General features: G+C 31.4%; 3 protein-coding genes and 1 non-coding gene across 4 annotated transcripts; 3 read left to right on the top strand and 1 right to left on the bottom strand.

Annotated features, from left to right (window-relative positions):
- The first annotated feature begins 5,254 nt into the window (after positions 1 to 5,254).
- On the top strand, positions 5,255 to 11,589 carry LOC125817231 (uncharacterized). Its single transcript, XM_049496780.1, has 8 exons — positions 5,255 to 6,039; positions 6,642 to 7,798; positions 8,521 to 8,806; positions 8,918 to 9,142; positions 9,497 to 9,670; positions 10,337 to 10,513; positions 10,593 to 10,706; positions 11,087 to 11,589. The coding sequence occupies exons 1-8, from the start codon at positions 5,386 to 5,388 to the stop codon at positions 11,420 to 11,422; spliced, it is 3,123 nt and encodes a 1,040-aa protein (XP_049352737.1). The 5' UTR covers positions 5,255 to 5,385; the 3' UTR covers positions 11,423 to 11,589.
- A 3,931-nt stretch (positions 11,590 to 15,520) lies between these two features.
- Positions 15,521 to 17,465, top strand: LOC125817281 (AAA-ATPase At3g50940-like). Its single transcript, XM_049496827.1, has 2 exons — positions 15,521 to 16,514; positions 16,594 to 17,465. The coding sequence occupies exons 1-2, from the start codon at positions 15,525 to 15,527 to the stop codon at positions 17,083 to 17,085; spliced, it is 1,482 nt and encodes a 493-aa protein (XP_049352784.1). The 5' UTR covers positions 15,521 to 15,524; the 3' UTR covers positions 17,086 to 17,465.
- LOC125817272 (U-box domain-containing protein 45-like) lies at positions 17,329 to 22,524 on the bottom strand. The gene is made up of 6 exons (XM_049496817.1): positions 22,314 to 22,524; positions 21,285 to 21,373; positions 20,769 to 20,954; positions 20,185 to 20,292; positions 18,761 to 19,938; positions 17,329 to 18,325 (listed from the first exon to the last, which is right to left on the bottom strand). Exons 2-6 carry the CDS (start codon positions 21,342 to 21,344, stop codon positions 17,539 to 17,541), a joined length of 2,319 nt encoding a protein of 772 aa, XP_049352774.1. The 5' UTR covers positions 21,345 to 21,373; positions 22,314 to 22,524; the 3' UTR covers positions 17,329 to 17,538.
- A 29,978-nt stretch (positions 22,525 to 52,502) lies between these two features.
- Positions 52,503 to 52,585, top strand: TRNAL-UAA (transfer RNA leucine (anticodon UAA)). Its single transcript has one exon. It is a non-coding gene; the product is annotated as a tRNA-Leu (tRNA).
- The last annotated feature ends 19,504 nt before the right edge of the window (positions 52,586 to 72,089 follow it).

The following is a 72,089-nucleotide window of genomic DNA, read 5'->3' as shown; positions in this document are numbered from 1 at the left end:
AAGTGATGAATTCTTCCTTGCAATGAATATGAAGATAGTGGATAGTAAATTTGGGTAAATGAATAGCCCAAAAGTTACATAAGTTACAATCATAATAAGTTAAAATAACGGGTGAATAATGAGTTGGAGGTTACAAAGTTAGGGAGAAATTATGGCCACATTATGCCATTAACTCATGTGAGTAATGGGGCATATAATGTCATCAAGGACAACTCAAATGTTGCACATCATATGCTACATACGTGTAGGAGACATTTGACATTTCTCATTGTTGAATTATACACTTTAATAAAGGGAAATAAAGTATGGTCTCAGACTTGAACTATTATTGCTTAAGGGAAATAAAGTATTTCAATTTACACACAATAATCAAGATGTTGACATAAGTTTTTATATCCAGCACATTACGGCCTTGTGATATCCCGATTTTCATGAGTGATTTTTTTAGAACAAGCTCATTCTCATAGAAAGCGGCCTACTTTCACACTCACATAAGTGAAATCTGTCAAGAGTGCTCCTATAATTTGACACCCCACTCATACGAGATACAAACTTTCATTAAGAGTTCAAAGACTCAACCTCCACAAATCATTATAGGACAAATGCACTCACATTATAGGGATTGAATAAAATTAAATACATAGTGCATTTCACAACAAGTCATCATATGATTTGTTCTTCCCATTGAACCTAGTTATAGGATATCTAGTCCCCAGGTTGGGTTTCCTCATATATAACTTAGAATATATTTTTTAGCTTCAATTTCATCCCCCTCGATGTGATTCAGACTTTTTTCTTGCAAAGGCCTTAGTTCATGAATCTGCAAGATTATCACAAATAATTTTAACACAATTAATATTGATGGTATACGAGTGATCAATATGATCTCACAATATTGTGTTTTCTTCTCATGAGTCTGAATTTACGTTTATAATAACAATTTTTACTCTACCATTATATTGGTGCTATCACAATTAATCAAAATAAGAAAAATAATTTCTAAAAATAAAGTGTTTGATATAGTAAAATCAATTTCACTTTTTCACTAGTTGAAGCTTAATTTTTTACTTCAACCTCCATAGTAGAGTTTGCAAGCAATACAACTTGCTTTTCTCATCTCCAACAAATAGCACCAAGTTTTTTCATCTGCACCAACAAAATTTTTAAGTATAGCATAATATTTATTTTTTCATAAAACAAGTCACCAAATTTGTACCAAGTAAATTTACTTGATTTGCTTGTACATGCTATACTTTATACACAATATCATATAAAATGCAATTAGTCACATGTCTAGCTCATATCTTTTATTAGGATAGCAAACTCCTTCTTTCTTTGTTTCACCATTTTCACAATTGAATCAAAAGGAGTTGCAAGACTCACACAACTTATTGGTTGTGAAATACAGTATAGCATGAACAAGCAAATCAAGTAAATTTACTTGGTACAAAATTTTGTGGCTTGTTTCATGAATAAAAGTATTATGCTATAATTAAAAGTCTTGTTGAAACAATCTGAAAAAATTGATGCTATTTGTTGGAAGTGAGAAAAGCAAATTATATTGCTTGCTTATCTACTATGGAGGTTGAAATTAAAAAAAATAAGCTTCAACAAGTGAAAAAGTGAATTGATTTTACTATGTCAAACACTTTATTTTGAGAAATTAATTGTGATAGCACCAGTATAATGGTTGAATACAAAATCGTTATTATAACGGTAAATTCAGACTCATGAGAAGAAAACACAATATTGTGAGATCATATTGATCGTTGGTATACCATCAATATTAATTGTGTTAAAATTTGTCATAATCTTGCAGATTTATAAACTAAGGCCTTAGCAAGATAAAGATTCTGAAGCACATCGAGGGGGATGAAAATGAAGCTAAAAAAATCTAAGTTATATATGAGAAAACTCAACACGGGACTAGAGATCATATAACCAGGTTCAATGGGAAGAACGAATCATATGATGATTTGTTGTGAAATGCACTATTCTTAATTTTATTCAATCCCTATGATGTGAGTGCATTTATCCTATAATGATTTGTGGAGGTTGAGTCTTCGAACTCTTAATGAAGTTATGTATCTCGTATAAGTGGGATGCCAAATTATAGGAGCACCCTTGACAGATTTCACCTATATGAGTGTGAAAGTAGGCCGCTTTCTATGAGAATGGGCTTGTTCTCAAAAAATACTCATGAAACCGGGATATCACAAGATCATAATGTGCTGGCTAGAAAAGCTTATGTCAACATCTTGATTATTGTGTGTAAGCAATAATACTTTATTTCCCTTAAGCAGTCATAGTTCAAGTGTGAGACCACTACTGACTCTGGAGTAAAGATTATTGTTTTACTTAGTAAAGGTTCAATGCAGAGCACACATTTATTATGCATAATAGTCTACCTTCAACTAAGTTGTGAAACTCTCTTATCATAATATTAAAATGAGTGGGGGATTGTTAGATTTTGAGCATTTTAATCTTATTTTAAAGTGTATAATTCAACAAATGTCAAATTTCTGCTACACGTATGTAGCATATGATGTGCAACATTTGAGTTGTCCTTGATGGCATTATATGCCTCATTACTCACATGAGTTAGTGGTATAATGTGGCCATAATTTCCTCCGATTATTCTACCTTAATATGGTTGTAACTTATGTAATTTTTGGGTTATTTATTTACTCAAATTTACTATCCGCTATCTTCATATTCATTGCAAGGAAGAATTCATCACCTATAAATAGTCTGGTTTTCCTTTGTGTTGGGTACAAGAAGAAGTAACAAGAGATGTACAAGAAAAGATAGAATGAAAAAGATGAGTAGTATTATATTGAGGGTAGTGTAGTGAAAGAGAGAGTTGAGACATAGAAAATATTCTCTAAGTCTTCAACTATATTCACTATACAAAAGAGAGTATTTATATGTTGAAGAAGATGTTCTTTTTGTGGAGCTTTGGACTCTTCAACTAATCCGGAGTTGCTTGAGTTGTACACGTTGTTGGTCTGTTGTATCCTGGAGGGGACAAGTCAAGAGATATATTGTTGGATCGGTGTAGATTATGTCATAGTGGGCTTGAATCACCTTAAAGAGAGCGAGATATTTGTGTTTCAGCCTAAAGATTTGTTTATGCATTTTTGTCATTTTATTTCAACTGTAATTTTTAATATTTGTGGTATATTATACCAATAATTGGACTCATGTTTCAAGTAGATATAATAGCTAAATGCATTTAATAACCCTTCAGAAAAGTCACAATCTTTTGAAAAAATCACTACCCTTCAATGTGTATGTTTTTAATATACATAAAATAAATATAAATATAAAATATAGAAGATATATTAAATTGAATGTTTTAGTTGGAGTTACTATAATAATCTAACATTCAAGTTAGGGAGTATTTTTAGTTGGGGATACTATAGTAATTTAATTAAGTTTAGAAATCATGTTTTTATTCTTATAAAGTAGTATAAAAGATATAAATTAATCAAGTTAAAAAGTTCATGCTTTTAAGGTAATATAAAAAATATAGATGGATAGATAGATAGGTCATACAAACATAACTATTCAAGAATATATTAGATTCAAAATATTTTATTTGTTATCATCGAATAACTAAATTGAGAAAATCTTATTAAATAAAAGAGAAATCAAACCAAAGTAAATTTATTTCAATTGGAATTGAGTTTTTTTTTCCTCTAGTTTTGTGAGGGAAGGATTTAAAGTCATTACACACCAAAAAAAAAAAAAAAAAGGACACGTGTAACTTCATCTCCATAGTAGACAATTTTTTGAATAAATGTGGCGGTGAATGAAAACAAATACACCCCTAAATTCTCGTTTAAGTTTGGTATATTTTTAACATTTTTCTCAACTTTTTATTAAGAGTCTCATATTTTTATAAAATTTTGAGATCACTTGTTATTTCATGTGGCATATCGAAAGTGTATCTAAGTTAGTTAGTTAAATAGAGAAGTGTGTTTAAGACTGTAATAGTTTAGAGACGAAATTAACAGTTTACATAAAATTTAAGAGTATTTTCAATAATTGTCACTTTAAATTATTATAGAAAAATATATTTTACCTTTTCTTTTGTTGAAAAACAACTTTGCACCTAATTTAATTCTATCTTCTTCTTTTACTCAAAATGAAAATTTTGTTCTTTAAATTGCCACAAACATGGTTAGGTCTGCCTTTATATCATCAATGACATTGCACCTTATTATTTTTGTGCATTTAAAAGAGGATTACAAGTCAAAACTTTGTAATAATAATAATAATAAATAATAAGAGTAGCTTTTAAAATAGTACTTACTACTATTATTATTAAATATATAACCGTCTAAATAGACAGTAAAAGTCTTTGTCCTGATACTTCATTGTTTTTTCCGCATTTGAAATTCAATTAACTATATTCATATCAACATCTTAAATACATTTTATGAGCGGAGCTAGAAGATGAATACAAAAAATATTTGTTAATGAAAAAATGTGTACAATGCAATGTGGTAAATAAAAAAAAGTGACAAGAAGTCAAGAACATTTTTTAATTTAACTCAAATTATTAGTTTCGTTTTCAAATTATTGACAGTCTTAATAAAACATAACAAGATATGACAAGTGATCAAAAACTCTAAAAAGGGCATGAAAATCTTAATAAAAAGGCGAGAGAAGGGTTGAAACTTGAAAACACCTTTAAATTCGATGAGAATTTAAAAATGTATTTCAATCATATTATAAAATTGTGAGTATATTTAAATTCTTAATCAAGTAAAATATTTTGTAAGATTCTGAATAATTTGAGAATAAAACTAATAATAAGTTCCAGTGGATGGTGTGGTATAAAAAAAGGTTGCATGTGAGAAGAATATAAAAATGTTTTGATTGAAAGTGAGTGAAGTAAACTTGTAAACTTTCATCCCAAGCCTGGCATCCTCTTCATCTTCAAGTTTTTCACAGATCTTTAGGCTTTGGGGCTTCCTTTTTCCATTAAAGTTTTCATCTTTACTCTCAGTACAAACATACCCACAAAGCTTAAAGTAGCTAACAAGATCTAAAGATTTCATTTGAGCTGTCTACTGGTAACACACTTTATCCTTTTCCCCTCTGATTTTGTTCTTTAGATTGTTACTATCCAATTGAATTTGCTTGTGCTTTTTGGGGTTTTTTTGTTGATTGAAAGGTTTGCTGAATGAGTGAATAGGAAGTACTCAAATTGCATTTTTTATTTGTTGTGTGGTTTTGGGGGAAGTAGCTGATTTGGGAGTTCTGAAACAGATTGTGTTATATTTCTTGACTTTAAAGTAAGTTTTTTTGGTGCTACTTCACTTTTGAATTGATTAAATCTATCCACCAACACCCTTTTGGATTTAAATTAAAGCAATGGTTCTTGGTCTGAGGTCAAAGCACAAAAAGGGTGCTTCTGTTCAGGTGGAGTATGTTATTCAGGTAGATGAGATTAAGCCTTGGCCTCCATCACAGTCCCTTAAGTCTGTTCATTCTGTATTGCTTCAATGGGAAAATGATGGTCAGAACTCTGGTTCTGTTGTGTCTACTGTTGGCGATGGTACCATTGAATTCAAGGACTCTTTTACCCTTTTGTTAACGTTGTGTCGCGAAAAGAAGGCACATGACAAGTTTCAGAAGAATTTCTTAGACTTCTATTTGTATGAGCTACGTAAGGATAAGACGACGAGGGGACAACTTTTGGGGACATCAGTAATAAATCTTGCAGATTTTGGACTGATTGAGGAGGTTGTGTCTATTTACACTCCAGTCAGCTGCAAGAAGAGTTCTAAGAACTCTGAGCAACCAGCCCTGTTTGTTAGCATACATCCTACTGAGAGGGGTAGCTCAAGTTCATCCCAAGTTGGTGTAACCAGAGAAGGGGATGGACAAGAATCCGTTGCGGATTCAGTGAATGGAAGAAATGAGGATGATGATGATATTGCTTCTTTCACTGATGATGATGAATCGTCACATTCATCGCAAAATGTTGCTGAGGCTGCAAGGTTTTCACCATCTCAACAAGGAAAGGTATTTGTAACATTTATATTCTGTTTGATATTCCAAATTCGAGAGTTTGCTTAATTAGTCATTGTCAAGAAATGCTTTGGGTTATCTCTTCTAATTTAATTGTCTTCTTTTATTTAATCAGTTCCAATAATTACTATTCGTGCTCAGTCATTGGAAATGAGAATCAAATCTTAGGCCATTACGTCAAACTGTTAAAGTAGTCCAAACCAGACAGGCCTTATACTTATCCATTTTGGCTAAATTCTTGTTGTTGAAAATACTCCTTTCAATTCGAGTTTGAAACATGTGGCTAATTCACTTATGGTGGCGGTTAGGAGATAATAGTTCGTTCTTGTATTTCCTTGACTGCCCGATGACTGATTTAGCAGGATCTTGAATTTCACCTTTCATACTGACAAAGAAGTGTTTTGCTATATGCAGAAGTCTGTAGGGAAGTTGCTTGTCTACTAGTTACTCCCCTTTGATGATAGACTGTATGGTAACCTATGCTGGCGTTCTATGTTACAATCAAATGTTTTGTAGGTTGTATGGTGTGTTTCCCTACATCTGCCTATCTGTCATGGAAAGATGTTAACTAATTTTATACCATGATTATATTTTAGGTTGCACATGAATTCATACCTGATTACGTGCTGAGGGACAATCCAGAACGTGATATACATTTGGGAATGGACTCTGCAGCAATGCTCATGGATTTTACTAGTAGAAGTTCTAGAAATGTGGCTCCAGGGTTGTCAAGTAGCATATCTTTAAACAGAGAAAATTATGTGAGCAACACCACTTCTTTGTCTAAATATTCTGAAAGAAGTATGACATCAATACAGAAGAAGTCTGCTTCCCAAGTAACAGGATCCTCTTCCTCATTACAAAGTTATGGAAATAAAAATGGGAAGGCAAGCACCTCTGTGACAGCCCTCGAGCAGCAAATTCTGATGTATGATGTTCAAGAAGATAATGCTGACAAGAAAGGTCTCCCCAAAGACGGTATCAAACTCTCTGCAGAAAGTGGACGTGTTCATAGATTTGCATCCAACATAAGCTATCTCGATGAATCTAATGAGGATAACTCTGACCCTACCGATTCCTATAGTGATCGCTGTCAAGACTCCCGAGATAAACCAAAGGGCCACACTGGAAGTACAGTACTCAAAGATTTACATGTTGGTGTAGTGAACGGAAAAGGGATGGAGCTTCTAGAGATTGACCAGGATGAAGTGAGCTTGAAAGAGATTCCTCATTTTTCAGAAGTCAAATCAGGCAGGAAACACAGCTTTTTGAAGGGTGATACTCTTAATTCGAATAAGGTACTTGGATTGCAGGGATCTAGCATCACCAATGGTAAATCAAAGCATGCAAAGTCTCACCAATTGAATGACTTAGCTAACAGAAGTGGACTTCCTGGTAACAGCCAGAATCCAGAGAAGTCTGCAAAACAGCATGTTTCGGAAGATGCTCGGTCTAATGGTAAAGGTAATAAACCAATGAATGGATCTCCTGACAGGAAAAATGAAGGGAAGTCTAGAATAGAGACACTTGAGGAAGAACTAAGGGAAGCGGCAGTTGTCGAGGTTAGCCTTTATTCTGTAGTGGCTGAGCATGGCAGTTCTGCACACAAAGTCCATGCTCCTGCTCGACGCCTTTCTCGATTTTACGTTCATGCTTGCAGAGCAAAATCCCGAGCTAAACAGGCAGGTGCTGCAAGAGCTTCTGTCTCAGGTTTAGTTTTGGTTTCAAAAGCTTGTGGAAATGATGTTCCAAGGTAAGTCATCTTTAAATATGTTAAGGAACTTGGTAGCCTACATTTTTGGCTTTGTGAATCATATTCTTAATTCTTTTGTTAGCGTGAAGACTACTTGTATCATCAATAGTAGTTTCCCATCCATAGGATAAAGGGGTGGGGTCATTTTTAATCGAGTTTCGAACTGTGTACCAATAGCCCTTGGGAAAAGATTCTAGTTTTCCATTGAAGTAGTGGCTTAGAAGAAGCTAGCAGTAACATAAGTCAATGAAATGGAGAATCTTTTGATTGCTCAACAAAAAATCCATGGTATGGGTGCTCATATGTTTTTCTTTCTTATATGAGAAGCTTCTGATGAGGTTAATTCCATATTTGGCTCATAGGACCTGACCACTGTTTCTTTTGGAATTTTGGAGAAAGAATAATTCTAGAAGCCAAGACCTGATAGTCAAAAGCTGTCTCATCATCCACAGATACAATGTATCAGTATTAGATATCAATTTCCTGCCTCTTAGAAGTTAAGATAGTAACATTAGTGATGGATTGGTCTTTCCTGCAATCATGTGGGTCGAAATTCAGGTGTCTCATCATCCTATTACACTGTTTATAATTAAAAATATTAGTTATTTTGTTATGGAAATAAAGATAGTATCATTAATGAGTTCCAATGGGCATAGATGAATTAAACTGATTACCCTTTCTGTACCACAGAAGATTTCAGCTGTCTGTTTCTTGATTTACAGGTTGACTTTTTGGTTGTCGAATTCAGTCATGTTGAGAGCAATTGTTAGCCAGGCTGCTGGAGGAAGGAGAGAAGATGATAGACCATATGCGGAGAGTAATATGGGCAAAACTAGTTTAAATGGAAGATCCTTGAAAAAAAGGAATGAGGTTTCTTTCAATAAAGCTGTCAACGATAGTCTAACAGAAGAACTTGGTGACTGGGAGGATATTGAAACCTTTATGCTTGCACTGGAACAAGTTGAAGCTTGGATTTTCTCCCGCATTGTGGAATCTGTGTGGTGGCAGGTTGATCTTAAAAATCTGATTGTGCTGCTCTCTCTCTTGTTCCTTGACTCAATGAAACATATTTCATTTTTACGTCAATGCTGTGACTTATTTTGTTTTCATGGCATGCAGACTTTGACTCCACACATGCAAAATACAGCTGCAAACTCTGGTGGCAGATCAATGAGCTCAAGTGTTAAGAAAACTTATGGACGCAGGTGTAGTTTAGGGGATCAAGAGCAAGGTAATTTCTCCATTGATCTCTGGAAGAAGGCTTTCAAGGATGCCTGTGAAAGGCTTTGCCCAGTTAGGGCAGGAGGACATGAGTGTGGCTGCTTGCCATTGCCAGCTAGATTGGTAAGTTGACTGCACATTCATATCCCTGTTCAACAGAATCAATTGTGTACCTCCTGGAAGAGCTTATTTGAGCATATACTAGAAACTGGCATGAGTTAGCATTCCACTGCATTGTTTCTTGTAGAAATATCATTTTTCCTCTGTTTGAAAACATGCACTCTGGTGTTATTAATGTCAATACAGAATTTCTGTTTCTGCAGCTAAATGAGAAGTTATACTTTCGGTTACCAGGACTACTTAGTCTCTACATGTGCATCATGACACCTGTACAACCTTGCATAACTGCTTTCTCAATTTTACTGATTGAATTTAGTGGATTTAGGTATCAAGTTCTTTGTTTATGGCTTATGACAGGTAATGGAACAGTTGGTGAGTAGATTGGATGTGGCTATGTTCAATGCAATCCTTCGTGAATCAGCTGAAGAAATGCCAACAGATCCAGTATCAGATCCCATTTGTGATGCTAAGGTCCTCCCAATCCCTGCAGGGAAATCAAGCTTTGGCGCCGGTGCACAACTAAAAAATGCTGTGAGTAGTCAAGCTCCAGTGGTTTATAGCTTAGTCGGTGATGCATTACTGATATAATCGCCATATCATTCTTTTTACCCAATATGGGAGTTCTTCATAGTTCGAAAGAAGAATCTGCCTGTACTTCAAAATTAGTGGAATGTCTACCGTAGATTAATACTCCTTCTAGATGCCCATCTTCCAAGATGATATAACTCTTAAAGTCATTCTTCTTACCCAATATAGGAGTTCTTCAGAGTTGGAAAAATCTGCCTGCACGTAAAATGAACCGATTTCTATAAATCTATGTTAGACTCTTAGTTCAGCTAGACATGTTAAACAAGATTCTTAGAGATCTTAATGATAGGGAAAGAAGGTTCTCTGAAGATCTTATTACATTTCTTGGCTACACTGAAAGGCGAAGTAAATCAGTTGCGCATCCCTAATATGCATCAACTTCAGATAAAGGATGGGTTAAAATAAGTATGTCTTTCCATTCCATAAATTAAATGTTGTGGACTTGCAAAAAATAAATAAATTAAATAGCGGTGGAAGCATGTATACACCTACTCTTGTGTACTGCCAGGATTGTTATTGTTAATAAAAGCTGGTAGATATAAATTATCAGCCTAATGTACTAATGATTTCGTGTAGTATATTAGAATGTGACTTATTTGTTGTTGGCAGATTGGGGACTGGTCTAGATGGCTATCTACTCTCTTTGGAATTGAGGAAAATGATTCCTCAGGTGATAATGAAGACAAGGCACCAGGTCCCGCCAAGCCTTTCCGTCTGCTCAATGCTCTGAGTGATCTAATGATGCTCCCCTTTGAAATGCTCGCCGATCCTCAAACCAGGAAAGAGGTGAGTCTGTTGACATTACGTCGTTTGATGCATTTCATCATGCTGTATGCTAAATTTCTTCTTATTATGCTATTTCAAGGTTTGTCCTATACTTGGTCCAACTTTGATCAGTAGGGTGCTCAATGGTTTTGTTCCAGATGAATTCTGTCCAATCCCAGTTCCCCCAGAGGTCCTCAGGGCACTGGATTCTGAGGTTGGTAGTCTGTTCAAATTTGTTTAGTTGCTGTTTGTTTGAAATTTTGGAGTTTATGAGCTTGCAAACTTAGTTTCTGAGTTTGCAAATAGTGTTTTTTTGAACTTAATCTTGAAAAACATTAGATTTCCAAATCTTGAAAGTGTTGCTGTTCTGTAACATTTGAAAGACTTGAGTTGGAAATTTTCAAAAAATCTACTTTTTCTTTCAAGTTTTAGCTCAAACAAATACTTCAAGCTATGCAAACTCAAAAACATCAAACAAACGGCACCTTGACCGTATGCTTCATGCAATTTCATTGATGCTTGTGGTTGAACTTTTCAAACTTCCATTTCATTAAAAGATCAGTTTTGTCATGAACGCGTCATTTCTTAATCTAGGATGCTGAGGATACTCCTGAAGAATCTATCTCCACTGTCCCGTTCACTGCATCGCCTACTACATATTTACCTCCTTCAGTAAGGTCCATTAAAACCTTTCTGGGAGAGACTGGAAACCAATCTTTACAAAGAAGCAGTTCATCAGTACTGAAGAAATCATACACCAGTGACGATGAGCTTGATGAATTGGACTCGCCCTTGAGTTCAATTGTAACTGATAGGCTCCGTGGTTCTCCTAATCTAGCAAAGATCAACTTGATCGCCAAGGGGAAGGGTGATCGGAAAGTTGTTAGATATCAGCTGCTCCGACAAGTCTGGAGAGCTGAAGAACAGTAAAGAACGAACCACGGTGCTGTAAATATGTAAAGAACAATAAAGTTTTTTGTTTATTTTCTTTCTTCAGTTGCTAAATGCCCATATACATATATAGATGAACTCCAAGACTATTTTGACATGAAATTCGATGGTCGGGGTCATATTTCCAATAAAATATACTTGTTGAAGCTCTCCGAGTCTAGTAAAAACCTTGATTTGAGTTGTTGGTTTCACAAGACTAGGGGGCAAGCCCTGAGCCTATTGATTCAATTCCTAGCAAGTTCTGTTTCACCAAACTATGATCAAGAGTTTTGCCTTTTGAATAGTCAATTGTGTAGGGTGACAGGGCTAGTGATTTAAGAGATTGTTATTCCCTCTGTCCCAATTTATGTGATTTACTTTATTTTTTAGTCAGTTCCAAAAAGAATGACACATTTTTATATTAAGTAACAATTTAACTATAAAATGTATTTTACCTTTAATGAAATGATTTACAGCCACATAAATTTCTATCATTCATTTTGAACCACAAATTTTAAAAGTCTTTCTTTCTTTTTTAAACTTTGTGTTGAGTCAAACTACCTCACATAAAATGGGACGGAGGGAGTATCATTTATCAAGCCAAGCAGATGAAGTTTTTAAATTATTTTCGGGTATTGGATTAGTAAGAAGAAAATGTATTGCCCAACAAATTTAGATATTATTGGGAAAATACTAGAACACCAGATTTGAAAAATACTATAATAGGGAGTAGGGTCTCGAGTTGAGGTCTTGGGTTGAGATTTTGGTCGTATTGGAAGTGGGGTCTCGAGTCAGGGTCGGAACTTGGATTGGGAGTCAAGTATTGAGTCTCGGGTTGGGGGTTAGGAGTTGGGGTTGAAAGTCGGGTCTTGGGTTTGGATCGGGTTCAAGAGTCAGGTCTTAACTTCAACCCTGACCTCTAACCCAAATTGAGACCCCAACCCATGACCCTGACCCTTAATTTGGTTCGAGATCTGACCTCGCCCCAACAGTATCGGGAGTTGGGGTTGGGTGGTGAGGTTGAAAGATAGTTTTGGAAAAATTTCTTTTTATCTTATGTAGGGAAGTCATTTTATTAAGAGTGTTTAGAAATCCACTAAATAATTAGAATTGGTGTATTTATTAGTAATTACGACGTCATGTTTGTATGTTATAATGTAATTATTGTGCACTCACAAACGTACTGTTTGGTTGCACATATGTAATTACACAGTAAGATTAACAACAACATATCAAGTGTAATCCTACAAGTGGGGTTTGAGAAGGGTAGAGTATACACAGACCTTACCATTGCTCCATGGAGGTAAAAAGATTGTTTTTGAAACTCCTAACTCAAATGTAGCAAATTCAAGTACAAAGAAGAAAAAAATAGTGAAGCAATTAAATGGGAGCAGTGGAACACCTACAAGAAAGGAAACAAGAACAACAACAAAATAATGTGATAATCAAAATAAAAAAAATAACATATGATAATAGATAAGGGGTGTAAAATCGAACCAAAAATTGAACCCAATCGCAAATCGAGTTAAATCAGGAAAAAAAATTGACTAATAGTTTGGTTTGACTTGGTTTGGTATTGGAAAAAAAATCTGACAATACTTGGGTTAGTTTGGTTTTAACTAAAATGAGTCAACCCGATATCAAATCAACCCGACAATATATATATATATAATTTTTAAAATTTATTTTATACATAAAGTATTTACTTTGATATAATTTCTAAATATTTCTTATACTTTTTCATATTTTTTTTATCTTTTAACATATTATTTCAAGTTTATGAGACTTAGGGCACGTTGGACCATGCGATATGAAATCATGAGATGAAGTTGAAGTTTTGTTTGGACATGCGATATCAACTTTTTATGTTGTATGTTTTCTCATAAACATAAAAAAAAGGGAAAATGCATAAGTACCCCCCTAGCCTATACCCGAAATCCCAGAGACACACCTAACATTTACTAAGGTCCTATTACCCCCTCAAACTTATTTTATATGTAATATGCTACCCATTTTTGGCCTACGTGGCACAATCTTGTGGGCCCAACGCATGTTGACATTTTTTTCAAGGATAGTGCCACGTAAGCCGAAAAGGGGTAGACTATTATAGATAAATTAAGTTCAGGGGGGTAATAGGACCTTAGTAAAGGTTAGGTGTGTCTCTGGGATTTCGGGCATAGGCTGGGGGGGTACTTATGCATTTTCCCTAAAAAAAAACATAAGTTGTAAAATTATTAAAGTTGCGTCTCAATTCTTTATACAATCTTACCAAATAAGCACAAGTTTATAAAGTCACATAATACACTATCACAAATATATTCTTAAAGGATACAATATTTATTGATCGAACTTTAATTCAATAAAAATAAAATTAAATATTATTTGTGGTGTACTAGTCTTAATATAATCCTTCCACATAGTACAGACATTTTTTTCATGTTGAACTTGTATTTCTCGTTGATATGCCTAAGAAGACAAATCAATATTGATACTATGAGTTATTTATCGGTCAATTTGGTTGATAAATATATTTGATAAAAAATAATGAATTTGGTGAATAGAAATTGATTTGAAGTAATAATAAATTCTAAGTTAGTGAGAATAATCATTATATGAGATATAAATGTTTTAAAAAGTAATGATATGAATTATAAATTTTATTTACATATGAAATAAATTGTTAGTAGATATAAATGTGGGGATATTTTTATAAAATATAAACTTGTGGATCAATTTTTGTATGTGAAAAGTCTCAAATCATGATTTGAAATCCCCAAATCATAATTTTTAGAGAATTTGTGTCGAACTTTGGGTTTTTTAAATACTAAGTCAAACCATGTGTGTCAGATTTTTAAATAATAAACCAAACAAACTAATAAAACTCAGGTTTTTCAACCTCGATTTTTTTTTTTTGGATTTTTCAGGGGTTTTCCGATAAAGTAAGCACACAAAAATATAATTAATTTGTACTCCAAGTATTTCTTTAGTCCGACCAAATACAACTATCTAAGGTGTTTCTTTCCAAAATAACACAAAATATGAGATGAGTGATAAGACAAAAATATTTAACAAAAAATAATAATAAAATCACAAAAAATAAATATTACAAATTTATAAGTTACAATGAAAATGATCATAATTTAAAAGTACTAAATCATGCTAAAATAAATCTAATAAGTATTAATTACATGATTAAACAATAAAGAAAAATTAAAATTAGGTTATGTATTTTAAATATCTAAACCAATGTAAAACTAAAGAGCAAATATTCAATATTATTGTCATTCTTAGTACTGAATTAATTATTTTTTTGTTAGCATTAGTATTGATTTTGATTTTGATTTGAGTTTTACTAGAGTTACTAATATCCATGGACTACAACATTTATTGGATCATTCAAAATTCTTGAAATAATATGTTAAAAGATAAAAAGTATGAAAAACTATAAGAAATATTTTAAAATTATATCAAAGTAAATATTTTTATGTATAAAATTAATTTTAAACATTATATATATATATAATATTAGGTTGTTTTGGTCTCGGTTGACTTTTTTTAGTTAAAACCAAATCAAGTTATATTAGACTTAACTTATTTTAGACCACAAGTTTCAAATGACTTTTTTTTCTTAAATTTTATATCAAATCAAACTAAATCACATAAATTGAAATTGAGTGACTAACTAAGGGGTAAAATATTTTTTGCTTTTCATATGGGTCACTTGGACCAGTGGACTTGTATCTAATTTTGTTTTTATTAAATTAGGCATTAAAATACAATATCATGACAGAATAAGTCAGCAAATATAGGTCCATGAAATTTTATTTATAAAAATTCCCACTTTTTCCCCTCTACATATTTAACAAGACCCTTTCCAAGAATTGCTTCACAGCCTTTGTCCATTTACAACTCTAACCTTATCATTCTCTAATTGTAAAACAAGCTTTTAGACCAAGTCACTCACTTGCCTCAATCAACAATATTTCCAAAAGCTTCACATGAAAGTTTTCATTCTTTTAACTACTATAAAATCCACTTCTTGGCAAATTACTTGAACCAATTCAAACACAAAATACCTTACCTTAAACTCAAAAAAGAAAATATGTTTTCCCTTTCAAAAATCCCTTCAACAACATCAGTCCTTTCAGCATATACAACTTTAACTGCTTCAGCAGTTCTAGTTAGAACTTTAGTCTCTGAAGTTCAAAACATGACAAACCAACTTATACCCAAAAATCTCCAAGACAAAATATTGTCTAAAGTTGGAATCTTTATAGGAAATATTTCTTCCCAAATTACCCTCATCATTGAAGAAAACAATGGGATCACTCCAAATGAAATATTTGAAGCTTCTAAACTATACTTAGGGACTATAGTGTCCTCTTCAGCACAAAGAGTCAAAATCTCCAAAGCAGAGAAAGAAAAGAAATTTGCGACCAACATTAGCAAAGATGAGAAAATCATTGATATATTTGAAGGAGTTGAACTCATTTGGGAGTTGAAAGTTGTGGAGAGTCAGAAGACAAATTGTGATGATGGCTATTTTTCTTTAGATAAAGTCGAAAAGATATGGTATGAACTCAGTTTCATTAAGAGTTACAAGGAAATGGTGATGAAAACTTATTTGCCATTTGTTCTTGAAAGATCAAAAGCTATAAAAGAGGAAAACAAGGTGATAAAACTTTCTCCACTTGGGAGTTATGGTGGAGAATGTGTGAATCTTGATCATCCATCAACTTTTGATACAATTGCAATGGATCCTGAGGAGAAGAAGAAAGTTATAGATGATTTACAAAGATTTGTTAGGAGAAGAGATTACTATAGAAGAGTTGGCAAGGCATGGAAAAGGGGATATTTGTTGTATGGACCACCAGGAACAGGCAAGTCTAGCTTGATTGCAGCTATGGCTAATTATTTGAAGTTTGATATATATGATTTGGAACTTTCTAGCATGCGTGGTAACACTGATTTCAGAAGAATGTTAGTCTCTAGCAACAACAAATCAATTATCGTTATTGAAGACATTGATTGCACCATTCAACTACACAACCGTGATGATGGTGCACACAATTACAATGATAGTGAAAGTCAGGTAACCTAAGAACATTATACATTCTTTGCTTTGTTTCTTAGTTGTGTATAAAAAAGAATGACATAGTTTTCATGGACAGGTTACACTTTCTGGATTGCTAAACTTCATTGATGGACTATGGTCAAGTTGTGGAGATGAAAGAATAATTGTATTCACTACCAACTTTAAAGAAAGACTAGACCCTGCATTGATAAGGCCAGGAAGAATGGACATGCACATTCACATGTCCTACTGCACTCCAAGTGGATTCAAGATCCTTGCCTCAAACTACCTTGGCCTTGAAAAACACTACAAATTCCGCGAAATAGAAGAGCTTATAACTGAAGTGAATGTGACACCAGCAGAGATTGCAGAAGAGCTAATGAAAAGTGATGAAGCAGACATTGCACTTGATGGACTAATTAAGTTACTCAACAAGAAGAAAGAAGATTGCAAAGAGAAAATCATTGTAGAAAATGAAGTAGATGAGAAAATAGATGAAACGAACAAGGAAGAAATAGAAACCAAAGAGACGAGAAAACGCAAGGGGAATTCAAGGAGGGGAGGAAGAAGCAAGCGTAAAATTTACTAAGTTACTACAAATTTACTTGTGCTATGTACTTTTTGCATTCATTCCATGTCTTCGTTAATGTTTTATAACAATGGTTGCCAAACCAACATACAATGTGTTCCACTGAGTGTCTGTTACTTCCCACCAGCAAAGGTACATGATAACAATGTGACATAAGAGCGTTATATGGTATCCCAGTCTCCTCCATTTTGGATTCGATAAATAACCATCCAGGAAATAATAGCTAGTATTGCTACCTACATCTCAGGAAATAACAGCTTATATTCACATTCAATGGCTGTTCTTTTTTTTCCCTGTGAAGGATGGAGCTATAGCATTAACTCATGGATAAGCCCTAAAGTGTCCAGACCTGTACATCTCTTCCACAAAAAAAAACTAAACTCACCCATTGGGATAGGACAGAAGATGAGATAAATTAGAGATTTACATACTAGTGGTAGGAATGACAAATATTTAACACTGGTATACAGAAAAACTCTTGGTCTTCCACAAGAAATTCCATGCCTTGCCCAATTTTTTCCGCGAGGTTGACTTGCACAATGGCTTTGAATCTTCAGAAGGCACGTCCAATGTCTCGGTGTTTTCAGTCCGTGGTTGAGTTTGAACTGGTGAGGGTTCTCTCTGTCTCTGCTCACGAAACAACATCAAAAGCTTCTGAGCTTTCTGCTTTCCTCTCATAGTCCCATTTACTGATACCGACACCAATGAAGGTATCACTCCTTCTTGAAGAACCATTTGGCTGCATTTCTCATTTCCATTGCATAATATCAACATACAAGCTGCAGCTTGTTCCTGTTCTAAAGGCTCCCCAACGTCCAAAACCGTTGCAAGACTACTGATAAGACCAGGAGATGACACAATTTCATCTCTTGCAGATTTACTTAAAGATAGGTTTATAAGAACAGCTATGCATTTTTCTGTCGTATGGTCATCCGTATATGACATAAGAGTTTTCAGTCCATCCAGAATGCCAGCTGACAGGAGGTGTGGAGTATTTGTTGGATTACTGGAGATATTAAATAGTGCATGAAGGGCATCCAGCTTACATTGAGTATCGGTCTCACGCTGTAGGACTCCGATCAAGAATGGAATGGCTTCACCAGAACCAATGATGGGCTTGGCTTCCTCGAGACATGAAAGATTCAGGTAAAGGGCTGTTGCTGCACTGATGGCACTAGAAGTAGCAACCATTCTTCCTAGCAAAGGAAGAACACCCGCTGCCAGCATCAACTCCTTGTTCCTGAAGTGCAAGTTGGAAAGATGTCAAGTGTCTATATTTCTCATCGAAGCAAAAAAAGAATTGAAAGCACATGGAAAAATTTTGAACACCAAGCTAAAAATCATATACCAAGATTATTTTAGGCATTAAAAAGTCAGGAAGTACTTCACCTAGGCCAATAAATACTATGATAATTATTATAATGGACATACATCACCTATTTTAACGCTTAAAGAGGGAAATTGCTAAAAGGATATGAAATAAATCATGCTAAGCAGAGCCCATCAAAGTTGTTTGAACTTTGAATTGTGCGATGCCAAGGCAAGAAGTTCATCACAGAAGGTATAGATTATTTTGACAGCTGGACAAAATAAGTACTTTATTTCCTGAGCCAAAGGTCCTTAGGAAAGACTGATCTGCAAATCTACAACCATAACAAAACACAAGAGAACACACCTGTTATTATTCACACCAAGGTTGAAGAGGGCCATGGTTCCGATTTCTTGAGCAATCTCATTCCTGGTTTGTACAGCACACTCTAAAAACCCTAGTAGTGCTTCAATAAAGCCATTTGCTCCCATATAAATCCTGATTTCTTCATCATCCTTTAGCAGATGCCTGATCTGTTCTACTACTTTGCACTTTTTCCTGAAATCTTCCCCTTCATTTAAGATGGCTAAGAAGTCATCGTATCTTTCAAGAGAATTGACTTGAAGCTCATCTTCCTGCACAGATTCCTCTGCTTCAGTCCCTTCGGCCTCCTCAATAATACCACTATCTTCCAAAGGAACCACCTTGACACCTTTAAACTTGCAAGAAACAATACTTCCTGTAGATTTGGAATTCGCGGACTCACTTTCAGACAAAGCCAGTCTCCAGTAGTTGAGATCAAGGGACTCAGGTGGACCATCTGGAATCGGAACCCCATACTGTTCGCACCAACTAGCAACCAGACCCTTCACACAATAATTAGGAGTTAAACCAAGATGAGGGAGCTCCTGCTGAGTCTTTGGGCATGTGTTATGCCCATCGCTGAACCACTTCTCAATGCAAATCTTTTCATATGATTGCCCAGAAGCAATTATCACAGGGTTATACATTAACTGTAACGAGATTGGACACCTCAGCTCTTCAGGAGGAACAGGTGTCTGGTCTGTCGCTGTCCTCCTAAAGTTGGGTTTAAAATTAAAAGAACTAAGCTTCGAGAGTTGCCGGTCAAAAGCATGAATATTTCCTCCAGCTCCAATACCATACTCAAAGGATCCCTGAACTGTGGGTGAACAAGGTGTCGAACCCTGTGAATCGTTGTCATCTGACAATTCAGATCTAAACAACTTTGAGTATTTTCTAATGAGATGCAAAAGAAAAGCAACAATTGACTCTTTCCGTTTATCCTCTTCTGCTCTGGCTCGTTCAACGAGCTTTTTCAGAGCCCTTCTTTCTCTAAGAGCAGCTCTTGAAGAAGTTATACCGAGTCTTGAGGCAGCTTGGTGAAAAGACTCAAGTTCATTGTTGTCACTACCATTGAATTTTCTTCCCTGCTGAAGCAATGTAACTATCTCATCACCAATTTGCTTCTCCGCCAGATCCAGTGAGAACTCAATCCCTTGAAGTTCATTTAGAACATCAGAGATCTGAAAAAATATAGAGATTACCATCAGAACCAAAATGTGATCAGCCAAAGAGGTAATGGCCCTTAAGAAATGATTTATGTGCAAAACTCCATTTAGTCAAATTGACCGACGTCACTAACACAGCCGCCTCCCCAAAACAAAATGGGAAAAAAAAAGAATCCACTATCACATTTGCACAAGAGCATAAATTTTACTACAAAAAGAAACAAATTGACTTGGCATACTAAAGAAATAAGAGAATATTACCTGACAGCCAATACTTTGTGGTACTATATCTTCAACACGCTTTAGACTATCTTCAAGAGCACATCTTGCTCTCTCAAACTTTAGAACTATAGAGTCCCCTGTTATAGCCTGAAAACAAAAACATTGCAATAAATATAAATTGTCAGAAATGGAAACTTTAGTGGACGGGGAATGGAACCGTCAAGAACATTGTAACCATTAAGCGAAATTCGGGAGTGGCTCTTCTTACTACTTCTGTTTGGTAATAAACATACTGCATGAGCAGATAAATTATAGTTATATCTTACGAAATAGCACTTTACATTTAAAAATTTTCAGGTTAATCAAGTATTCCATTTGGAAACTATTGTAAGATATTAACAACAACTACGACACCTCAACCCCAAGCAAGTTGGAAGGTGGTTAGAAAACATAATAAATAGGAAACCTTGTTATGTAGGATCCCGACCCAAGGTAAATCACCAGAGGAATAAGAAGACACGATCATATCCCTCTTAAGAAATTAATACAGCAGTACGGTCAAAGATTGCCAAAAAACATTCTCTCAATATTGACAATCAGAACTAAAAAAGTACCATCATTACCAGGTAAAGTTTACTGCATTCGGCGCAATGTTGAAGAACATTCTTTGTTTTCTCAAGGGCTATGTGCAAAGCACATAATGCTTGAATACCAGATGTGCTTCTTGGTCTTGCAGCTTCCAGTTCAGGAAATATTCCCAGCACTTTTGCGTATACAGCCGATAAGCTCTTGCACATTCCTCCATGTAACTAAATTAACACAAAACTTTATTACTTACAGAACAATGATAAATGAACATTGAGAAACCCATATAAACATCAAACTAATATAAACTTAGATGATATAGAAGAACAACCGAAACCATCATATGCCCCCGAGTCCCGACAGGTTGTAAAAAGTCAACTGGATGAGAAAAGGTTATTGAAAAGCTAATCAGCATTGAGTCTACAAGGTGTTTTTATTTCAAAAACCAACTTTAAGGATTTGCCTAGTTGTAGGTCTACATTGAGCCAATAAAATTGAAAATGAAAGCAACAATTAACCAGCCATTTGTACGTTGAAGTGTTTCATAAGCATACCTTAGGCTCACCGATAGATAACAAGTTCTCCTCAACCTCAGTATTCTCCATCATCAACATCGAATAGAATATTCAACTTCCTCAATCACCTGTATTTGAAATCAACCCCAAAAAAATTAAACATATGTAATTGCGAAACAACATGGAAAAGTCACCAATGCTTTTAATAACATCAAGAAGCACCAAATGGATTATTACACAGAACAATTAATAATTATAAGCAACAAATAAACAAAACGAATAGCAGACATTTTTATTTCATCAAAAAGGGGAAGTGCAAGACCAGATTTAACCAAGGGTATAGCATATTGATCAATAAAGCTATTTAAAACCAACTATGAGGTCTCGGGTTCAAATCCAACCCGAGACAAAGACACCAGGTGATTCCTATCTATCTGTCCTAACCTTGATGGACAGAGTTACTGGTACCAATTGTTGGTAAGAGATGGCACATATCCCAATGAACAGAGCTACCTGTACCAATTGTTGGTGAGAAATGACACATATCCCATAAAATTAGTCGAGGTCATGCTTATCCAGAAAAAAAAAAAAGTACAAGTCCAGATTTGCAAGGAGGGCATCAAATGACTAATAATTCAAACACATACAAACCATAATATCAAAGAAAACGTAAATCATTAAGGGGTTCAAACATTTCATTAATCCTACTAATCAAATTAAAGAGAATTAAATAAATTTGCAAATGAAGAAACAAAGCATTTAAAAGCAAAGCTAGGATCCATAAGCATTCCCATCCACAATCTCTAACAACACAATAAAGCTAGATTCAATCAAAATTCCTTTACAACTTCATCAATATACAACCCAAGAATCAAAAAAATATATATATTTCTCATATGCAACAACAACAATAACATAAAACATAAAACATAAAACATACAAGTTTATTCATCAAAAATGGAAAACGACCCAAAAAAGAAAACTCCCAAAAGGGTTTGTTTGTTGTACATACAACTTCATATTTGCAACAAATCAAGAAAGAAACATATGAAAGTATTTTATACGTACAAAAAAAAGAACCAAGGAGGCTTCATGAAAAACTGCTGAAATTAATCCTAACAATACATTTGATAATTTTGTTAATCATCAAATCAACAAGGCTTTATTGTTGCAGATCCAAAAACTTGAGTTTTTTTTTTTTTTTGAGAATGAAGAAAATCTTTGATATTTTTTATTACTTAGATGGAGAAAGAGAGAAAGAGGGAAGAGGTAATAACAAAAAAATTATAGGCAAGAATGAGTAGATAGAAATGAATGAATCCATGTGACCAAGGACTACTTTATTTATTTTAAGTAATCATAATAATATCATTTCTATTTTTTATTTTTTTAAATGAAGAATTAGCGAAAATTGTTTGACCATCAATTTTTTTCAATTTTATCGGAGTCGAACTCCTATATATTTGGCCATAATAAAAATTTAAATATTTAACTTCAAGTTGAAATTTAAAAATTTTAAGAATTTGAAAAAAATAATAAAGTTCACTTTTTACATTTCAAATTACTCATAAAAATTAAAATTAATTTTCATGGACAAACACAATCACTATGTAAATAAAATTCTTTTTTTCAATTTTGTTAATAGGCTGGATTTTTCTGGTATTGAAAAGAAGTTAAAAATTTCTACCTCTTACCAAAAAAAATCAACAGCAAAATATCCTTCCTTTTTCAAGACACATATTATCATTCTTTTCTTACTTATTACTGCTATTATTACTATTAAAAAAAACATGACGTGTAATTAATAGTGAAAAAGATGGTCAAGGAATATTTGAAATAATATTAAATTCTAAGGTGGTGCCATAATTTATTTACACCCACTTGCAAAGTGGAACTTATTAATCACTTAATTGTTTGATCTTTAATGAGTTTAGTGGAGTACTATTTATTTAACCAAAAATAAGAAAAAAAAATTGTTTTTTTTTGTTTTTTTATAAATTAAATGACGATGTTGTCTCCCCGGTTCACCGGGCCGACAATTGCCGACCTCCGAGTTTGTCGGTAATTACACCTGTCAATATAATTGTTTATTGATTTTCCAATATTACCCCTGCTTCATAATTTAAAAAAGAAATATCTTCATAATTTTAATTGGCTTAAAAGCTATTAATGGAAACTAAAATCTTTTTTTCCCATTTATAGAAAAAAAAATCAGTTGGTAATATTAGCCACGCATTTTGAAATTATTAGCATGAATGAATGAATGAATGAATGATTAGACGTTTTAGTTCTAGAATACTTGTCCACATTTTCTTTTTTAGTTGTTCCTAATTACTTGTCTAATTTGACAAATTAAGAAAGGACAATTTTTTTTTACCTGTTATACCCTCAATTAATTACTTTGAAAAAGGTAAAACTTCTTGAAAATATGACATTTTTAATTCATCAACTTCATAATTAATAGGGGTAAATTGGTAAACTCACTATGTCAATTATTGATTTCTTAATAGGTGTGTCAATTCAAAAATGGACAAGTAATTAGAGACAGAGAGAGGAAAAAATGATTTTTTTATTTTACTTTTTATTGTTTTTAAATTTACTTTCTATTTGTATTTAAACGGGAGTATTTCTAAAACCTTATTTCAACAAGATAATAATAATATTTATGTATAATTTATCCTCTTTAAACTCTATTTAGTGAAATTTCACGAAATATATTGTTGTTGTTGTTGCTTTCTATCATAAATTTTGATAACAGTAGAAATATGAGTTTCTTCATGATGTGCAAATTAACTACTTAATAACGACTGTTTATCAATAATGATATAAACTACAGTTAATTGTATTATTTTTCACTTACTAATCTTTATCGGCAAAATCTATTGTATAACACACAAAAAATTGCAAGTGCAATTAAACAAGATTAGATAAATATTTTTCATATATCGCATAGTTTGAAATAATGTTTAATTAATAATTATTTTGTCATTTATATTATTATTATTATTATTATTATTATTATTATTATTATTATTATTATTATTATTATTATTATTATTATTATTATTTATAACATTGGCATATCCCATACCTCAAACTCGATCCTCCCTTGACTTTATCATTCCTTAAGAAGACAAATAATTATATAGTAATATGATATATATTTTTATAGGACAAGTTATCAAACTGTTTTGCCTATTTTCATACTTAAATAAATTTAAACAAAGACTAGTGCTATTTCCCTTTCATATTATATATTTTATTTATAATATAGACATAAACAATAAAAGTATGTGGACGATGAGTCAAATTTCAAACAAGGCAAAAGAGACAAGCAAGTGTGATGCAAGGTACTTCCTCTAAACAAACAAAAATTTAAGAAATGTTTCAAATTTATTTTCAAAAATAAAATAGAAAAACATATTTTATACACTTTTTATTAAATAAGTCGGACTTAATATGAGTAAATTTTTATAATATTATTAATTATTTGTTAAATAAGAAATATGTCTCTTTTTTTTTTTTTTTTGCAACTAATTAAAAAGGAAGTTGTGTATATAAAATTGGACAAAGGGATATTTTGCAAAGGTGAGGGTATTATCGTCATTAGAGTACCTAACTTGAAGCTGCATCACTTGTTCCAAATGAGGTGTACGGAATGAATCTACTAAATTTAAATTGCCAGGTTACAGCTGGTCATGTTTTTAAATTTTTATTTTTAACCATAGGTTAAATTTCACTAAATAACTTTGATCCGTAATTTACGGACTCTTCAATTAGATTGATCATAATTACGGTTTTCTCATATTTCTAAGGGTATATTTGGTACTACATTTTTTTATCACATCAATAATAATTTCATCAATATAAACATATCAACGGTTGTTAACTCTACACATCGATCTTGAATCTTGTTATTATTTGCTATATTTAAATGATTTTAAGGTTGAATGATTTTTTAAATTTATTTTTTGAACGCAAAAGGTGAAGAAAAAATGGAATCCAAAAAAAATATGTGGCATTGTTTTATAGTACCGAATCTCCAAGCCTTAAACAATGCACTGCTTCTCAAACAATAAATATCCAGTCGCATGCCCTATCAGCTTCAAGCAAGGTGTCAAAACATCGACACAATCTAGCTATGAGATAGTCGTTTAGTTCTAAAGCATGTCGTTGTTTTTGTTACTTATAAAAGGAAGTTTTGCAAAGAATATAAGACATAATATCTTAGGTAACTTTACATTATTATCTTGTTCTTCCCCATTTAGTGTCTTCTATGAAAGAGGCATTAAAACCTCCCCCTCTCTTGTACTATCCATTTTGGGAAGATTATTTACTTGTAATAAATCACGATCTTGGCGATTTAGCACAAAGGGATCAAACTTGATCGGCCTTGACACACTTGCTTTTAACTCTTTTTTTTTACACATTCTAACCAAAATGATGATTTTTTCGGTAAACACCTTTTTGGGGCCTTAATTGGCTGGTGATCAGATTGTTTCCCTCTCAATAATGAAGCTAATCCCCCATCGTCTTACTACCCAATCTTAAATCTTATTATTTTGAGGTCATATATGATATTTAGAGTTTGTCTCGATTTAATACCACTTTCGCAGCCCAAATCAAAATAATATGTTGGTGTTTATGCATTTAATATTAAAATTAAAATATTAAGTAGGCGTTTGGCCATGCGATACCATATCACGATATGAAATCAGTGTTTGGACATGCGATTTCACGCTAATTCCATCTCATGATTTCATATCATGAGATGGTATACCATATTCTCCAAAAATCATGATTTGGGAATTTCATATCATGATTTGAGATTTTTTAAATACAAAAGTTGACCCACAAGTTTATATTTTGTTAAAACAACCCTACATTTATATCTATTAACCATTTATTTCATATGTAAATAAAATTAATAATCACATCATTACATTTTAAAATTTATTATTCTCACCAACATAAAATTTATTATTGCTTTAAATTTGGTGAATATAAATGATAAAGTATGAATTGATTTGGTGAATATAAATAAGAACGGAGGGAGTAATACTTTTTTAGTTTTTCATAATAAAAAAACTTCTCTTTAGGCTACATATGAAAATGTTTAAAGCAATTTAATATGAAAAAAAAAACAAAATTAGTGATGTTTGTTTGATAATCACTACTTTCAATATGTTTGATTTTAGCACGAAATTAACGCACTGAAAATGTGTAATTGTACACAAATGAAACCAGACATGACCCATATGATATTGACAGACAAGTGAAAACTGTCATAACTTGTACAGTGTTACATAATTATTTTCGAGAATACCAAAGGAGTGATGAAATATATATGGTATATGAGCATGAAAATATAGTTGTGAATGATATTGACCAACAAATGGCTCAAAGTAACAATGTTGTCTCGTCTTATCGGTCATATGATCGAGAAATGCAAGTTCAACGTGAGAAGATTGTATGTACTATGTGGGAGGATTATATTAAAGACTATTACACTACAATTTATGTTTAATTTTTTTATTGAATTAAAGATTGATCAATTAAAGTTAGATGAAACAGTTAATTAAGTGGAGAACATTTATTATGCGATTTTATAATTTCTTATGCGATTTTATAATTTCTTATTTATTTGATAAGATTGAATAAACATTGAGGCTATTTTAATAGTTTTACAACTTATGAGATTTTTATGTTTATGAGAAAATATACAACACAAAAATTTCATATTGCATGTCCAAACAAAACTTCAACTTCATCTCATAATTTCATATTATGATATCATATCATGATTCCATATCGCATGGTCAAACGGGCCCTAAGTGTATATGTTAATTAGTGGGTATAAATTGACAAGAATGTGGTCATTATTTTGGTGTAACTTTTGTAACCACTATTGACATGATCTACCACTAATTTCATCAATTATTCTACCTCATTATGCCTTGTGACTCTTGTAACCTCCAAGGCATGATTTCTCCATTCATTCGCCTACATTATTATCCACATTATTCCTATTCAATACAAGGAAGAATCCATCATCTATAAATAGTGATGTTTCTTCCTTCGTGAAGGGAGGTAAAAAGAAAGATGTCAAGTGTGAAAAAATATTGTAGTGTGTAGTAGTGAAAGAAAGAGTTGAGACAAAGAAAATATTCTAAGTCTTCAATTATATTCACTATATAAAAGATAGTATTTATATATTGAAGGAAGGTGTTCTTATGTTGAATTTTGGACTGTTCAACTAATCCAGAGTTGCTTGAGTTGTATGATGTTGGTGTGTTACGTTGTTGTATCTTGGAGGGGACACGCCAAAAGTGATACTGCTAAATCAGTGTAGATTATGCCGCAGTGGACTTGAATCTCCTTAAAGAAAGTGAGATATCCACGCCTCATATTTTTTATTTATTTTATTTTCAATTGTAATTTATTATATTTGTGATATATTACACAACATAATGATTTACCCAAACCTCTTTACAATGACATTATTAATTCAAATATTTTTTTATTGCTATAGCAAAATCCTATTAGAAACAAATAATATAACATAATATAAAAATCAATTCTAAAATAAAATTATTGTTTTGTATTAAAATACACTATTAGATAGATTCCACCATGTTCAAATTTAAAAAAGGCAAAAAATAAATTACGATATTCGAGTTTGAATTTTAATACAATCACTGAATGCATAATAATTTAAATGAAATGTGAAACTTAATAGATGTGTGCACCCATGTGAAGATGTCTCCTGGTGGTATCTATATATCACTAGGTTACTGATTTATCAGCTTAAAACAAGGTCACTTCTTAATTCTAGGTGTGTATAATTTGTATAACGGAAAAGGGTCATATATACTCATATATTATTGGAAATAGTTTATATATACCTTTGGTTATATTTTCGGGTCATATATACCCCTTCCATCATACTTTGGTACATATATACCCCTAATTTTAATATAATGACACATGTCAGCTTAAAAATCAAATAACACATCCCCAATTTTAATTACCAAATTCCTTTGAAACCCACCCATTTAAAACCCATTTTCCGGGTGACCCACCTTCAACCAAATCCAATTTCACAAGTAATCTTCTTTATCTAAAACCTCCAATAAAATCAGCCACAAAAGCTCACTGAAAAACCAAAGGAGGAAGTGAAACCTCCATTAAAATCAGCCACAAAAGCTCACTGTGAAACTAGAGGAGGAAGTGAGAAGCATTACTTCCATTTTTTAAAACAAGGATAAAGTAATTTTATTAATAGTAGCAGTACCAAGGGAGTACTGCATAAGTAAAAAATAATAGAAGTTCAACACACCAGATGCTAAATCTCCACACCATCATCTCCTTCAACGGTAATTTCCCACTATAAGCTTCAATATCAACTTTCCTTAAAAGGTATTTGCATCATTTGTGTTACGAAAAGTTATTCATTTTATATTGTGGGATGCTCTTGCTGGTGTTGGTTGCCGAAAGTTGAGGATTCAGTCCAGATGGTATTGGCTTTTCACTTCTTCCTTGAGTTTCACGGTGGTTGAGACTTGATTTTAATGAAAATTTTAGATAAAGAAGATGACTTAAGAAAATGGTTTTCTTTGAAGGTGGGTCAATAGGAAATGGGTGGGTTTCAAAGGAATTGGGTAATTAAAATTGGGGATGCGTTATTTGATTTTTAAGCTGACATGTGTCATTCTGTTAAAATTAGGGGTATATATGTACCAAAGTATAACGGGATGGGTATATATGTACCAAAGTATAACGGGAAGGGTATATATGACCCGAAAGTATAACGAAAAGTATATATAAACTATTTCCAATAGTACAAGGGTATATTTGACCCTTTTCCATTTGTATAATTGTATCAGTTGCCAATATAAATAATTCTTGTATAATTACATAACTTAAAAGAGCTAACTACAATTACTGAATAAAAAAATAAATTAAAATAGGTAACTTGAGAAAAAGAAAGGCATAATAGCTGACCGCCCATTGTGAATTTAACATCATTTATTTAATGCACACATAATTTTTTTGGTCATAATTATTCCCGAAATTTGACTATACAGTTGTCTTTACTCTCTAGATGGTAACATGACCAAAGCATGAGTTTACTCCCTTTTAGGCTTGTGAAACTTGAAAAAGATAGATTGAGAAAAACAACTTTTCAGTGGGTGTTTATTTAATTACAATGACTTAATTATTCCAACCACATTTTTTTAAAAAAGATTTTCTTAAAAGGGATTCAAAAGATAACTCAAATGAGCATGGAGGGGTGAAATTCGATCTCTGCATTACAAAATTAAGAGTGATGACATAATTTTACACTCCAACTTATTAAAATAAAAGGAAAGAAAAAGGAGGAGGGTTGCTCCTCGTCAAATAAGTTAACAAAAAAATTCTAGAGTCTATAGAACTGGAAGCAACCAAACAATTTTAGCTAGGGTTGAAAATGAAGTTGTCCTTCTTCACTCGAATTCTAATATTGGACTTGTCAACTAGATAATTCTTCAAGGTGGATGTAATCTTAGAAGGAAGATTTACCGCCATAGTGAAAAAGGTAGTTGTTTTGCAATGTTCAATCATATTCGCGAGTAAATCAGTTATAGTGTTATCTTCTCTAAAGGTGTTTGGGAAGGAAAAATGACTAAGTGAACTCATGAATTAATTTGTTCAATATTATCTATGCTTGTCAAAAGGGATTGATCTTACATTTAACCATCTAAATAATCAAGAGAGAGTCGAACTCAACAGTTCTTTAAATGTTATGATTATTTTATGCAACTGTGCATTCCTTTTTTTAAATTATTTTTAATCAAATAAAAAGTTATGCAATGAAAATTTATTCTAATAGTAAATATTTTTCTCTTTTAGAACAAAGAATTTGTTTGATATTGTTGTTGGAAGGCCAAAAATACTTATTTTTGAGAAAAAAATATTTTTTTTGAAAAATTAAGTGTTTGACAAACTTGTAAAACTTCTTTTAAATGGAAGTAAAAATATTTTTTTTGTTGTTAATAAGAAGTTATGAAATTTTTCTTCTTAAAAAAACAGAAGCAAAAAAATATTTTTTTCAAGAGTAAATCCCTTCCATATATACATATTTACCAATATATTCTTTATTAATTAATTAGCATATCTCATATGTTTGGTTAAGTTTCATTTAAAAATTTTATTTTGTATTTTATGCGTACATATTATTATTATTTTATTTTTATATTTTATATATTATTTTACATATTATTTTTTAGAATTAGAAAAAAAGTAATAGTGATATTTTAGCAAGATTAAGAGAAAAAATAACAATTAAAGATTTCAGCACTCCAAAAAAATGGATATTATTAATTGAAAATTTGAATATATACATTTTAATTTAATAAAAATAAAATTTAATTAAAATTTTAATAATTGATATTTAAAATAGTGTCTCTCTACAAAATAATCTTAATATTAAAAGCACATTAATACTTGTCTGCTGCCGTAATTTGACTCTTAAAAGCACTTTTTAGAAAAGATTAGTCAAACACAATTTGCTTATGAAAAACACTTTTCAAATGAATTAGTCAAATACAAAATATATTTTTTCCAAAAGAAGTAGTTTTTATCATCAACATGCTCAAAATTTATAAAATAAAATAAAAAGAATTGGCTAGAGATTTATTATCTTTAGTTTGTTTTAGTCAAAACGATAGAATTCAGCTAGGGATGGCTATGAAGCAGTGAAGGGTGGGGCCAAGGCAGGTTGAGCTTAATCGTAAAAAAATTAATTTGTCACGCTTTGCCCCGCATAATAATTTTTTTCATTGTCAATCTGCCCCACCCCGCCTCGCATAGATCCGCTCTGCATAATTTTTTTAAAATTTTCATTTTCTAGATAAATTTGATACTAGATATAAAATTCATGAAAATAAATTTATGTTTTCATCAAGTTGTATTAATTTAATAGATAATGACTTAAAATTTTATATTTTAGAGGTCAATTAGGAAGCATGTAAGAACCATTTTCATTTACTAGCTTCAATAATTTAGTAACTTTAAAGAAACTATCTTAATATATAATGTTCTATCACTCTTACAAAATGTAAAAAGTAATTAAGTTTGAACCCGCATAAAATTGCATAGACCCGCAACCTGCATTAGTTTTTTTAAAAACCACTTCAATCCATCCCGCATATCTCCCTGCCCCTCACAACCTTAAGCTTGTTGTCACGACCCAAATCGAGTCGTGAGTGGCACCCACACTTAACCTCCTAGGTGGGCGAATCAATGAATTCAACTCCAACTTATATTTATCATTCAACTTACAAAATACTAACCATAATGCAGAAGCTTAAATCTTATTAGTGTAAGAAACATAAATCCATTATAGTCTACTATATGTCATTCCCAAAACCTGAAAGTCATTACATCAAGGACATCTAATCTCCAAATACTAATTCTAAGAGTATCAAAGACGTCAAAATAAATGAAATAAAGTAATTTGTGTTTGAAAACTAAGGACATCAGGTCATGACCGAGAGAATCCAACACAAGCTTGAATGAATAGCTCACCCTTGAACCTGATATGTTGAGACTGGCTAGAGCTGAGGGCGAGTCAAAGCCGTTGGTACACTTGTTGCACTCCATAAAAGGAAAACAAAGAAAAACACAAGTAGGGCTCAGTACGGGGCAACATGTATTGAGTAGATATCATCAGTTAACTCAAAATAGTAACTAATATGCAATGAATAATAGTATAAAATCAACATGAACAAGTGACAACTGAAGCAAGTACGTAATCAATCACAATATCAAGAACACACACGAGGACTCATGCCTCCACACCACGCTCGTTTGGGAAATGGGTTCTTTGAGATTGAGTACATTCAGTTAATTCAATATGTTTTCCTCTTTAATGTTACCGTGTGGGAACGTGATACCCCGATCCATAATATCGTGTCGGAATATGACACCCCGATCCATAATACCATGTTGAAATGTGACAATCCAATCCATAATATCGTGTTGAAACGTGATACCCCGATCCATAATACCGTGTCGGAACGTGACACTCTGATCCATAATACCGTGTTGGAACGTGACACCTGTTGACACCCAATTTTGACCGACCTCTAACCCTTTCAAAAGTGCTATTCAGTTAAATGCGTAATTTTAAAAAAATATTTCGAGTGTAGAATTTTAATCAATTTTGTCTAAAAATTATATATTTTAGTATGCATTCTTTATAAAGTTATCGTAAATATTATTAAAATATTTTTAAAATTATCAGTAAAACTCAAAATAATTATTTTTATTTCAAATGTTTTAAAGTTTAAGTGATTTTTATTATATAAAATGTTATAATATTTGTAGTATTTTAATTGGATAACATTTCTTTAATTTTCCTCAAAATCATTTAAATTGTAGCCTATTTTATTCTAAATCATTTCAATTTTAGCCAATTTAATCCAAATTTTATTTCAATAGTAACCACCATTTCATTTCAATTCTAGCCATTTTTTTTGCAATTATGGCCATTCCAAATTCAATAATATCTGATTTAAGACTCATTCTTTTAATCTCGTTCGTCTGTCACTTTGATCAAACCCATGATCTAATCGTGTCCATTCGTTCTATTCAAATCAAAGGTCAAGATCTATTTACCTATTATTTCCTATTCTAAATTATCAAAAGATTCAAACCCTAACATTATTCACTCTGCATCTTCCTGTCTCCAAAGACCCGCCGCCCCTCTCTCTCATCTTTTCCTCGCTCTGGCGAGATGCAGCAGCTCGGTGAGGCGAGCAGCAGCAATTTCGACAAACGATGATGGCCAGTAGTAAGCTCCGACGGAGAAAGTATCGACCGACAAGACACCATGAAAATTAGTAGATGTCTCCCTCTATTCTCCCCTCTCTTCTCTCCTCTTTTCCAAGCGAGCAGTCGGCGAGGAAAACAACAACATCTCCGGCCAACAACAACCAGCGCGAGAGCCAGCTCAGAGCAGCAGTCACCGGCACTGCTCCCTTCTTTCTCCATCGATGGATCGACGAAAACACCGGCAGCAACAACGAAAGTTCGTTGCGCTCTCTCTCTCCCTCAACCGCTTCGTCCAGCGAGCTCCAAGCAATCAGCAGCAGTAGTCGGCGAGGAGAGCAATAACTGTTCCGGCCAATAGCAACCAGCGCGAGAGCCAGCTCAGACCAGCAGCCAGTAGCTGCTCCATCTCCCTCCGTTCTCCATTTTTTTTTTCGAGCAGCAGCAACCAGGCGAATTCCAACAGCAAACCAAGCGACCAGCTCATCCACTCCTCTCTTTCCTTCTCTGCACGACAACAATAACAAGCAGCCGCCTCATGAATACTCCGGCAAAGCTCGAAGTTCTGGAGTTTTCGTACAAGACGGATCTCGACAGATCCGTCCAGGTTCATCTTTGTTTAATTATTTATATTCTAACCGTTCTCCTAAATTCGACTATGATTTCTTGATATTTTATGAATGAGTGTTCAAAAATCGATAATAGTTGTGAATCTTGTTTAAGCATGAAATTTGTGTGAAGCATAAGCTGTTGAGATTTTCGATCCATGTGCTTGGTAACATAATATCGGTGGTCCTTTGATTCTGCTCGTATGCTTTTAAGATCAACTTGGAATACAGTTTGGCAATGACCGAATTGCTTGATTTATGAAATTCAATCATGGTATTTTTGAGTTATTTTATTAATTAACGTGAAATCGTTTTACTTTCTTAGTTGGATAACTTTTACTCGCATGTTTACGATAATGCATAATTAACTGATTAAGTGATACCTCGATTTCTTATGATTATGCTAATTTGTTATTGTTTCTCCTATATAATTGATTATTTGAAATGCTCAATAACTCTCTTCGGTGCTTGAACCATGATTTATGGCTTGCTTTAAGGTAATGCAATTTTCTTAAATTGATTTGATTATTTGCTTGATCCAGTAAATTGATTTTATTTCCATAACTGTCTCTTGCCCGTTTCTGATTTGTCTGTGAATATTAAATAATATTAGTGTTTTATTATAGTAAGGAGATTCTTACTTGCTTTTTATATTTGGTAAAAAATAAATTACTAACAATCTGACTTGGCTCTCCTTTGAAATAAGGAAAATGTTATATTAATTGATTCCTTAAAATATTTATTTTCCTTATATGTGCCCCTCTTTTAATATATAAATAGGACCCCTCCCTTCATTGCTCACACACTCTCACATCTGAACATTGGCTTACATGCTAAAAAATACTAAAATAATATATTGCTCTCTATACTCTTAAAAAGAATTAAGTTCTTTCGGTTAAAAACTTCAAAGTTCCTCTCTGTTTTGCTGTTTTGTTGTGTTCGGGTCTAATACCGGATTAAGTTCGTCTGCATTGCTGATAACTATTTTGCATAATCGGTTAGCTCCCCTTCATTAGTTTAAATTTCGTATTGCATCATCTATTATGAATATTGTGTGTTTGAAATGAATAAATAAAGGAAGCATCCATGTCAGTCTTCCTACCCTTTGTTCTATGCTTGACTTTATACTTCTGTGGTTAGTTGGAATATGTCCGTGTGTCTGCTTCCTGCTCATAAGTATGAAATAATTAATGTCATGTGTGTTGGTTTATAACTAGTATTATTATCTTGTTGTCTTCTTATATTGTATTTGCTGGGTATCTCCTTTTTATTTTAGCAAGGTTTTTGAATTTAAAGGTTCAAGATGTTGAAGAGTTGCCATGGGAGGGAAGCGATAGACATAATTGATTTTGTTTAACTTATGTATTATTTAATCTCTATTTTTGTTTTGTAATAATTTGTAAACTCTAACTTTATATATGTGATATAATTTGGGAATCGCTTAAGGAGGAGGGGGATATACGTGCTAATTGCTTATTTCCATTTTGGTTTAGCTTATTATATGTGATTGCTATATATATATATATATATATATATATATTAGCTAGGTTAGATAGGTGTCCTAATGCGCCTTAATTCGTTAGGTGACGACTCTTCAATCCAACAACCCAAAGCCCAAAAGAGTTGTTAGGTCGAAAGTCTGTTTTTACGAAAAAACGGGGTGTGACAAAGCCCCGATCCATAATATCATGTCGGAACGTGGTACTTCGATCCATAATACCGTGTCGGAACGTGACACCCCGATCCATAAGACCGTGTCGGAATGTGACACTCTGATCCATAATATCGTGTCGAAACGTGACACCCCGATCCATAATATCGTGTCGGAACGTGACACCTTATCCATAATACCGTGTCGGAACGTGACACCCCGATCCATAATACCGTGTCGGAACGTGACACCCCGATCCATTAATATTGTTAATTTATCATTTGTTATCACCACTTTTCACTGCATTAACAATATTTCATCAAGCCTTCTTTAATTTATTCAAGGCATCACTTCAACAGATAGGGCTCAAGATTATAAATTTCACCGTCTCAGGATTTCAGACCAATCACAAAACACCCAACCAAGCCACACAACCACACAATCAAGTACATAGAGAACTTCACAATATCACTCAACACATATTAATCACTATTAAGAGTCTATCTATCAAATAGAATAAACCATAACCTACCTCCACCGAAGACCCGAAGTCAAGCAAACTACTTCTCCAATGCTTTTACTTTCCTCAATGCCTCCGAACCTTTCCAATCTATCAAGTAGATATATGCATAATTTGTAAGTTAACGAGTCTATAAACACTCAAAATATTCTATGTTTAGCCTAGACCCAAAAACTCACCTAATTATATAATCAATTTCCTAAAGTTCAAACCTAAGGGTAGATCTTAATTCCCCCAATTAACATAACTTTAATGAGATTTAAATAATTTGATACACCTAATATTTAATTACCTATCTCAATATACTAAGACTCAATTTATAAGATGATGATCCGTAGTAAAATTCAAGATTAAGCCACTGGTTTCGAACACCAGTGTCAACAAACTCTAACATAATTTATCTTATACTACAAACCCAATTTATCACGTATTTAGCCAATGATTGGCTAATCATTACTCCAATTGAAACAGAGACATTGCCCAAGCTTAAGTGGCAAAGATCTACCAAAACTAGAAAGAGAAGACAATCTGCCTTTTCTGTACAAATCCTTAATTACTGCAAATTATCCACATCAACTTTAATACTATAATAATGTCTTTTGTCCCTAATTTCCCTATACACAATCATATGAATTAACGTAATACTAATACATATATATTTCCCTTTCCTGTCTAATCAATAATATAATAATAATATTACTATATATTAATTTGCAATACTACATCAACAGCCCAACGCCGCCGCCACTCAACTCGCACTAAATTTTATCCCTAAATATTTGATATTGCACAACATGCATACGCCTAATTGTAATTCTAAACCATCAATTAATTGAGGAATGAAGTTACCCTGATGTCGATCTTCCGCAGGTAAGGTTTTCGCTCTACTCTAAATCTTCTTGTCTAGTCTTTTAATTATTTAGGCTAAATAATTATCAACTAATAATTAAATAAATACTAAACCCTCTAATTTATTCCTATCCATGGGCCATATGGTAATTTAATTAAATAAATTATGGACTTAGTTCATTAACCACTAACTAAATTAATTATTAAAACTATCCCACCAATTCTATAATTGTAGTTACGAGTCCAAAATACCCATTTAGAATCTATTGGAAGAGTCTTTTATGAAATAACAAGCTCTATTACTCAAAACGACCGAATGAGTTGTTACACCTGCACTACCTTTCATCCACCCTGCCCTATTGCTATTCCTATATTCAGCAGGTGAGCGTTCTTTTTTATTTATTATTTAGATATATTAACTATTTATTTCAGTTATGTATCTTGTTTGGGTGAGATTCTTAGATACTTTTATTATATTTATCCAAATAATAATTTAAGCCAAATAATAAAATTTTATTTCATTTTTGGATGCACAATTTATTTAATTTTATTTATTTTTAGGCATTTTTTTAAATACTTGGGTGAAACTCCATTATATTTGGCCAAGCAAGCAAATTTACACGTAAATAATGGAGCTTCAAATATATTATTTTTATAAATTTGGCTCCAGAAGTGGTTCATTAAATTAACATTTTTTTTTAGAAACTAAAAATGATTTAGTATTAATAACAATTTTTGGAGGTGGTAGGGACACACAGAGTATTTTAGAGTCTAATACGGGGATGCAACAGTATTTAGAGTGTAAATTCGGAGATGTTGCATCAAGCGTGGAGGTGAGATTTGATACACACGTTATCTTCAAGAGAGAAAGATTTTGGTATCTTGGGTCTTTGATCCAAGAAATCTGAAGATCAACGATGTGATGTTACACATCATACAGGTGCGGTATGAATGAAGTGGAAGCTTATATCCGGAGTTTTGAGGGATTAAAAGAAACCATCAAAACTTAAAGGTAAGTTTCATTAAGTGGTAGTTAGACCGGTTTAATTTTGGTCCAATTTTGATCCAATGACATGAACAAGAACAATAACTTGCAAGTTTTATACACCAAATAAATGAAGAAAATTCGTGAAAATATCAACTTTACAAGTATGACAACTTCATAAATGAAAAAAATCTGCGTAAAATATCAAAAATAATTTTATAGATATCAAAATGGGTGATGCACCTTCATAGATATCAAAATTAGTGCAAGAGTGAAGTTAACTATTCAATAACATCATCTTAATTAATAGACACAACAAGTTAAATATAAAACCAGTATCATCTTGTATAATTATATTCGACCCTTGTATATATGATTTAAATATAAATTTTACAAAAAATTAAGTTTAGAAAAGTAATAAAATCCTCACATAATTTAAATATGTAACTAATAATTTTTACATATTTAGGAGGAGTCTTATGCCTTATCCTGTAATTATTGTTGACAAATATTTGTTTTGTTTGGATTTAATTTACCTAAAATACATCTTGATTGTTAATGACTTATGTTGAGACCTTTTTCTTAAAATAAAAAAGTTGAAATTGTTTTATTTTCCAATATAGAGGAAGTATTGAAGGGTAATCAACTAATTATAATATCAAATCATGCATAATATGTACTATATCTAGTTTGGTTATTCATTATCAAATCATTTATTTGCCGACAAGTAAAAACAAAATTAGTAGTTTGTTCAAATCAAAATTGTATAAATAAAAGATTCAATCTTTTGTCATGCTACTGACTAGCCCCTATAAAAAAAATATAATAATAATTAATATATGTGCCCAACTTTTGGTCCAATAGTTAGTAATTTTTCTTTAAAAAACAAATCTATCATTTTCATAATAACTAACTAAATAGAAATAGAATTTCAGTGTGAATTCATTAATACATTTAATTAATTACGTTCCAACCGTGACTCATCAGTTTGCCTTTTATTTTATTTTTTCTAAGCCTCTATAAAGTTATAATATTCTCTTTTCCAATTCAGAATATTTTCTTTCATTTTCATATATGCAATCATAGAATAATTCTACCATCTTAATTTAATTAGTTCATTGTGGGCGAAAATAATCTAGTGAAATGATGTAATGTTATATTCTCTGGCACAATTTAATGGGGAAAAACACATTTATCGTATAATTATTTTTTTAAAACTGAAATATGTATCTCACTTTCAGTTGTTACCCTCTCTCTAGGGAGTGCAGTGAAGGACTCTCGCCTTACCTGTCCATTTGACTTATGGCATCATTGACTTGCTTTTCAATCAAAGCGATTTCATAACCATAAAGAGGTACATTTTATATAATAATATTAATATTATCATAATAAAGTATTGATAACAGATTGATGTATAATAGTTTTAATATGGATAATAGTATCATCAAACAAACAGTTGTCAAATACTTAGACTTTTAATATATATATATATATATATATTTATAAAGAGAGGGGTTGGGGGGGGGGGGGGGAGACACGTGCCGAAACATTATAAAATAGGTCAAATATTTAGTTGGTGTCTGATGATCATAATTGGCTTTGCTATGTATCTGGTCAATTTTATATACAGAATTTGAAAATAACGATATTTAAATTTTAAATATTACTTTTGGTTCAAAATATTAATCTTGTCGACAAAATAAAATGTATGTTCAAAATAATTGATAATATTTAAAATAACGTCAAATGTCTTTTTCAAAGGGATGTGCAAAAATTATAATGTGGACCAGAGATAGGGACGGGTGTAACTTTGAAATATCAAATTCATTGAACCCGGTATTTTTAAAGCAAAATATAATTTATGTGTAAAAGTATATTTATATATTAAAATTATTATAAGTCAATCTGTTATCAATCCTTTATTTTGATAATATTAATATTATTGCATATTAGGGTCTGTTTGGATGGACTTTTGGCTTATGACTTATAAGCCAAAAGCCATAAGTTAGAATTTCTAACTTATGACTTTTGACTTATGACTTATTTTTGTTATTTTGGCTTTATAAGTGCTTATAAGCACTTTTTAACTTTACTCAAACACTTCAAAATTGTTTAAAAGCTATTTTGGCTTAAAAGCACCTAAAATAAGTCAATCCAAACGGGCACTTAGTATAATGAATTTGATACTAAAAAGCTTAAGACTTGAACTTATGTATATTAAATTTAGATCCGCTTTTGACTTGAGGTAGTGTTATATTATGTAACGACTTTCCTCATCGTTATAGGAAAACTGTTCGTAAAGAAAAATGAGTGAGAAAACTTTTGGAGTAGTGAGTTAAAATTTCAGGTTAGGCTAAACTCAAACAAAATTTGAGTGAGGTAAGATCTAGGGAAATCCAGAGAAAGGATTGGGGGAAACGTTTGGTAAAGTCTAATTTCCTTGTTGCTAAGATGTTAAGGAGTCCGTATGACATTTCTAAAGTGAATTCGGGAGAATATAACTCCCGATAACGAACTTGGCGTGATGAGGTTGGTTAAAACGTCAAAGTTCGATGGCGTGTTGCGAAATAGTCTAATTTTGAAGGATTTTCGAGTCCCTGTCCCTTGCAAGCTGCTATAGCGGTGAAATTAATTTTCGCTATTGTAGGGTTAGTCGTAGTTAATGCAGAAAAATTCCAAAACTGCTCATTATTTGGCAATTGTGTTTTGAAAAAGAGCAAGAGCGGCCTAGGGCAAATTTCATCTATTTTTCATCGTTATCATCAGTAAAGGTAAATAAATTACTCCCCTAACTTAATAATTCTATCGTTGAGCCTTAGAAACTGGGGTGGTGATCTTAAGGGAGGATTTTGTTTAATTTAATGGTGAAAATATCCTGATTTGGGTGGAATAATTCTGAGAGTGGCCTCGAATTTGAAATTAGGATATAATCTGGGTGTATTTAGGTAATTTTGATATGATTATGTGTTATATTGATTGTTCGTAGACCAAAAACATGCTAGGTATCATAACAAGGGGAAAGCTCAGGTTTTATAGAGTATTTCAGAATTGATCTGAGGTAGGTGATGATTATTTGTTTTCCGTTTATGTTATAAGTGTTTGCTAATTGTTTTATAAGTATTATATGTATAATGTATGGCTAGGGATTGGAAGGAGTATAAACTGAAATGTTAGCTTATATCAATCTCATGCAATAAATGTGTTAACTTCGGTGTACAAGTGTGACTTAAAGCATAGTAACTTGTGATTTGTGATAGATGAACTTCAGGTACTGATGCATTCTTTCTTACCATACTAGGCCCTGTTATGACTGAACTGAGCATGAGTGGTTGACTAAGTTTCTAAAGTTGAAGCCTCCATCATTTCATGGTACTAAGAATGAGGATGCTTTTGAGTTCATCTTGAATTGTTATGAAAGGTTGCATATGTTGGGTATTATGTAGCATCATAGAGTGAAGCTTGTTACTTTTCAGCTACAGAGGGATGCTAAGATGTAGTGAAGGGTTCATGTGGAGTGTCATCGTATGTTTTTCCTTCACTGACTTGAGCCTAGTTTCACGCCATGTTTCTGGAGAAGTTTGTGCCTCGTACTTTCAGGGATCGCAATAAATATGAGTTTTTAGCACTTGAGTAGGACAACATGTCTCTTGTAATATATGAGGTTAAGTTTCATGCCTTGTCTCCTTATGCTACCCAACTTTTAGGCACTGAGGAGGAGAAAATACATATGTATCAAATAGTGAGAAAATACGTTCTTTCCATCTTTTAAAAATTTTCGTTAGCAAAAATTTTAATATTTGACACATCTGAAAATGGCTTGACATATGATAGTACCATCGAAACTGGGGTAGAGGGAATAGTACCACATTTGTAGTATTAAAAATAATTTCAGGAGTAGAATTATTTGCCATAGTGGTTTAGATTGTTGGGGAACAATGAAAAGTCACAATAATATATAATATAATTTATTATTTAACGAAATAATAGTACTAAAAATTAGATACATATTACTACGATAATCTTTTAAGTAGTACACAAATAATACTTAAATCGTGTTGGGCACTGTCATAAAAAACTATTTTAACTATGAGAAATATTTTCCCGAGATATTAAACAAGCCTTCTCTAATTGAATAGAGGATACAAAAATTTTAAAAAAATTAATTAACATTACCAAGTTAATTGTTATTAATTAAAAATAAATAATAGACCAACATAAAACATATTATTTAAATTAGAAAGGCATGAAATAAAATAAAAAAAAGAAGAGAGAACTAAAGGAGAGTGGGAAAGAGAGACAATAAACATTATATAGAATGTCTTGTTCTTATTATATAATTGTTGAAGAAATTTGAGGTTTTTCATAAAGAAATTGTAACGACCCCTTACAGTCGTTATGGTTAGATCAATAGTGAAAGAATTGAGTTGGAAAGCTTTTTAGATAGTGACTTTAAAATTTTAGGCCAATTTCAGATAAAAATTAAAAAAATGTACAAACAGAAATAATGAGCAGATCGGCCCACTTTTATATGTGGGTTCATTTCAGAATATTTTTTTTTGTTTTGAATAAAGAAGCGTGTGAACTTTTAGTGTAAGACATGTGTTTTTCTCTCCGAGCAAGGTGAGGTCTACGATAATTCAGGAAGGATAGAGGATAATGTCTAACCTTAGGTTGAATTTTCTAGTATATAATATGTTAAGGAATCTATATTTATTTTCAAAGTGAATTTAGGTGAGTAAAACTCTCGATATTGATCTTGAAGAAAATGGATTAGGTTGGAAGGTCAAGGATCGAAGGTGTGTTGGTAAATGGAGACCTTGGGGAAATTTTTGAGTCTTTACTTCCGTTCAACCCGCTATAGAGGATGTCACACCACTATAGTAGAGGAAATTAATTCCTGTTATAGTGGGTGGTACCACTATGACAAGGTCGTTATAGTGGGGTTAGTCAAATTTTTGTGTAGAAAGATCTCAAAACTGATCATTATTGGCTATCTTGTTTTGGAAAATTACAAATTAAAGGAGACCTAGGTTATTTTTCTTCGTTCTATTTGATAGAGGTAAATTAATTACTCTCCTAACTTGTAATTAATGGTGGAAACATTCTTGATCTGGATGGAGTGACCATGGAATTAGCTAGGATTAGGATTAAGTAACAATCAGGGTTTAATTAAGCCATTGCTCATTGATTTTGGTGTTTATTATTATCTTAGATCAAGAATAGGCCAAGGCATTACAAAAAGAGAAAGTTTGACTTCTTTAAAGTTTTCAAGGTTTGATTCGAGGTAGGTGATAGTTCTTTGTTCTCAAATTAAGTAATGTACTGCTTTATAGTATTACTCGTGCAATGCATATGGGGAAAACCAAAAGGCTAATGAGAAATGACATTATATTAATAATCTCATGATATAATAAACTTGTTTATTTACTTGTGGTTTCAAGTGTAGATTTTCATTGTGATTGTGGTTATGTATGTTGTTTGTGATTATTGGTTGGATTGGGTACCGCGTCGATACATGATACTAACGGCTGGCTCAGAATATCATGTCTGATATGAAATGCTAATGGTTGGCTCGGATACCACGCATGTACACAAACAATTTGTATGTGGGTTCCATGAAAGGAACGAGTATGTATTGTTGTGATCATGTGAGACATGTTTCATGCATTGGTTAAGTAGGAATTTTTACCGGGAGTCTATATTTGTTGTGATTGTTGTTATATGCGTTGGCTTGTATTTACTCTATTGTGGTTACTTGTATACATTCATATTTTTGAACTAGACGTATGATCCTACTAGTATACTGTGATCGTATACTAATATTGCATTTGCTCTTTCCTTGTTAAGTACATGACATATTCAAGATGATATGAGACCTCAGTTGTGAGACCGACGACATCTGAATTCAGTGGTGAGCTGCTCTTCTAGGCTACCATGGATTCATCTCTATTTCTACTCCCATTCTCTTCGAACGCAAACATTTTAGACTCTTATATATTTATGTAGCTTATTGGGGGATGTATCCCCTTTTTTCAAGATACTTTGAATTTTAGTAATATGACTTTTAAATTCTAGGGAGTTAATTCCGCAATATTTTTGAATAATTGATTGAGTTCATGGGGATTTGATCCGTTATTATTTTAAAAATTGTTTTCTTGGTGTTTTATATAATGACTTTGTTTCTTGAAATGATTGATGGGTTAGGTTTAGATTAGAAATTGATTTTGCCACCAGAGGATTTGTGTAAGTCTCACTCCCGGTGATTTGAATCGTGACAGAAATGACAATTAAGAAAACAAGACAAGTATCAAGACACTTCTCTTTAAAAGAACCAACTGACTTCAGTTTGCTTAGCCACTTCTTCGAGAAATACAAATATCTTAATTACACCTCTTAATAATTTTGACTTTTCAAATATATTTTTATAAATTCATTTGAAATAATAAATATAGGTTACAAAAGATTGGCATAATCTTCTAGGGAAACATACTTTGTATTTATCCTTTAGGGGTCGTTTGGTGTGAAGGATTACACAAAATAGTCATGGGATTAAATTGTTATAGTGCTACTTAATTTGTGGTTTGGTTGGCATGTCCGGGATAACTTATCTCGGAATTAATAATTAGTATCGGGATAAGTTATCCTTCCCCTTGGGTGGTATAGTAATCCCGGGATAGCTTATCCCGGGATAAAATAAGTAAATGACAAAATTATCCTTTAAAACCTTTTTTATGTATCATTTTTCACATTCATTAAGGGTACTTTTGTAAACAAATAAATTGTTCTTAAAATTTATGTAAAGCCTATTATTTTGAATACAACAAACCAAACATTCAATAGAAAATATTCTCAACATAACTTATCTCATCATAATTTATCCCATCATAAACTAATTCCGTCATAACTTGAATTCAAACCAAGCGACTCCTTAGTATATTCCATTTCCCACATAATAATTTTGGCTTTTCAAATATACTTTGTACGTTTGGTTAGGTATTAAGTAGTTTTTAGGTTATTTATTCCATTATTTTTACTATAGTGATGGAAAGGAAAAATTATATGATTACATATACTTCACTATCATACTTACTATTATTACTTATACTTTTAAAATATCATGTGTCTTACCACTAACTAACAATTTCTTACCATATATTGAGGAAAATGCACTTTGATACATGTATTTTTGCTATCAGATATACTAAAATAGGAAGAGAGACAGATGATATTGGGGAAGGAGGCGAGCAAGATTCGTATGTTCCCATATACATGTGAATCACACTAGATACACACTAGTTACATGTATCTATATGTATCTGGAGTTCGCATGTATCTGAGATACCAGTTACATGCAAGAGTGGCGAGCGAGACGGGAGAGAGACTTGTTATGTATCCGAGATGCATGCGATTCCACTTGAATACAATGTATCTAGAACAAATTTGACCCTGCATGTATCTTGAGATGCATGTATCTTGACGTATTTGAATGTATCTGGACGAACAAAATATGATAACTGGTAAGATACATAATTTTACAAACTAAAGTGTATCTAAATAATGAGCTCCTAAACTAGTGAAATTTATGTAACTCAACCATAAGTTATTCCATATATAGAATAATACGATAATTTATTGGGAAAATTGTATAAAATAGCAAACTATTAATTCAAATTAAATGCTATAGCCATAGTTTATTTAATTTGTAATTCGCAGCAAACATCCCATTTTTTTGCCATCTGATTCGATATACAATTAACCATTTTCGGTATACAGTTAGCCATTTTATACATTTCGGTATAAAATGTATAAAATGCGTTTAATTTGTGTTTGTATAAAGCGAGAGAAAAGTGTATATACAAATACAAATACATATATTTTCGTCCTATACACTTATAATTATACAAATACAGATCTTATTATACAAATTACAATGTATAAATGAATTTATACAAAACTGAACAATTTGTATAAAATTGGATGTATCTAGCGAATTATACAAATCAAATACACCATAGCAAACATAAAATTTGCTATGAAACGCAATTATGTAAACTATAGCTATAACATACAAATATAATTTTTATATTTGCTATATGTGAAAGTTGCTCTAATTTATTCCTAACCCAACGACCCCTAATATACTCCATTTCCCGTGCTCAAGTTCACTTTGAAGTGCAGCATCTGACACAAAGAGATGATCGAGTGATACATCCATGCACGTATTCTTTTACAGTTTCACATCATCTTTGCCTCATTTACAAGAAATATAAATTCAGATATTTCATAATTTCATAATAATTCTTTTACAAGTTGTACCGCTATATTCCCAACTTTTTAACTATTCATTCAAAGCACCGCTATATTTATAATTCACATAAAGTAAAGTTATAAATATATGGGGACAATAATAGAAAGAGAAATTTAATATTGTTAAACAATAGTAACATGCATGAGGATATGTTTTAAAAATATATATATATATATATATATATATTTTTTTTTTTTTTTTTTGGTTGGACCGGTTTCGAACCTTGCACTTCACTACTTCAGTCATGCAGGAATCTTTATTTTACATTTACATTCTCAATATAAAAATGGAAATTATTTTTATACCTTATCCAATAAAATAATTCACTTATATATTATATTTATCCGCTATGATAATATTTTTTGAAAAGGATACAAGTTATATACATTAATGTTATAAAATGAAAGGTTCTTACACCTTCAATGTAATTTAACTAGTCATACCCGACTATTGATTATGTTGTTTTAGTTATGGAATAAAAAAACAAATTACATATCATTATAAGTAAATTAAGTATATGTTGTAAAAAAAACATATACATTGACTATACACTGCTACTTTACCAGATACATTGTGTAACATCTAAAGTTCGTTATATTTAATCGATAAAGTCTTGCGAATCTTAAGGGAGGGTCCAAATTAAGAAAATTGTGTATGAACAAACAGAAGATCAGTATTAGGTACAAGGTCAACTAATCAAAGATTAAACCTAAAAACTAATACTAAACCAAAAAAAGAAATGGTGATTAAGCAGACAAAAAGTTGTGTTGTCGCAGTTTTAGGAAGCAAAACAAAATTAGCATCACGTCTTTTAGACAATAATATCTATAAGCAAATCAAAACTTGTTCAATATTAATTTTGAAGAATATAAATATTAATTCAATGATAATTGTTTTATTTGGCAAACATGTTTCTTTTTAGTTCATTCATATATACCACTTCTCAAATGGGAAATATCGGATGTTCAATTTGACAAGTACACTTTTTTCCATTTTAATTTTTGATTGACTAATTTGAAAATTATTTACACTTAAAAAAGTTTCCACTTGACTACTTATATATTAAGTTATAATTAGTATCTCCAAGTTGTATAATTCAGGAACTTAAATTTTTCAAAGCTTTAATATTTATAAATGTTACCTTAATTACTAAAATTTACTATATATAGATGGTTTTTTTGGTCTAGGAAAAGCACTACCAAAAAAATAAGAATTAGTGTTGAACAATATTGTATATCTATTTAGTGATAAATTATCCAAAAAAACTTGTTAGCTTCGAGCGATCTAACAATGAAATTCATAGTTAATTTATGTCTTAATTTTTTTATTTTTTTTAGTGAAACATGGTATATCATTATCGTAGTCATAGTAGAGGGAGCATAGCAAAGGCGGCTCAAGCACATTAGTGACCTAAGATCAAAATCAAATGAAGATCTTAAATCATTAAAATAGATTAATATTTTTTTATAAAGTATGTTCTTATGGCTCTTTGAGATTAAAAACTGCTAATACTTTATTATATTAATTCATTTCTTCTAATAATTCTTATTCTATTGATAATATAACTAATTTGTTTAATCTTTCTTAACTCATAGTACTTCAAATTTGTTTAACTTGTTCTAATAATAAAAAAAATTCATTTACATAAAAAGTTTACTTTTTAATTTTTTAACCTATTATTTTCAACATGATGGCCATGGCCTATTTTCAATCAATAATAATGGATTTTTGTTTTGTAAGAATGTTTTGCAATGTGAGTTAATAGTATCATGATAAAATTTTACCAACATGTGTTGTGGACTAGTGTAATGGTGGGACTGCTCCACCCTTAATTAAATATTTCGAGTTTGAGCCATGGGTATGAGATAATCCTATTGAGAGCATTACCCTCGAATGGACCCTGCACTGTACAATTCAAATTTAATCGAAGTTTCAATATGAACTCCGAACATTGACCCCGGGAAACAAAAAAAAAACCATGATAAAATTTTAGAGCACTATTTTCAATCACTAATAGTATATTTTCCCTTATATTTGGATCAATGAATTCAATTTTTATTTTATTTTATTTTATTTTTAAAAAAAAAACTAGGGTGGGACAACGTTTGAATCCAGACATCATCATTGTGCATGTGGTAATATAATAATATGCCTGCCTCTATTTTGTCTTATCAACTCATTATTTTTGTAAAAGATATTTAACGTTTCAAATTAAAGGCAAATTATCAACTTATATTAGACAAGACAACATTATTGTCACCGCTTTTATTATCCTACATGGCACTTATATGGCTTATACATGAATATATTTTTATTACTTCTTCTGTTCAACAATAGTTGTTCACTATTGATTTGACACGCCTCTTAAGAAACTATAAATAAAAGGGTAATTTTACGATATTACTCTTTGAATATAATACACACAATGTCTTGAAAAATGTAATAGGGAAAATGACTATAACTAATGATAAGGATAAATTAGGAACTAAGTGTAAAATTATCCATTAATTTCAATAACTGGACAAGTATTATTGGACGTCCCAAAATAATATAATGGACAACTATTATTGAACAGGAGAGTGTAATTAAGAGTTTACTTCCTATTTAATATTTTTTTCGATCCACTTAAATAAAATTCGATCCACCCAATTTGAAAAGCCATTAACTGCCAATGAATTAGTTGTGTATGAGTTGCATCATCCTAGTCAACTGACAATGTTTGACAAAATTTTATTTGTATAATAGTGTATAAAATTATATATTCTTATATATGGTATATTAATATATTTTTAATTTTTTATAATATTATATATTGGTGTATAATATTTGTACAACAAGTTTAAAATAATTTTGTAAAAAAGAAATATGAAAATTTTGTATATTATTGTATATCAGATGCATATTATTGTATATCGAATTGTTTTGAGCTAAATATTTGTAAAGTAAATTTTGAGTTATTTTTTTACAATCTAAGTTTGGTAATCGTACTTTTATGAAAAATTTCCTTTAAACTATAATGATAAAATAGTTAGAAGAATTGTTATTAAAAAAGAAATAATTTATAAAGTTACATTACATAATTTAGTAAATTTTACACAAATTTCATAGTGTTAAGAGTTAATTACAAAAATCGTATCCCTACTCTTTTTTAAATTACAAAAATCTCTTAAATTTAGTGGAATCTGGATACATCCCAAAACGACTCGATACATTGCGTCCCAATTTCGAATACATCGTTCAATGTCTCGATGCATCGCGTCTCGATGTTGGATACATCACTTAACGTCCCGATATATTGAGTACATCCCGATACATCTCGTAAAGTGATGTATCCGAGAATAGGAGAGAGCAAAAAATTTTGTAATTTTTTCAAATGGTAGAAAATTTTAGAGAATATGATAAAATAAGTTGTGTATTTAGATAATTTTCTCCATAATTTAGCCAAATTTTTCAATACTTACCTAAATTGGCCCAATTACATGTCTTCCACTATAATGAAACTCCACCATTGCTAACAATAGATACTTATTAATTTTTCTTTCTCAAACCCATATCAAAGACACCTTACTTTAGCCCCCTCTACCATGAAAAATTGAATAGACCCAAGTACTCCACTTCCAGTGAGGCTGAATTTCTATTCCAAAAATCATCTCAATAATTAATGTACAAGATTATATATTCTTGTATATGTGTATAAATATCTTTTACAAATTTTGTATAATATTGTATATTGGATATATAATATTGTATATCAAGTTTTTAAATATTTTTGTATAAATAAACACGGAAAATAGTCATATTAACCCTTGTACTCGCACAAATAAGTCATATTTGTCCTTTGCTATATTTTTTCAACATATTTGTCCTTTGCTATATTTTTTCAACATATTTGTCCTTTCCATCCAACTTAAGGGTAATATTTGTCTTATACTCTTAAAAATAGTCATATTTATTCCTACAACGTTAAATCTTCATGTCATCAATATATTTGCCCTTGTACTCTAAAAAAGGGTCATATTTGCCCTTATACTCTAAAAAAGGGTCATATATGTTTTGTAGTCTTACAAATAAGGCATATTAGCCCTTTGCTATACTTTTTCAACATATTTCCCCTTTTTATCCAACTTTAGGGTGATATTTGCCCCTATATTCTAAAAAATGGTCATATTTACCCTTATGACGATAAACTTCATGTCATCAACATATTTGTTCCCATACTCTAAAAAAGGGTCATATTTGGCCTTATACTCTAAAAAGTGGTCATATTTGCCCTTGTACTCTCACAAATAAGTCATATTAGCCCTTTGCTATACTTTTTCAACATATTTTCTTTTTGACTTAAGTCATCGATGACCTTTTAAAGTTGTCTGCATATTTCACTTATACACCTCAATTATTGCTATTACCTACTGAACACTTTTATCTATTCAAAACTTATTCTTATTAGACATTTTTTCATAATCAACAAAAATTGTAAAAATGTGTGTGATACACTCTCTATGACATGACAATATGATTAATGAAAAGAGCACAAATGGTAAGTGGTCCCCAGAAATTATTGAAAAATGATTTTTAAATTAAAAAAATAAAATTTATTATAAATACATGTTCAGTCTTTTTTTGTATATATAAAAACATTGAATATAATAATTACCCAACCCCACGGCACCCCACCTCCTTTCTTCTTCATCTTCTTCCCTGCAACATTTCTTTTCCTAAACCACAAAATTCAACTTCTTATCCGATTATTTACCGATTCAACTTTTAAAAAAAAATTCATACATAATATGTGAGAAAAAGATATAGAGCGATTCCTACAAGAATGATGAAGGTGCAAAATTTGTTGACGGCTAATCATTTCAAAATCGACGCAAAAGAGAAATCAAGAGGACTCAAATTAACTTTATCGAATTCTCTGATATTATTTTTTATAAGTTAAATGGGTTTACATTTTAATTTGAGTGGTGATGTTTGTTTGGAGGTGGCCAGAAATGGAGTTGGACGAGCGTCGGCTAAACTTTTTACTGTAATGCCCAATTTTTTTATTTTTCTTCTTTCTTTTTGCAGATCCAATTAGTTAATTTCTTTTTAAATATTTAGACACAAGGAGCAATTGGTTTTTAAAACCTAATTGAGGTGAAGAAGAAGACTAAACGCGGGGGAGAGAGAGAAAGGTGGGAGGATTTTTTTTTTGAATTAAAAAATTATTATTTTCAAAATATTAAAAAATTCTTTCTAGTTATTTACAATGGCAAGTGTCAATAGAAGAAGAAAAAGTTTTAATTTTTTCGAAAAAAATTAAAATAAAATACGATTTTAGCTATTTTCACGTGCTCAAAGGAAAGTGAAAACATTTTTTCTGCCATATCAACATTTTGTGTTTAATAGATACATGTTTTGAATAATTTTGGTGCTCAATAGTTACTAGGCTTAGTTGAGGTGTCCAAGTGAAATATGCGAACAACTTTAATGGGTCATAAATGACTTAAGCCTTTCTTTTTTCATCCAACTTTAGGGTGATATTTGCCCCCATGTCCTTTAAAAATGGTCATATTTACCCCTATTGTACTCTAAAAAGGGGTCCTACGGGCTACGATATTAAATCCACATTTTACCTTAATTTTTTTTATGTGATTTACGGGACATATTTTTTTTCAATTAAATATATTAGCCCATTCATTGAGAAAAAAATATTAGCCCATTTATTAAATAAGTTATTAGCCTATTTATTAAATAAGTTAGAAAATTAATTGAGAAAAAAAATCTATCTCGAAGGATTCATATAGAAAAATTAAGGTGAGACATGAGGATTTAACACAACAGGAATAAATATAGTAATATTTTTACAGTACAACAGTAAATATGATCCCAAAGTTAGATGAAGAGGATAGATATGTTGAGGACATGCCGATTTAATGTCGTAGAGGTAAATATGACCCTTTTGAGAGTACAAGGACAAACATAACATTTTTTTAGAGTACAAGGGCAAATATATTGACGACGTGTGAATTTAACAATGTAAGAGTAAATATGACCATTTTTAGAGTACAAGGGCACATATGACCTAAAGTTGGATGGAAAGGGCAAATATAACGTATTTGTGAGAGTAGACAAGGACAAATATGCTCTTTTTTCGAAATAAATATGAAAGTTTTGTATGTTATTGTATACTAGATGTATATTATTGTATATAACAAATTGAGTTTTGAGTTAAAGATTTGTAAGATAAATTTTGCGCTATATTTTTATAATATAAGTTAGGTAAATGTACTTTTCTGAAATTTCCCGATTTAAAAAAAGAAAAAAAGAGTAACATAATAAATCACACACAAAAAAATAGTATTCTAGAGATCAGGGATGTTCTTTAAATTTCTTTTTAGAAAAAGGTCTAATAAAAGAGTCTTCGATAGAATAATAGAACTTTCAAAAGGACAACTTTTTTATTTCTTTGACATGAAAAAGAAAATGTCTTAACTTGAAAAGATGTAACTATATAATAATGGTAGAAAGTATAAACATCAAGCTGGTTTGCCCGAGAGGTTAAGGGGGAAGACTTAAGATCTTCTGCACATAAGTGCGCATGGGTTCGAACCCCATAGCCAGCATTTTTATTTTTTACATTTTATCTTTCAAATTTTCATGGTTGTTACATCTTGTTTCCTAATGTATCGTATTGTATTGTATTGTATCGTATTGTTTTAATGAATATAGTGTTTGGATAGATTGTATCATCCTTCACCGTTACATAATGTCACACATTCAAATTATGAATGATAAAACTGACCAAAAAAGTATGGTACAAGGTAGAGCTAATATGAAAAGGTTGGGTAAATGATAAAATAGAATTATTATTAAATAATAAGTAACAAGAAAATTAGAAGAAAATATTAAGGTAACGACACGATCAGACCAAGTCGGTCGTTACACAAAATGGATCGTTTCGTCGTTACCTAACAATGGATTTAAACAACATGTTACAATGAAATTTAAGTAACAATCAAAACAAATGTTGTATTTAAAACTAACAATATAATACAATACAACGAGTAACGACCATCCAAACAAGGTGTAAATTGTAATGTCTCTGATTTCCAATTGTTTGCAACAAATTTTAAAGTGATAGAAAATAAACTACAATCACAAATAATATATGAAGAAACATGATTTTATTGATAAATAATGTGGGTACAAATCTGTTCCTCCCTTGTATCTACACTCTTTAGATTTATCCATGATTCGAGGGCCGTTAGTGGTGTATTTCCCTAACTAGGATGATTTGGATTTGACCTCTTTATGAATATTCCATGAATTTGTGAAATACTTGAGATGCCTTTTCAAGGGAATATAGTATCATTTATATAGGCATGAACTAGGGTTAAGGGTTAATGAATATAATATCATTTGTGTAGGCATGAACGAGGGTTAATGGTTAATGAATAAAGTATCATTTATATAGGCATGAACTAGGGTTAAGGGTTGAGTAGCCTCCAAGAATTAATTCTAATTGAAATTGAACACACCTTGTAGAGTCTCAACATGAATTGAACACGTCTTGTAGAGTCCCACAAAATTTCAATGTCTACAAATTCCCCATGCTTTAAGGCTTGTCGGAGTGTAGACTTGATGAAACTCAAAGACAGGGCTTGAAGTACTCATTCTTCCACCTTTTTCTTCCATCTTTGCAGCTTCAGATTTCCAGATTTGATTTATGAGAGAAGAGATGAAGGGCAGATTCCGTCCCACTGAGCGTGCCAATATGTTTGCAACAAATTTTAAAGTGACGGAAAATAAACTACAATCACAAATAAAATATGAATAAACACGATTTTATTGATAAATGGTGTGGTACAAATATGTTCCTCCCTTGATTCTACTCTCCTAAGATTTATCCATGATTCGAGGGCCGTTAGTGCCGTATTTCCTGAACTAGGATGATTTTGATTTAACCTCTTTATGAATATTTCATGAATTTGCAGAATATTCGAGATGTCTTTTCAAGGGAATATAATATCCTTTATACAACCATGAACTAGGGTTTAGGGTTGAGTAGCCTACAAGAATTCTAATTGAGATTGAACACACCTTATAGAGTCCCAACTCAAATTGAACACGTCTTGAAAAGTCACACAAAATTTCAATGTCTACACCAATCTTTGATTGATGACTGCAATTTACAGGTAAAGATGTTGTTTTTGGCTTAAACATTTTTTTTATGAAATTAGATCAATCGAAAAGTGCATATAGCATTTAATTTTACCAACAATTGTTGATATTGATTGAACACTCTTTGCTATGAATGATATTTGGAGCTAATTAGACTATAATTCCTCAAATAATAATTTCTTCACATTCTAATACTATGAAATGCCAGGATTAACTAATTGAGTTATCTTTATTTTGTATACAACTCATTTCCATCCCAACCATATTAATATATTTGTTTGGCAATAAATTATCTCTCTCCCCCCTCCCCCCTCTCTCTCTATACTAGGGTAGGGAGGCCTGTGCCCAATAGTAAAAATATTATGGTTGTAAAAATATTGTAATATTAATGAATCAAGGGTCAGGGCGTTTGTAGAAGATAGATAATATGATCTATTATATTATGTACTATTAGAAATATTTAGAATATGTACAATAGACATAACTATGATGTCGAGTTGAACACTGTGCACATACTAACTAATGTTATATAACCAAAAAAATATAGTACATGTTGCAGTTTTGGAATATAAGATTAGCATGTCATTGTCTATCATATTTAGAGGACACTGCAGTTTGCTTGTCCGTAGCTAATCTTGTTGATGCAAAAAACCAGAGCGTAGGGAGAGTCATTCATTATATTGTCCCTAGCATAAGCAAAAGTGACAAAATGGTGTGAGGGAGTTCCTGTAATTAGACAGTTTAAAGTATGTTAGAAAGTGCAAATATGGCAACAGATAGCAAAGCAATTTTAATATAGGGAGCAAATAGAAAGAAAAGCATGAAATCAGCATAAAACTGATAGATTTGCTGTTGAATCTGTGTGTGATTGGCCTAATAGTCTACGGTGAATGAGGTTAGGTAGTAGCTAAGCACGGGCCCAACATTTAATTTTTTCTTACAGTTCTATTAAGGAGGGGTCTGAACGATAATATGTACAACAAAAATTAAAAAGTCATTTATATTCTCACTTTATTTACAATAACACAAACATGAAGAAATGAAACCAAATACTTTTTTAATGCTCATACAAGTCCATTTAGATCGATCTAGAACTATCCTCGGCTTGAAATGACAAATAGGTGATGGAAAAAGATGAAAAGAACTACTACTACTCCTGCAAGGAAGTAACCTGCAATACTAAAAATTTGATTAGGAAAGGAAAAGTCAACATCACACAAATCTCCGTTAGGAACATGCAGGTAGAAAATTTTCATAATAAACTAAGCAAAAACCAGATAATTACTCAAGAATTGGGTCCCAAATTGACAAGAGGTCTACGTCCTATAGAGACGAAAATCTAGGGAAAAAGGGGTGAGAAAAATAAGAAAATTAAAATCTGAAAAATCAAAACAAAAGAGTGAGAAGATAAAATTGAGAATTTTCAATTTTGTACAACTAACAAAGCTTATGAAAATATGTAATGCAACCAGAGGAACCAAATCAAATGTGTGATAGGCATATCAGAGTAGCAACAACTCCTGCTAATAGCTATAGTCAAACTTGTTTATTTGGTAAATGAAAAATACAACAACAAAGGGTGGATTCCATCACCTGCTATTCAATTGATCTGAGAGATTTCTCAGGTGACAATATTCCACCCCTCAATTACTTCTCCCCTGCAAAGCTAGCTTATCTAAACCCTAAAATCGATCGATCGGAATATCTAGAATGGCTTGGAATTTCCCCACAACAATCACTTGCATTGATTCTGTAGAACCATTTCTTGGAGGATTAAACCAAACTGGATGAGAGTCTTCTGATTCACACACAAATCTTGTATTTTTGTATGGGTCCACTAAACCATTTGTTCTTGAATTTTTTAAATTTAACATTCACGCACCTGGATCTTCGCAATGACCATCTCAACGCTGCTTGCAGACACAAACTTATAACATAACTTCTACTGAGAAATAGTTGAAAGATGAAAAGATTAAAAAAAATATTCTTTCTGAACATTCAAAATGATATCTACTCTGCAGCCTCGAATGTCCTGCAATGATCCTATATCAAAAGCCACGTTTACTATTAGAAAACGAAAGAACATTTACTCAAAATGGCCGAGAGTCATATTCATTACTATTAAGTTTTTAAAAATCTACCAAGATAAACTGTATGATTGATATCGAATTCCCTAATAAGTCAAACGTTGAGGCTTTCGTTTCTTCATGTGTTGTGCACTGGGAGGAAAGCATTTACGTAGACTGACTTTTTAAAACTTTATATAGGAGAAATGCCAAATCATAAATTACCATATTCATTTTTTTGGTAAGATCATAAACTACTATATTCATGTGCCCTTAACCTTTTGTTTTGGGAAGTTTTTAGTCAAACTCATTGTCAACCAAAGTAGGATCCTATTCTTAAATAAACTATAAAATTTGAAATAGCAGCTAATGAAATATCATGACAATTTGATATCACAATTTAAATAACTGGAAAAAGTTACTTTTGATAGAGAAACTGAAATAAAGTTCCCTATGATTTATCAAGGAACTGAAAAGTTCATTCTTACCTCAATTATAAACCGGATTCTTATCTCGCTTAGTATGAGTGGTCCACAAAACACTATCAAGTAGATCATTTAAATACACTATGAAGCAGACCATGCACTTGAGTGACAACAGAAAGGGAAAAGGACTGTGCGAGAAATTGAATTTAGTTTTATTTATCATGTCTTAATGCTAATTCAAATACCAAAAAAATGTCAAAACAGAGTTAGAACACTATGAATGAAGAAATGATTTACTTGATCCATTGTTAGCCTTCTCTTGGTCTCAACACAGCCTAGTAACTTAAGACGGCCAGCTTGCAGCATCTGCTTACATGATCCTTACAGGATGCCTCCTTGAAAAAATGAAAAATGAAAAAAAAACATATTAAATGACAAATGACGACTCCTTTACATACTTTCTTTATCTACCAAAAAGCACAAAAAGAGGAACTTGAGACTCCCTCGGCAGTTGAGAAGCTCTCAGCTCCCCTGCCTTTTAAACTATTCAAATACACTATCAAGCAGACCATTCAGTTTAAACTATTATATCATAACAACATTCTTCTGCTCAATGAACAATTCGTCTAAATATGATGGCTATTAAAATGTCATCATTAGATTTTGTATTACTAAAAAGAATATAACATATTATTATCCCTTGTTTCATGAAGATTGCTTCCTGGGTTGTAAGCCCAAAGAGTCGTTAAAGTCGATTTATGATAAAAATCATTCTTCAATCTGTTAAAAATTTTCAAAATCAAAAGAACCCAACTAAGCTTCAATCAGGAACAAAATTAGAGGCAACTACATAAATCATCCATAACCATTCTGTTTTTGGCCCAATATTGCTTTGCTTTAAAATATTTTTTATTTTATTGCAAGCCAAAACTCTTTGTCAAAGAGCCAAAATGGATGCATGTCATTTAAATCTTCAGTGGATCTCAAAATCTTTTAAAAAAAATCAGCTGGCAAACCTGAATGTTTAAATGGCACAACCCGCTAGCAAAAATTATTGAACCACATCCAAATAACACTTAAAAAATGTAAGATAGGTGTCAATTTTATAAATTTACTAAGGTTTGCAGTTTTTCATTTGGTGCACAACAATAATTATCAACCTAAATGTTATTATCAACATAGACTGACCAAACAAACACAATTTAACTGATGTAATGTTTGAACCCAAAGAAACAACCTTCAAGGTACAACGAAGAGTTTTTGAGGCAGAACTGGTAGAAAAATATGTCAGCAAAAGAGCAAGAGATAAAGCACGGAAGCAACAAAGAGTAATATACATTAAAAATAAGAGAACACACGACTACTTAATAATACTACTAAACTAAGGAATAGAGAGGAAACATATATATTTGTTGTCATTCTCCTAAATTAGCAAAACAGAATGTCATGAACAATTATGAGAATCCTCAATTACAATCTAAAAATATGAGTATTAGATAACTTTAAGCTCAAGATTACACACTAAGAAGGGAAAGAGGCAATTGAGAAAACTTGCCCAACGAAAAGATTCTGAATAGTCATATCTCATATGTAGGTTGTCAGTTCATTTGAGAATCCTTATTCTAGTATCACCCTTCTTAAAAGAAATTTAAGGGACCATATTCCCATCATCTTTTTGAACAAAAGTAAGCAATTTCTTGTATTTTTGGATTAAAAAAAAATGTAGATAAATCACTAACTTTTATATGAAGAACATAGCAATACGCATAACTGAAAAAGTCACATTAGTTGAAAATCGAGAAAAAGGATCAACCTTTCTTACAAGGCTACTGTAGTTCTCCCAACTATTGCACTAAGAAAAGTGAATTTTGCACCTCACAGGCCAGTCATGTGCAGTCTGTTAGTGGATGGTCATGAGGACTATGCTACCATTTCTAGAAACACATTTCACTGTTAAAAGCACTTGATAATGAAGATTAGATATAAGTTCTAAAATCAGGAACAACTGCTAACATGCATATAAAACTTCTAGTAGACATATTGTTATCAAAGGAATTATATCTCTCTAATTTATCATGATGATGCATCTTCCAGTGATTGCAAAATATATAGAAATATAGTGAAAAATGTACGAAGAAAGAAACATAACAAAATATTGTTAGTGCTATCAGGCATATTATCGAATACCTTGAATGCGCAAAGTGCCATAGCATAGAGAAGTAGTGAAATATGAAATTCATTTGCCAAAACTTCTTCAAATATTAACCCCTGCAAAAGAAGTAGATTATGAACAATATAAAGGCATGCAAAAAGTCTTCTAAAAACAGAGAAATTCAAGCCAGAGAAGAAGAAAGCACATGAAAATTTTAACATTCAATCAGGAAAAAAGTGTGTTCAGATGGATGAACAATGCAAACCTAGGGAAATTACCTTCGAATGAGGAAGAGGTGGACTAATTCATTGTAGAAATTATAGAGAAATTTATCAGTTTCTGGAACGATAAAAAGATGGTAATTGAAGGCCAAACACATGTTATACATAGTGCAGATAGAGTAATTTTTCCCTTGATTGTCCTCCCAAACACCCATTTCTAAATAGGGGCCCAACATCTGATGATCATGACCCTTAAAAATATGGGATGGTAAGAACAAAAATAGCAAGGACTAAAGCCAAACAATACAATAGTTTTCCTCTATGGAAGTGGAAAAGTCGGAAAAAAATGTAAGAGCAATGTTCAGAGATGTGTACATGAAAACGAAGAAAGAAAGCACTTGTTGGGCCTCTAAGCTTGATTGGATCCTTGCCAGCCTCCTTCTTTAACCAGAGCTTGTAATAATCACATTAAAATCTAAAGCATATCCAACAAAATCAGATGGTGATAACGCCTACAAAAATACATGAAAGTTCGAAACAAATCATACATAAACATAAGCTCATAAAGCCAAAATATCATACATGCATTTGGAAAGCTGTAATAATACATGAAGAAAGAGCAAAAGGCATATACATACAAATACTACAATTAAATATGCAAATCTTATATATTGAATTAAAACAAAAAGTAGAGCACAAATAAAAAATAATTTCACAAGTAGGCGTAGATTCTACACCATTGATCTCTAGTAGAAGTAGAATCAACGATTTAGATGGTCAGCGAGAGAAAACTAAGTAAAACTTACCAACGAAGAGACCCCAAATATCATTTGAGATTTTTTGCGGTAGTACCACAAATCGATCAAAAAATTCAATTACATGTGAATGTAAAGCAAGTGCTAAATATGATACCATGGAAGAAGCATCTCAAGTAAAAAAAACTTTAAAATAAAATTGGAGGAAACCACATTCTCCACAATGTTTTAGCAAAAGGAGGCAACATATATTCTTCTAGCTTTAAAAAATAGTCTAGGAGAAGAAAAATCATAGTAACTAATTCCATGTTCCTTTCCTAAGCATGTATATTAAAATAAAAAGGGAAAAGGGCTCAAATCAACCAGAATTGAATAAGTAAAGAAAAGATGTTAGTGACATGCAAACAAAAACAATCATCAAAGGTATTACAAGGATAAGTGAAAGCATCATTAATTCTCGTAAAAATTAAACAGTGAGCTAAAAAGGAAGAATTTGGGGGAGGACACTTTTGGTGTGGTACAGGAAAGAAATATGCCTTATGACATCAATCATATTTGAGAGAGACATTAAATCTGCTTTGCAAAATGGATTAGCTATATGTACAAACTAACAACCTTTAGTAAATAGTTTATTTAGCACAAAAGAGTTTTCTATGTTTACTAAAGACGTATAAAGTTGTTCAACATACCTTTAATCAACATGTTTTGTTCAGTATCAATTAAATATATCCTTGATGTAGATATTAAAACTAATTTTGAAGTTCCACTATGAGAGTTCAATGTATCAAAAATTATTATAACACTAATGAGAAGACTTTAGCTAAGTTTTGAAACAGTCTGGGCAATTCTAAGAGGAAGTACTATCAAGTATGATATGTTCCATCCTATTGCTTAAGCTATTTGATTTCAAGATATATACAATCATATCATTGCAATGTGTATCGCAAGAAAACATAAGAGAGATTTATCAAATTTAACGGAACACGTTAAAAAGAGAAATAGAGAAGGAATAAAGATACCTTTTGAAAAAAAAGGGTCACCAGCTTATTTATATATGGAAATGCATTTGCACGTTTCTATCATAACAGAGACAGCATCAAACCTCAACCTGAGAATCTTATCAAAAGAAAGCAAAATAAATAGGAAGCTTAAAAGGACTTAATTAGTAAATAAAAATCAAAACTATGTATAATGAATGTATAAGTTATACTAACAAAGAAAGGGGAAAATCTTACTGTCAGTCTATTACCAGTGCGCTTGATCCAGTAGTTAGAGGCTTTTTGTCTTAAAAAAAATCAAAGAGAGATTAAAGAACAAGCTCAACCGTAAAACTACTATTTTTTTTAGTATTATGTGAAAGAATCCACTCCTTGAGAAATTTTAGATGAAGGTAGATAAAATCTCGAGAATGGGAATCTAGGTCTGAAGAAGAATACGGGCATAACAAAATAGAAAATCAGGGAGGAAGTGAATAATGAAAACCTGAAAATGCATGACCATGTAACCAGAAACAAACATATACCGAAGAAATTCAAAGCTCCATGTAAGTCTTTCTTCTGAAAAGATGGATATTGAGCGAGAGAGAGATTAAACATCAAAGGAAAAGGTAGCGAGACACGTGTTTCAAGTAAATACATGTGACTTTCTGAGAAGAATCAAGTTTAACACATCTCGTTCCTATAAAATTATAACAATGCACTTGTTCGTCCATTTTGTCAGTAATGCATATGGTACAAATTTTTGATACACGTGAATAATTGATTGAATCTTTTTCATCGATAGGGAACATGAAGCTAACCTCCAAACTTGAGAGGAGAAGTTTCTATCACCACAAAACACTAACAACATGAAACTACAAAGACAATTAGTTGTTGCTCACTCCACTCCACGCCTGCTAACGGATGTCATCGTGAAAGAGCTACAAGTGAATTAAAAATATCTCCAAAAATGATCTTGTTTATACACTTTAGGCTACTATTTGTACTACTCTTTGATGCAGTGTTGAAGTTTTATTTTACCAACAATGCTGCTTTATTTCAATTAGAATCATTTAGGTGACAAAATATTTACACAGCAATAATGATTTAAGAAATTAGCCTGTCCCCTGAAGACACAATCATTTATGTGTGAAAGAAGAGAAAATTGATTTCCATTAAATATCATTATAGAACATGTAAATCACCTACCATATCCAATTGAGTCCTTTTTATTGATAGGGAACATGAAGCTACCTGTAAACTCAGCGGGAGAAGTTTCTATTACCATAGAATACCAACAACATGGAAATATATTTTTTATTGTAGCACTCGTGTCAGGGTCTCTGAACCTTTAAACTTCTCAATTTAAGAACTAAATCACACCAGCAAATTAGAAAATATACTTTGAGATCAAACTTTTACTATGAGTGTCATCATTCTTGACCTCTATCACCCTAAAACTAAAACTTTGAATCAACTTTAAAATCAAGTATTCTATTTAATCGGACAAATATATGGGCAAGACATTTTAAAAACTTGAAGACTTCTCATTTTGAAAAAAAAAATCGTTGTACTCCTTCAAAAGTGCTATTTTAAGTTCTAACAATGGGGTGTAAGCTTCACTAACCTTGTTACGTAGTGTGGAGTCTTCCAATAGCTTTTACTGGAAAACATTTGGTGGGTTTTTTGGTTTAGTAGATTTTCTTCCGAATGATAGAAAAGTTAGGATTCATGTGAATGCATTTTGAATGATCTCCTCATACACTATATTAGATGTAGAATGATCATCTTCATCTTCTATTGTCGATGGACATTCTACAGTTATTGAATGTTTTTGAGATGCAGGACATCAGCAGATGATTTTGGTCTCTTACTCGAAGATGACATCAAAGTCTCCCCTTACTATTACCTATGGATCAAATATGCTCTCTTGGCATACCACTATGACCCTCAAATATCACTCTCTGAGCTCTCCTCCATCTCTCTTTACACGCCACGTTTGGTGGAAGTTGTCAAAGAAAGGCATAAATGAAATGCAATTGAGTTCTTCAAACACATTCATCCAAACACATCATATCTTCATCAGCTGCCTTGCAGTTGGGGCGCAGTGTTTTTGCCCCAAGCAATGGAAAGAATTCTACGTCTACATGAACATGAGATTCACGAAAGATTCAAAGCAAAATCCGTACAGACACCAAAATCAAGAACTAATGAATGGCAAGCTTCATGGAAGAAGTTCTTGATAGACATGATGTAGTTAAGAGGATACGTTACCCTTTATTCGAACTTTTCAAATCAAATGAGCTTTTGGACAAAGCATATGGAACCAGGAGCTCACATAGCAGCTAACAATAATTTAGTTAAACATAACAAGGCAGGTTTTGAGGTGCCATTACTAAAAGAAGACTTTAAGAACGTCTTACCTAATGGCAAAATGCCTCAAGCTTCGAAGTTACCTTCGTTGAATCTCTTTAATCAACCTGTTTCATTAAAAGGCTTAAAGACAGCAGGAGCAAAACTTGGGACAGACGTACTATAATGTAGTCCAACGGAGATAGTATCGTTCACCACGATATAGGTTTACCATCACATTGTGCAAGATTCTGATTACAAATTACAGTTCTTTTTATTTATGTGATTTGTGTCAATTAGATCATTTACCACTTCAACTTCAGTGTGCTTTCCACCAAAGTCGTTGACTCATAGGAATAGATGGTGCATGTAATTTGCTGCACTTTACCTCTAATGACATGTTTCTCATCACCTAGAACAGTTCATTCTTCTCTTTCTTCATTTTTTGTAGTGTATTTTTACATAAGATTAATTATATAATAATGATCAACAAAAATCTATTCTTGATAAACAATATATCGTTTCTCAATTATTTGAATTTTAGGCGTAATTTGTATTACCCGAGAACTTTCAATAGTAACATGAAAGTACAGAAAGCTTAACGATCTAAAACGGCAAATACAACTCAGTCTAATATTAAAAAGTGTGTAACAATCACCTTCGATAGACCTTTGAAAAACAATTGTCTTTTCCATGAAAAATCTTATAGCTCCTTTTAATATGCTCGTCGATGTTATAGTTGAAACCGCAAGAGGAAAAACTGTGCAACTTTTATTGTATAAATAATTAGTTGACTCGAGAACTTGTTTCACAATTTGTTTCTATTTTGACTAAAGGTTGCAATTTAAACATTACCTTTATTGTTTACTTGATTAACACTAATTACTATTTTTTAAAATAGAAAAGACACTCACCATAAATTTGAAAATAAGTCCTGCAAATTCATCAAGAAAAAGTATAACCGCAAAGTAAACATCACAAAAATCCTAAATTACTTAGTATACTTAAATCATTGAGCCCTTCTCCTTTCATTTAATTTTAGCACAAAGAGGTTTATGTAGTGAACTTATACCAAGAGGGGAAAGGTCGAAGGAAAGCGAAAATCGAATGACTTTCACAGATTGACAAAATATAAGTGTATTACGTACTAACCTTTGAAAATTTTGCTAACATAGACTTCCTCTATGCTCTTCGAGTTTTCCTAATGCAATTGACAACTATAAAATTGACAAAAACAACAGTCACATGTAAAGAATCTGTTAACAAAAGAGCCAAAACACTTGAGTAAATTCTACTTTATTCTGTGAAAGCTTCTCACCGATATTAGAGCAGAACTAAACCCTAGGAACTGAAACAACACATCCATTAGAACGGAATGTTATCGCAAATAGAAATCACAGGAGAGCGCAAACAGAGAGAATGGTTAAAGAAAAACTCAGAGAAGAACGAACTGAGAGAGTCGCAGAACAGAGAAAGGAAAAGGCTGGACATTTGGTCCTTTCATTGAAGAAGTGAAGAGCTTCGTAGAAGAGAAAAGTCAGGAAGAATATTGTTATCACACTTGAAGTACACGTGTTGCCATAAAAATAATATAAAGTAATAAGATAAAATTAGTAAATTATCCTTAAAAGAATACAACTATTGGTGCATTTTGTACAACTGCATATAGCAGTGTTCGTATACCCTCAAGTGCTACTTTATTTTTTTAATAAATAAATATAAAGATAAAGAAGATAAAGATTGGGATAAAGAAGATAAAGATTGGCTGGTTAAGTATATATAAAAAGACAAGACACGTGTGACCAAATAGAGTACAGATGTCTCTATTACAATGAATTGACCAAAAGTAATCTTGACAATACCAAAAATGTCTTTATTTGTCTCATCACATTTTCAGCACAAGGTACAATTATTTTAAGCTATGTTAGTCCTTTAGAAGTGGCACTTCTAAATAAGCACAAGGTACAATTATTTTAAGCTATGTTAGTCCTTTAAAAGTGCCACTTCTAAATAAGGGTAATAAATATATATATTTATATCTATACTACCTTAAAAGCATGAATTCCCAAACTTGAATGTTGAATTACTATAATATCCTCAATTAAAAATACTTAATTTATTTTATTTATTAATTTAATTAATTTTATTATATTGAGAGTAGATACATTTTCAAATTAAAGGATTGTGACTTTTCCAAAGGGTTGTGACTTTTTTTGACAAGTTGTGACTTTTTCAATGAGTTGTGACTTTTCCGAAGGGTTGTGATATTTTCGATTGGTTGTGACTTTTCTAAAGGGTTGTGCCTTTTCTGATGAGTTGTGCCTTTTTCAAAGGGTTGTGACTTTTTCGATAAGCAGTGACTTTTTTGAAAGATTGTGACTTTTCGGATAAGGCACAATTAACACCTATTCATACTACTATTTGGTAGCTATAAAAAGAGGGATTTCCTTACACTTTTAAACTATAATTTCTTTAAATTCTCTACTCTTCTTCTTCTTAAAAAATCTCATGTGTTATTTGTAAAAATTGATTAAGTTCGAAATTCAACGAAATTCGAGGTACCTCATAAAAGAGAGTTGGTGAAAAAATTGTAGCAAATCATTCATCAATTCACACTCGTATTTTTTCTTACAATTTTCATGAGTTAACAGTGATGAAAAGTTATGGGAGAGACAATAATATTAAACAAATATGAAAAAAGGCATATGATTTGGGTAAGATATTTCTTCTTTGTTTTTTTATTTTTTATTCTTTTCCCTCAAACGAAGGAGTTTCTTCCTAATTTTGCTAAAACAATGGGTATCAACGTAGTCCATTGAATTATTAGTTTTGATGTTAAATTCACTATTTCAAAAATAGATTTTCATTTTTACTTATAATATGATAACATAGCCATGATAATAAATATTTTTTAATAGATACGTACGTAAAAATGAACGGAAAAAGTAAAGTGTTGGTGGCAAGAGATTTAAATCAAATGGAACTCTAGAGTGAATATAGCATGAACATATATTTTTGTCTTCCTTCTTCATTGGCTATGTATTGTTCCATGTAATTTTTCTTTATGTCACAAGATACACTCCTTACTAGCTATATAAAAATAGATAAGAAAATAGTGATTGATCATAAAATGATCTTAAATCAAATTAATGATTCTATAAATAATACTTTACATTTATATTTTATATCATGATACAACTTCTATAATATACTAGATACTTTCATTAGATAACAACTACATGATATATATGTGGCAGAAAAAAGGAGAAGACTACAATTCCACAAAGATAAGGAAATGAAATATTTTTCACCATAGGTGATGTTATTCATATATATTAAAATTAAATTATTCTACTAAAGTATATATAACCATCATTCAAGATAACAACCAAGTACACTTTTTTGGTTAAATTACCTCTCTATGATACCCTTATTCAAATATTAATAGAGTAATAATATTTTGTAAAACATATGTTACATATAAAGATAAAATATTGAAATACTTACGGTAATCCTTATTAGTGTCATGCACATACTAAATTTCAAGTATGAATATTTAGATAAAATTTGTACTTAAATGGTGTACATAATTTATGTTCATAACCTCAAGAGGAAAGGCTATTGGTGACATTTTTTGAATGGATATTTTTTTTCTATTTTGTTGGTTAGGTTTGTCTACAAAATTGAGGAAGTAAGAAATAATATTATTAAAGAAATGTCACTTTCTCCCATATTTAAACTTTGAACGTATTTTGAAATGTTTTAATGATATCTGGTCATTTTGATCTCAAAATACAAGTAATTCTATGACAATATGTATTAATAATTTAAAAGCACTTGTCATATGTTCGTTCAATTATAATTATTTACTAAAAAGATTTAATTTAGTAATATTAATTCTATTTTACAACATCATATATTATTTATATGATACACACATGCAATGCACGTGCCGTAAAACTAGTTACCTTAAAAGCATAAAGTCCTAAATTGAATGTTAAATTACTATAATAACCCTAACTTAGGTTGTGACTTTTCTGATAAGTTGTGACTTTTTTCAAAGGGTTGTGAATTTTAGATGAGTTGTGACGTTTCCAAAGATTTGTGACTTTTCCAAAGAGTTGTCACTTTTCGAAAGGGTTGTGACTTCTCAAAAAGGTCATGACTTTTCACATAAGACTCAAAAAATAATTGTTCATACTACCCTTTGTTTACTATAAATAGAAGGGTTTCCTCTCATTTTTCAACAACAATATTTTTTTAATCTTCTACTCTTCTTCTTCTTGTATTTTAAAAAAAATCGTGTGATTTATTGTCGTTGAGTGAGTTCAAAATTTAGAAAATATGAGGTACCACAATTCTGATGAAGTAAATTGTTCAATTCTAAGAGGGTATATTCCTTAACATCGAGTACTTGAGGAAAATAATTCTGATGATATAATAATTATTTTTTGGCTTAGTATATACATTAGTATGTAATGTTCCAATATATGAAGTTAACATGATGTAGTCCAAATTCATTTGTTTTTGTTAACAATTTCTCTTGTTATGTAGTATATGCTTCTGAATATCTTTTTCAAAACTAATTAAAATTCTCAAGAGTTAGAGAATTTTCATGGTTTTTTTTTATGTTCAAGACAAAAGAATGACTTTATTTATCAATGCTACTTATGAGATTTACATTGTCAGGAAGTTTGCTTCAAAATAGTTATTACTATATATACATTGCCCTTTTGTTTTACTGATTTACTATTTCTTAATATTTAGGTATTTTCGACTAACGAAAGTCAATATGACTTGTAATAACCCAATTGAAGTTTGTAGTAGTTTAATTTTTATTGTAGTCTAAATTCATTTATTTTTGTCAACAATTTCTCTTGTGATGGATATATGCTTCTGAATATCTTTTTCTAAAATTATTAAACTTCTCAAAAGTTAGAGAATTGTCACAATTTGTTTTTTTATACCCAAGACAAAAGAATGACTTTATTTACGAATGCTACTTATGTGATTTAGATTCTCAGGAAGTTTGCTTCAAAATAATTATTACTATATAGACATTGCCCTTTTGTTTTACTGATTTACTATTTCTTAATATTTCAATATTTACGATTAAGAAAATTCCATATGACTTGTAATAACCCAATTGAAGTTTGTATTAGTTTAATTTTTATTGTAGTCCAAATTCATTTGTTTTTGTTAACAATTTCTCTTGTGATGTAGATATATGTTTCTGAATATCTTTTTCCAAAATTAATAAACTTCTCAAGAGTTAGAGAATTGTCACGATTTGTTTTTTTGATGCTTAAGAGCCAACAAAAAGAACGTCATATATTATATTATAACTTATAAAATAAAAATTAATATACTAAAATAGTTCTAAAAAAATGTAGTTGTTCCCTACATGTTCATATGACATCTAAACAGCTTAAGTGGAATACACGTGCAAAGTACATCTGGTTAGATGACAAGAAAAGTACACAACAAATATCGTCTATAAGGTAATATTACTGAGATGCGACTAATTACATAGTTGAACCTCATCAAATTGAAATAATTATATACATTACTGCATTTAACTAATAATTTTTTTCATTGACAATCTTCATAGGTTCGTGTGAATAAGGGATATATATGACGATTCACATTAAACAATCACAAAAGAGTCTGCAATAATATTTTGTGCAAAACTTATTATTCAAATCTTCGCTTAAATTTTCTGAATTGATAATTATGTGCAACGCACGTGTCGAAAAAACTAATGTGTTGAAAATAATAATTTTGCTTATGAAATTGAAAATAATAAAATTGCTCATGAAATTTAAAATTTTTCTAAATAAATATCATGTTCGATTCAAAGAATATTTTTGTATGTCATACAATATACACTCTTTTAACTTTAGCCAATTATATTAAAAGTTTTTCATACTTCTAAAACGTCATGTTCAATCAAACTAAAACATATAAAATAAAATGAGTGAAATATATTTAGGCTTTTTTCTAAAATTTGGCTTTATGCCACATATTTCGTTGAGCCGCCCCTTACATAAGTAGTAAAGTAATATATCATACGTGATATACTTGTTGTTTTTTAAATTCTGACTCATAGACATATTTATTTTCCTGAAGTTTATCGTCATTCGTTATAAATATAGAGGCATCTAACCAAAAGAAAAAGATAATAAACTAATTGATTACCAAAAAAAAAGTAAATTACTGATTAATTCCCCTCTAAATTTTTTGTGTGAATATGTAAGAAACTGGAAAGAGGTGTGGAACCACCAAACAACTAATTATGTCATTACGAAAAAACAAAACTTATAAGTGGTTTCACAAGTTTATTTTGTAGTTATTTCACTAGTGAACGTTGATTAATCAATATCATAATGTATAATTTGTCTAAATAACAAAAAGTGCTTAATATATTTATTTTAATTGAGTAATAATATCTCACTTTCTAATCATGAAAACATGCTTAGAAGCTAACAAACCTAATTGTCTGAATATGCACGTTGAATCCATCAGTGTATTTTACAATGATCATTTATTGCTACTGTATTTATTTGTTTCTGTGTCATTCAGTTAGGGCTGGCAGGGGGACGGGGACGGGGACTGGGGGACGGGACAGGACAGGGGTCATTTTGGCTGGGATTTTGGGGGGACCGGGATTGGGGGATAAAAATTCGTCCCATCCCGTCCCACTATATATACGGGATGGGACGGGATTTGGCAGGACGGGATGGGACGGGACGTGGAATTTTTATTTTTTATATATGTTTATTTATTTGTATTGAAAATGTATATTATTGAATAGCATTTTTAGTTTATTTAGTTTTCAATAACATTTTTAGCTAATAAAAAATGCTTAAGTTTTCAAATTTCAAGTTTCAAGTTTCAAATTTCAAATTTGAGAAATTCAAATTTGTATTTTAAATATTTTAAAAGAATTTAACTTGAAATTTCAAATGTCAAATTTCAATTTTTAAATTAAGTATTTTAAAATTAAAATTAAAATTAAAATGCAAGACAATAGTTATATAAAAAAGACTTGAATAAAGCCTTCAAATTTATTCAATAAAATCTAATTGCAACTTAGAACTTAGAAGTTACAATTTACAAATATTAGTGGAGTAACTAATCTACGCAGCCACCTTCTAGGAAGGGTTATGTTTCAATAAATTCTCATATGTAAAACTAATACTTGTTACAAATATTAGATGAGTAACTAATTTACAAAGCCACCTTCTAGGAAGGGTTCTGTTTCAATTAGTTCTCGGATGTAATCTAATATTTGTATTCTCCTTTAAAATTCAATTCTAATTGTCGCATCATATCGACGGTAACATCCTCCGGTGTTGGCAAACTTGCTAGAAATTCTTGTGACTCTAATTCATCATCACTAGATCAAATTACCGCATTAATCCAAGCTTCTTGTTTGGAACTTAACCCTGACAAATTATAATTCCTCCTCTCGGCATTGACCCAGTCTCTAAATAAAACTGATGTTTTCAAACTTTCTTCCGCCAATGAATGTCTATGATCGCCAAGTTGAAACCTTGCCGCACTAAAAGCAACCTCTGATGCATCTGATGAAGCTTGAATAGCTAGAACATCATGAACCATTTTGCTCAAAATTGGAAATGCAATGCTCCGCCTCCTCCACCATGCTAATAAATCTTCATTGTCATCTCCGTCTTCCACTGTTTCTAAAGATTGATTAAGATATTCTTCAAAATCATCACGGTTAGTAGAATTAAGACCAAGAAAACCTCGCATATAACTTGAAATTCGAGCTTTACTCTGAGGATTAGAAGTTTGATCAACTTCTCCTTGAGTATTTTCCTGTAGTTATATATTTTTCATACAAAATTTTTGCTTCTATTTTTATGCTAGACTTACACATTTCACAAGTTGGATTTTTTTCCGGTAAAATTTCTGAAGTATCATAAAAAGTTTCAACAAGTCCCTGCATACCTCGTAATTTATAGTCAGGATGAAGTAAAGTAGCAGTTAAAAAAATTTGAGGAATAGGAAAAAAATATTTTTAAAATTTTTCAATCATACCTTCAACTGCAACTCTAAATTTTTCAATTTTTCTGTATTTAGAAAATTGAATTGAAATAGCACAAATATTTATTAATACTGATAAAATAGTAGGACAATATATTCCAGAAAATATGATTGTAGCATCATAAAAAAGTCTTAAAAATTCTAATAGTTCATTAGTTTTTTCCCAATCTTCTTCACAAATTCTCTCTAATGGGTCAGCATTATGAGCATTAAACACCATTTTGATGGGTCTTTTATATTCGTAAGCAACTGAAAATATTTCGTAAAAAGAATTCCACCTTGTTTAAATATATCTTGAAATTTTTCTTGGTGGCAAATCACATAGTACACAACGCTCATTAAATTCCCTAATTCTAGCAGCTCTTTGAGCATAAAAAATCCAGGCAACAACATATTCAATTTTCATGCAACCACATTTAAATAATGAAATGTCATCTTGTACAACTAAATTTAATACATGTGCAACACATCTAACATGAAAAGAATTATCATCAATTGGACATAATCTAGTTTTTAACATACTAGCAGCGTTTATATTATTAGATGCATTATCTAATGCGACAGACATTACTTTATCTATAAGCATGTAATAATCTAGAACACTCAAAATATTTGAAGCTAAATATGCAACAGTTTTTTTCTCTACACATTCTTTATAAGTTAAGATTCTTTTTTGCAAATTCCAGTTATGATTAATCCAATGTGCTGTAACAGTTAAATAATCACGTCCATTAACACTACGACTCATGCTCGATGTTATAGACACTCACTCTACAATCTAATATGCTAAATATAAAATGAAGATATTGACAATGTTTACCTTGATATACAAAAGCATCAGATTTAACAGTATTTCTTGAAAAACCTCTATAAGTAGGATTATAAATTTGTTGAATATATTCAATAAAACCGGGATGCGAAGGAAAAC

This window comes from Solanum verrucosum, unplaced genomic scaffold, assembly GCF_900185275.1.
Source record: "Solanum verrucosum unplaced genomic scaffold, falcon-dt-bn FXZP01000122.1, whole genome shotgun sequence".
Classification (NCBI taxonomy): domain Eukaryota; kingdom Viridiplantae; phylum Streptophyta; class Magnoliopsida; order Solanales; family Solanaceae; genus Solanum; species Solanum verrucosum.
Note: the sequence above shows the minus strand (reverse complement) of the source record. Positions and strands in the feature narration are given on the sequence as shown.

Excerpts from the sequence above, each read along its gene's own strand:
- LOC125817231 (XM_049496780.1), top strand. The coding sequence starts at position 5,386 with ATGGTTCTTGGTCTGAGGTCAAAGCACAAAAAGGGTGCTTCTGTTCAG. Across the intron at positions 9,143-9,496 it reads TGCCATTGCCAGCTAGATTG|GTAATGGAACAGTTGGTGAG; the intron begins GTAAGTTGACTG and ends GGCTTATGACAG. Across the intron at positions 10,514-10,592 it reads ATCCTCAAACCAGGAAAGAG|GTTTGTCCTATACTTGGTCC; the intron begins GTGAGTCTGTTG and ends TGCTATTTCAAG.
- LOC125817281 (XM_049496827.1), top strand. The coding sequence starts at position 15,525 with ATGTTTTCCCTTTCAAAAATCCCTTCAACAACATCAGTCCTTTCAGCA. Across the intron at positions 16,515-16,593 it reads ACAATGATAGTGAAAGTCAG|GTTACACTTTCTGGATTGCT; the intron begins GTAACCTAAGAA and ends TTTCATGGACAG.
- LOC125817272 (XM_049496817.1), bottom strand. The coding sequence starts at position 21,344 with ATGTTGATGATGGAGAATACTGAGGTTGAGGAGAACTTGTTATCTATC. Across the intron at positions 20,955-21,284 it reads TATCTATCGGTGAGCCTAAG|TTACATGGAGGAATGTGCAA; the intron begins GTATGCTTATGA and ends GTGTTAATTTAG. Across the intron at positions 18,326-18,760 it reads CTTGGTGTGAATAATAACAG|GAACAAGGAGTTGATGCTGG; the intron begins GTGTGTTCTCTT and ends CTTGCACTTCAG.